General features: G+C 40.8%; 2 protein-coding genes across 2 annotated transcripts; both read left to right on the top strand.

Annotated features, from left to right (window-relative positions):
* Positions 1–276: 276 nt before the first annotated feature.
* Positions 277–11,957, top strand: LOC139455136 (sedoheptulokinase-like). Its single transcript, XM_071236693.1, has 6 exons — positions 277–604; positions 2,017–2,314; positions 4,567–4,742; positions 5,378–5,584; positions 6,131–6,258; positions 11,898–11,957. The coding sequence occupies exons 1-6, from the start codon at positions 277–279 to the stop codon at positions 11,955–11,957; spliced, it is 1,197 nt and encodes a 398-aa protein (XP_071092794.1).
* A 7,023-nt stretch (positions 11,958–18,980) lies between these two features.
* LOC139455870 (uncharacterized) lies at positions 18,981–40,795 on the top strand. Its single transcript, XM_071237414.1, has 6 exons — positions 18,981–19,068; positions 35,350–35,532; positions 36,496–36,615; positions 37,268–37,381; positions 38,011–38,205; positions 40,533–40,795. The coding sequence occupies exons 1-6, from the start codon at positions 18,981–18,983 to the stop codon at positions 40,793–40,795; spliced, it is 963 nt and encodes a 320-aa protein (XP_071093515.1).
* The last annotated feature ends 20,153 nt before the right edge of the window (positions 40,796–60,948 follow it).

The following is a 60,948-nucleotide window of genomic DNA, read 5'->3' as shown; positions in this document are numbered from 1 at the left end:
TAATCTAGACTGGCTTAAAGGACTGAGTTTGCGGCTTCACGACCGCTGTGTACACGAGTTCAATATCTGGTGGTTCAGAGACTTCATTATTCACCATTGCTGCTGTTCAATATATGTTTCTTTACACGAATTAAATACTGACTATAGGAGCACGTGTTTTATTGGGTCAAGAAAACAACAACTGAGTGGAAAAACTGCATCGGAAAGGCAGACATTTTTGGAGACCATTTATCATACCGGATTAATCACAAGCGCAAGGATTTTCCGTATTCTGCAATGTCTCCAGAAAGACGCCTAGCTCTGGGAATCGACCTGGGAACATCATGCATCAAGCTGAGTTTGATAGACATCCAGACAGAGGAACAGGTGTTTGTAGTGTCCCGCCCCTCCAAGGCGCAGGTAGAGAGTGATATAGGCTCTCTCGGGTCTGAACAATCCCCGGGAACCATTCTCAGCACCCTGGAGGAGTGTCTGCAGCAGATGACCACTACCCAGCAGAAGAGGGTTGCGGGGATCGCCGTGACCGGTCAGGGAACCGGACTGATCATGTGGCCCGGGGGACGCGGATGTAACATCCACCCGGACACAGGGCATCTGGTTGCAGGTGAAGTATCTCTGGGCTTGTCTTGATAGTTCTTGGATTTTTGTGTTTAAAAAGATATTTTTTCGGCTACATCTTGAAAACAACCATTGCTTTTTCTCTTAGCAAATTAATATGAGCGGATTTTTACAAAAGCTTGAACCGAAAAAATACACGGTCGATCCTGATATGAAATAGACATTGATTAATATAGGAACCTTGTCTTTCCTTTTCGTTTCGGTTAACCCAGCAATTGTACGCATACAATCATCGCAAAATCAAGATATTATATTTAAACACACTACTTTAGGGTTACAATCAAATGGTATGTCAAATAAATGGCAGCAGCATAAGTAACAATCCCTAGAATTAATGTTGGTTTGTTAACGAATGTTTGTCACTGCCCAATGTCTTAAATCAGCCTTGTCTCAGTTCTTGAATTCAGAATAGTGTGGGAAGCTTGAGGGAATTTGGTGTTTCCAAATAGGTATCCGCACTCAGCATGCACAGTTGAAAAGAGTCCCGAATCATCCTCAGGTACCTTCAGCCTTCTAGAAACTTCCCTTCGAGAAGGGGCGGTCGGGTAGCCTAGTGGTTAAAGCGTTCGCTCGTCACGCCGAAGACCCGGGTTCGATTCCCGACATGGGTACAATGTGTGAAGCCCATTTCTGGTGTCCCCCGCCGTGATATTGCTGGAATATTGCTAAAAGCGGCGTAAAACCATACTCACTCTCTCACTCACTCCCTTCGAGAAGCGTATCGGATGATCAAGACTTTATTAATATTTTTATGTTTTGACACAATTATAATTTCCTTTTTTTATTTTTTAACTTTTGAAAAATTAAAGGCAAGTTCATTCTTTAAGAAAGATAAAGTATAAACTATTTGCAAATTTCGAATGACATCTTTAAAATGTCTTTAAGAAATCATCTGGTGTACAGTGAAAGACGATTAATCCGGGCGGTTGCGTGCCCATTGAAATCGTCAAGATAAACGTAATTTCTGATCAACGAATCATTAGTAAATCGTAATGTATCCTGAGCTATATTGATGTTCCAAAACGTATTATCCAGGGTATGTTTTTGTCAAGATTAACCATCGGGAGTAAAGAGATTTCACTTATAAGGATCTAGTTTGAGAAATATTTGTTTTGTTTGTTTGTTTGCTTGTTTGTTGTTTAACGCCACACTCAGCAATATTCCAGCTATATGACGGCGGTCTGTAAATAATCGAGTCTGGACCAGACAATCAAGTGATTGATATCATGAGCATTGATCCACGCAATTGGGATCGATGACATGCATCAACCAAGTCAGCTAGCCTGACAGATAATAAAGTAATGAAAACATTTGAATGTAGAACCACATTGCTTTTAATTTAACCGTCAACGAAGCTATGGACTAAATCAGTCTTCATCCAGTGGTTGTTTGATCCAGGCAGTAGCAGTAACCTGTACACGTGGATGGATAGACGCAGCACCCCTGAGTTCGTGTCGTCCCTGCCCCCACCGGACTCAAATATACCAATCAAAGCAGGTATGGGCTGGGTCACACTGCAGTGGCTACAAAAACATCGTCCTGGACTGATAGAGGAGAAAGGTTACGACTGCGCGGGGACGATCATCGAATACCTAATTGCAGGCTTGTGTGAGCGAGGGACAGCTACTACATCTGAGCTGCTAGCATACAGCTTTGGGTACTTCGACGCCAAGTCTGCGTCCTGGAATTCAGATATGTGAGTGGGAAATAGACATTTTTACATATACTCACCACCAAAAGAAACGCAAATACCATACCTGTTGGTTGATTTATGAAAACTTACTCATTTTCATATTTATTCGTTTGATGCACAAACGAACATACTGGTATGCGTACGCCAATGCTCATGAACGCATCACATGTGATGTCATAGATCCATGACTCGAGGTGCACCATTAATAAATTTGCCTCGTGCATGTTTAGCGTGTAAAGTTTGGAAATGAGGTGCAGCAAAGATGTGATAGGCATGAAGTCACGCTGGGTTTACATTTGGCTGATTGTTTGTATTGTCACATTGGAAACCTCTCTTAACGTACATACTTCTCTATATGTAATTTTTATTGTTCGCATTTCTTTTGGCGGTTAGTATACATCACGCAATTTGCCGGTTGGTGGAAATTCAAACTTAAACTTACATATTTTAATAGTTGGTTTTTTCTTGCCTTTCTAACGCCTTGCTGAAGTCCCGTCCCTTGGGCATGCCAGAAACCTATGATTGTGGGTTCGAATCCCGGTTCGCCCCGATTATGTTTCTAGGTTTGTCAGCACCGTGCTCGTGGGTTTCATCGAAGTGGCAAACGTCTGAGATGTGCATCACTTCGGGCTTTCCTCCCACATTAAACTGACACGCCGTGATATAACTGGTATACTGTTAAAAGCGGCGTTAAACGCAACTCACTCACTCACTCACTCATGTTGATATCCCTCTTGCATATATACATCTATGTGCACAGATCAAATATTGGTTGGATGGTTGGTTTGTTGTTTAACGCCACACTCAGCAATATTCCCGCTATATGACGGCGGTCTGGAAATAATTGCGTCTGGACCAGACAATCCAGTGATTGATATCATGAACATCGATCCACAAAACTGCATCAACCAAGTCACCGAGCCTGACCACCCGATCCCGTTAGTCGCCTCTTAGGACTTAGCATTGTCGCCTTTTACGGCAAGCATTGGTTGCTGAAGACCTATCTACACCGGAATCTTCACAGATCACAGATCAAATAACTAAAGTGAGTTTCAAGATGTTGTCACAACAAACATAACGATAACCAACACGAAACAATATTTACTTACAATATGTTACGCAATTTGTTTTTCCGTTATTTTCCTTAAGGTTATAGCATTTTTGTAGTCCATATGATGATATAACGGAGGATGTAGTAGTGTCGCACTATAAGGTAGAAACACCTCTGACATGACGTGATGTCATGTGATCATTGTATTGACTATGACACTTGTGTGTTGTGCAATGTACAAATGCCACGCCCGTTAGGATTCCAGGTCAGGATTGTACCCCTGTCACAAGAGCCGACTGTCACAGCATCCAGGCTCTGTACCTGGGTTGTTTGCGTGTCATCGAACCTCGGCGTGTGTTGACAGTAACATGACAATACAGTCAACCATTGTAATCTTCCCGAGGCAAGAGAGTTAACTGACTTTAAAAGTCCAGTTTCCACCCTTGCCGAACTAGGCTGGAATTCCTGGGCTCGATCGTAACGCCACCAGTGGCTATTACGAGTAATGTCCCTTTTCAAACGAAATGGCGGCGCCCAGTCAAGACGATCTGATCGATAATCAAGATATATCTTTGGATATAACGGGTCTTTCATCGCGAAGTACATCAAATCCCGCGAGCACCTTGATTAAAAGCATGAACAGATTTGGAAAATATCTGTTGACGAGTTTGCGGTGCACATGCTTTGCAAATCCTGCAATCGACCGAAATCTGCAAGACAGTTTCCGAACCGGTTTTTGATTTCGTTGCTCGATTTTGATTGGACAATTCATAGACTCGTTAGTCCAGCCAAAATGTAACTCCATAATAACATCCAAGTTCGGCAAGAGTGGAAACTGGACTGTTATAGTCCGTTAACTCTCTTGCCTCGTGAAGATGACCATTGTTTGTGGTCAAGACTTATTTATAGGGGCGGTCGGGTAGCCTAGTGGTTAAAGCGGTAGCTCGTCACGCCGAAGACCCGGGTTCGATTCCCGACATGGGTACAATGTGTGAAGCCCATTTCTGGTGTCCCCCGCCGTGATATGGCTGGAATATTGCTAAAAGCGGCGTAAAACCATACTCACTCACTCACTCACTTATTTATATATATAGACGTGAGGCAGCTGGAACACTGTTAGTAGCGAAGCAAAATCACTTCCGAAGAATGCACGTAATTTTGCTGACTTGCATTGACATTGACTCACATTTATCCACTGTTTCAGATTAGAGGAAGCAGGGTTCCCGGTTCACATGCTGCCGTCTCTTGTTCCGAGCGGTACTGTTGTGGGGCACCTGCCCCGCCCCTGGGGCCACATACAGGACGGGGTGCCAGTGTATGTGGGTGCGATGGACACCCAGTGTGCAGTGCACTCTGTCAGACCCGGGGTGCACGATGCAGGTTTGTTTGTTTGTTTGTTTGATGTTTAATGCCGCACTCAGCAATATTCAAGCTATATGACGACGGTCTGTAAATAATCGAGTCTGGATCAAACAATCCAGTGATTGACATCATGAGCATCGATCCACACAATTAGGATCGATGACATGCTTTAACAAGTCAGCGAGCATGACCACCCCATCCCGTTAGTCGCCTCTTACGACAAGCACAGTCGCCTTTTACGGGAAGCCTGGGTTGCTGAAGACCTGTTCTACCCGGGATCTTTACGGGCATCAGAGTAAATGACTTTGTGTTGAGTAGACAATCCAGCAGAACTCCACTGAAACGTGGTCTTATGAGGTCGTAATTAACTGCTTCGCTATACAGACGGTATATCGTGGAATGGTCTGTTGGTGTTTAACGCTGCACTCCATAATATTTCAGCTGTGTGACGGTGACTCTATATAATCGAGTTTTGACCAGATGATCCAGTGATTGAAATTATAAGCAAAGATGCACGCCGTCGGAGTACGATGACACGCAATTTGACCAATTGCTTTGGTCGCCTCTTACGACTAACATAGTTTCCCGTGGACCTATTCTAACCTGAAATCACCGCATTGTGTATCCACTTGCATACTTTCTTCATTTTCTAGTGTTCTATATTGGAACGTCGACACAACTTGGTTACGTCATAACTGACGCCAGCTTCGACCCTAACAAGCGTGCCCCAGATACGCCCGCAAACCTGGAGTATCAGCCCTTCTTCCATGGAGGTCATTATGCATCCTGCAATGGGTTGGACGGTGGGAATGTCCTGGAGGCCTTTGTCAAGATGTTGTACAGCTGGTTGCAGGATTTGGGTACGTTGTTTATATCATCTGGATAGATTGAGTAGAATATCCTTGAAGTGCGTTCATGTACGGACATCTGAGTTGATTCCATTCCGCGGTTTGGACTTAGTCGATCGGAAACAATTGCCCCAGAAGGTTTTGTAAAGGAAAAGATATATACTTCAGATTGTTGAAAAATAATTGTCTGCCACAAAAATAACACCGTTGCAATGTTTTCTTTAAGAAATACTCATGCTCACAGTTGTATTTTTTTAGGAATGATTCTGCACCTTAAGCTGAAAAATTATGCAGACAAAATCTCAGTACCCCTCAATAATCACATCCCCCCATCATCACCCCCACACACACACACACAAACACCCCCCCCCACACACACACACACACACCAAATATCAAATGGTCGGTTCCTCACCGCGCTGCATTGAACATAACACTATGTAGAAATATATGTTATGTAACGTTGTATCTATAATGTTCATTTTCATAAGTAAGCATATATTTGATAATCATGTCACGATGTTTGCAGTGTTTGTATGCAAACACCTTTGTTTTTAGGTGCGGTCGTGGATGAAGAAACTATATGGAGAAAACTGCCTTCACTCGCCCAGGATGCAACAAGCAGCAATCTTAATATAGACCCCAAATTATTTGGAACATTCTTCCAACCTTCACCTTCCTGCAGCGTAAGGGGGATAACTCCCGAAAACATGACTTTAGGGCAGGTTTTCCAATCACTCTGCTTTGGTGTTGTCGATGAAATCAGCAATCATATGAATGCTGAGTACCTTAAGGGGCAAGGAATATTAACGATACACACTGTTGGCCATGTGACAGCAGCTATACCATCGATAAGTCAACGCCTTCGCGAGTTGTACGACGTCACCGTTGTCGTTCACGGCGAAGAATGTAGTTCTGCCTTGGGTGCAGCCCTTGTGGTGAAGTAGATAGTCTGAGCTCGATGTCAAAAACTAGCCTACCCCCTAAGATGACTTCAGAAATAATATGTTTGTGTATTTGTAAAATGTGCACACCTTAAACCAAATCGCTGAAATATTTCCTCTTGAAAAATAAAGAAACGCAATACGTATATTTTTGGCCATAAAAGCAAAATTAAAGGACCAAGCGGTACAAAATGAAGAGGTTTAATGTGTTATAGTGCCAGTTCCACCCTCACCCTCGATTTCTGACTATCGATACTCGACTTGTTTTGTTGACCTAGGCGCCCTGTGCGAGGTAGATCATTAATTTTTGTGTCTGCGGAAACCTGTTCCAAAGTCTGCAAGTCACAGAATGAGACACAAGGAACATGTTGTCTACCTCTCGCGGAGTTTTACCAGTTGGAATTATACCAGTGGGTCTTAGAGGTTCATGACGTTGTACACGACGCCTTCCCAATCTGATTACAAAGCTGCATAAGTGAGTGAGTAACAATTTAACGTCGCATCGGCATTATTCCAGTCATATAGCGACGAGACCAAGTTAATATATTTACAATTTAGTTACTTATACAAAATTATATTTAAAAACAAGTTATGAAACATATTTGATCATACTTTATTTAAAAACAATTGATGTAACATATTTTAACATAACAATAGCATTAATACAGTTAAAAACACGGGCTATAGGCCACCAGTAACCAAAGCTAGGCCACCTCGCTGGGGATCATGGGGACTTACAGTATCTAGACTTCCTGCATGATACCCCAGCAGGATTTACGTCATCACTTTAGCCACTGGTGGTTGTGCACAATGCTAGCCAATATTAAAAAATATTCAACAATGAGTTGTCTTAAAAACACTGGTTGATAATAGTTACATCGATTATGATAGGATTACGTGTTACACAGGGGGACAATAATTTTACGGTACTTTCACCCGCTGGACAGAGCCTTCAATAATGTCAGTTGATAATAGCATCACGCCAAATTTACAAACAAGCATTTAATTATTCACATACATATTTAAAATTTATAATACAGACCAATTTCGTTCAACTAATTCAAGATGAGATGCCCGATGACACAGAAAAAGAGATCTTTCAGATAATGTGAATCCCTTGCGATTGCAAAGTCCACGCAGTCAAGCAATACATACTTGACGGCGAACCTTTTATTACAAGGGATACACTTTGGAGGTTGGTCCTCATCTGTCTTAAGCAGATGTTCGTGGGTAAACCATCTGTGGCCAATACATCGTCTTAAACGACCTCGTCATGTCTTGACTGACAACCCAATAGCTATGACCGAATGTTGGTTTTAATTCGTGAAGTTTATTGTTTCTTACTTGGGTCCCACCTCTTTTGCATGAGTGAGTGACGAGACCAAGTTAATATATTTACAATTTTGTCATTAATGCAAAGTTTTGTTTAAAAACAAGTTGTAAAACATATTTGACCATACTATATTTAGAAACAATTCATGAAACATATTTGAGCATAACAATATTATATATACAGTTTTAAAACACGGGCTACAGGCCACCAGTAACCAAAGCTAGGCCACCTCAATGGGGATCATGGGGACTTACAGTACCTCTGCATGAGATCCCGCGTACAACTCTTGATGGTTGGTTTGAAATTACCGTAGGGGATCAGTAGTGGGGATGAAAAGCTGCACAAAAGCAAAGGTAGAGAGCTCACATGATACTGTGGACAACCAGAATCAACAATTCCAGTTGCTCAGAAAGATTTGACGACCGCTCACGGAAGTGTTGGTTGGTTGGTTTGTTGTTTAACGCCGCACTCAGCAATATTCCAGCTATATGTCGGCGGTCTGTAAATAAGTGATTAATATCATGAGCATCGATCCACTCAATTGGGATCGATGACATTCATCAACCAAGTCAGCGAGCCTGACCCGCCGATCCTGTTAGTCGCCTTTTACGACAAGCATAGTCACCTTTTACGGCAAGCATGGGTTGCTGAAGACCTATTCTACCCCGGATTCTTCACGGGTCGCTCACTGAAGTGTCAAAATCTAATCGTTCTATCTGTGGCTGACATTTTTCAAAGCTGTCTCAACACGAACGATCATAACATTCATGTCTCATGATCCCTTCTCATTTCGGCGTATATATGACGGCGATCTGAACATAATGGAAGACACAGTTTGCAAAGTCTGACTTAGACAGAAAACCTAAAGACTTGATTGTTTTGGGAGGTAGGATTGGGTATTGCATATGGAGAAAAAGTGAGTCGTATTGTTTCATCTTTTGAGCATACATGTCGCACGACTGCGAAGACCACCTGGGATATTTATTTTGTGTGTTTTGTGGGAAAGTGTAAACCAGAAAATATATATAAATAACGTCACTTTATTCCATAAAGGAAACTCTATATTAACTAGACAGATGCGTGTTTGTATCAGAACATGTGATACCGAAAGAGACACGTGAAGATCCGGGGTAGAACAGGTCTCCAGCAACCCATGCCTGCCGTAATAGAGAACCATGCGTGTCGTAAGAGGCGACTAACGGGTGGTCAGTAGTATACAATTTTCGAGAACCATGCATGTCATGTCGCTGGCTACACGGATCATCCTCTCTTGTCACTTCTTCGGCATGGACACATTTCTTGGTCTCGCAACTCAAAGCGACAATGTTGCTCTCAGCTGCCTTTTTTCTCCACCCAAGACGAGCTTGTCATAATGTCAATGCCTCGATAATCTTCTTTCTGACCAATAGATTTCAACAATGTGATACCCACAGCCTCTTTCGACACAGCCTAACCCGATTCCTTAGCCATAGCACTAACAATGTCATAATGACGATCATAAAGCGAACTGACGAATGCCTAAGAACAAACGCCCATGTTAGCATGTGTACAAAACCTTTCATATTGTACAAAACGAAGTCCAGACATCAACAAGCAATGAACATTACGAGTATTCGCTTGAAACATCCCCCTTCAGTGTGACGAGACGTGTTCCTTCTAACACAATGCTGACCACTACTGAAGTACACTTTCCGACATGTCAAAATCTGCTTATTTCATGCACTTTTTAGGCGTGCGTACAATTCTCTTCAGTTGTATTATATTGACCCCGATCAGTTAAATTCTGTAGCCCTGACTGAGTAACAACGAAGAGGTCCACGGAGGTGTCTTCACGTTCAGAAGGTGGTATCAACAATTCACGTTGAGAAGGTTCGGTCTGTTCAAAAGCATCCCGGAGCTCCATGTTGATTCAAACAAGAGTCATCAGAAAGATGACATATCCCCCCGGCAGCTGTCTGTTAAGTAACCACAAGTAAATGTGCAATTCTGTATGTAATGAGTCAAGAGTTGAATGTTCTTGAAAGAAGCATACATTGTTTACCCACTAAAGATCCACCATGGTCGCATCCATATGAAATAGAAAGTAACACAAGTGTGTTTCTGTGGGGTTTTTTATGCAAACTAGATGATGCTTGTGCAAAGTTTTGTGGAGAACCATCGCACAGTTTCTCAGTTCTGTTCAAGAAATTAACCTCATCCCAAATTGAACCTAAGTCGAATTGGCTTCCGTGGAGACTGAAAACAGAAAAAAAATTAAATCCTAAAGTAGAAAAAGGCACCAGTTTAGTATGTAGATTAGACCTATGAAAAGTAACATGGAGAAATATTCAACAGTTTTTTAGTTCTGTTTCGGAAACTAACATCACTTACATAGTGAACCGATGTCCAACATGTTTTCATGAAAATTTGAGATGAAAAATTGCAAAATGGCAAAAGGCATAACTTCACCACTTGAGTGATATAAATGCAAAGTTTGATGAAGAAATTCTTAACAGTTTCGGAGTTCTGCTCCGGAAACAAACATCCCTCACAAAGTTAGCCTATGTCCAGCATGCTTTCATGAAAATTGGAAAATAAAAAAAATTGGAAAAATTCCAAAATAGCAAAAGGCACAACTTCACCACTTTAGTGATATAAATGAAAAGTTTGAAGAAGAAATATTTAACGGTTTTTGAGTTCTGCTCCGGAAACGATTCAGACAGACAGACGGGCGGACGGACATACCCATAGCTATATACCCCGCATTATATGCCGGGTGGGGGGGATGAAAGCGAATAGTTTCAGAAACGTCAGTAGACGACGATTGTTTTCTTTTTTCATTTCGTTGTTTCGCCGTTTTCGAAGAATCAAATGCCCGTTTTCTTCGAGGATTTTCCTGTCTATTTTCATCCAGTAGTCTTGGTACATCCATTATTATTCAGCAGAAACAACACTAGAATTAATCTGGTGCAGAATACCAACACTAAATAATTTAAATAGGTTTATTTTGAATTCAAGTCAACACTTGCAAACAAACACTAAATACACTAAATCTATCCGTGAAGATCCGGGGTAGAATAGTCTTCAGCAACCCATGCTTGCCGTAAAAGGCGACTAACGGGATCGGGTGGTTAGGCTCGCTAACTTGGTTGATGCATGTCATCAATCCCAATTGCGTGGATCGATGCTCATGATATCAATCACTGGATTGTCTGGTCCAGATTCGATTATTTATAAACCGCCGTCATATAGATCGAATATTGCTGAGTGCGGCGTTAAGCAACAAACCAACCAACCATTCATTCATGGCGCAATCCAATAAAATCGCCTCTTTGCACAAGTCATGGAGTCTTGAGGACTTATGCTAATGCCGGTGCCAACGGAGAACCTTGGGTATGAGGTTGATCAACTTTGCTTAAATAACTATGACCATAAGCAATCTCCATTTGAAGGGTCCTTAGTGTGGTTCCGGTTGCGTCATAAGCATGTCTATGAATCAGTTTCACAAAGTGATGAGACAAAGTGTTCACGTAAAGGTGTGCGTGTCCTGACTCATTGGGGGCACCCGTCATAAACATGCATAGGCAAATCAATTGTCAAAGTCAGACATTAGTTGTGACTGATAACGGACATACAGTCATATACGACATCACACCAGTGATTTCGGCATGAACACTTTGTGGAAGAGTGTTTTCTTAGATTTGCTCAGTGTTGCAGTCTCCTTCATAGACTCATGTCTCCGCTTTTAACCATAAGATTCCAAAAGGTTACCCTCAAACTACAATAACAATTCTTTGAACAATTATGATGTGACCGAAAATATTTGGATATAATACATAATACATAATAACTATCATGCATTTCCGTTACAAACACAAAAAGGAAAGCCTCAAATTTATACACTGTAATGCAGTAAAGCAAACTATCATGACATTATAAGTGAATCTAGTTTCATGCCGACCCCTGTCTACTTAACTACTAAAACCATAAATAGATGTGTAATTTATGAACTGTTACTATTCAAATGGTTTCTATTTCCCTGTAAGCACATTTCTCTGTTCCTGCACAGCACAGTGCAGTGCTTAACAGTGCCATCACATTCAGAGTGCCAGAGCAGACACAGTTCTGATGTCATCCCAGAAAGAGAAACTTAATTTTCTCCACCTTGCCAAGCATTGACCATAATCCTAGAATCTGAGTTGTAGCAGCTCTGGGGGATCTCCTGTGAAGGTCATGCAAAGTAGCGTTGTCGTGTTGCCGTCTCGCTGATCGTCTCAGATCTCACGATCGTTGCATTAAAGAGCAGAGGGAGAGATTACTCGTTGCCAGATATTCGATGAGTGAGTGAGTGAGTTGGGTTCAACGCCGCCTTTAACAGTATTCCAGTTATAACACAGCCTGTCAGCTTAATGTTGGAGGAAAGTCCGAAGTGTTGCAGGTCTCAGACGTTTACCACTTCGGTGAAACCCACGAGCACGGGTATGGTGCTGAAAAACCTAGAAACATAATCGGGGCGAACCGGGATTCGAACCCACAATCATAGGTTTCAGGCGTGCCCAAGGGACGCAACTCTGCACAGCGAATTGCGGCGCCTTAGACGACTGGGCCACCCGTGCCCTCTATTCGATGAAGATACTGGGCTCAATCCTCCAACTCTGAGACCAACATCTATTTCACTATTTCAAGTTGATTGTCTGTCGCGCCTTACGTCGCACAAGTAGTTCACTCACTTGATTTCTACCAGTGTATCAGAGAACCAGCATAAATCGTACTAGTTTGGATCGTCATTGTCACATCTCGACTCAGGTCCATTACAATCTCTTCTGTCATTGTCGAAAGACAAGACAGAGCTCTTATTAGTGTTACACAGCAATCTCCAGCGCTGAGCATGCTGGTAGAAAGTTTGTTTCTGTATTGTAGGCCATCGGCCCATGTACACAGATGATGCAACAACATCATATATATATAGTAATAATTAAATACATGTAAGTGGAGAAAGGTTGAACGTCTCATTATGCGTCTCATCAGGCCATAACGGAATAACGGACATCATGTCCGTTATTCAGTTATGGCCTGATCTTGTGCAAAGTGAAATATTATCCGTTGTGTAATAGCCTTTCCTAAATCCTGCCTGGGCCTCGGGTATACTGTAAAGGTGATCAGAAAGGTGTTTAAGACGCGCATTTAGAATAGAGGAGAATAACTTCCAAAAAAATTTCCATCAAAGATATGCCTATATAATTATTAATACAGTCAAAGCTTTCCTTTTTTATGGAGTGGTACAATAACACTCTTAGCCCATTCGGATGGAAATTTACCCGTTGACAAAATATTATACATAACTGGCAAATATGGAATTAAAACAGTACTGCAACATTGGATCATCTCAGCCTTAATACTACCTGGTCCTGCAGCTTTACCCTGCTTCAGATCTCTTATGGACGATCCGATCTCTTCCTGTGTAATATCACCATAAAGAATATTATTTACATCATCATCAGTTCAGAAATCACACAGTGGTTCATTATGGTTATTTATAACATCATCTACCTGCTCAATGATATCCTAGTCCACAAGTATATCAGTATGGTTTAAAATATTCTTAAAATAATCAAACCAATCTTCTTGGCAAATCTTTTTGGAAACAGGACTACAACTTGTCTTCTTTGACAATGCACTTATCTTTGTCCAGAATCTCCACTACTGTCTACAATATCACGAACACAAGTTTCTTCGTATTCTAATCTTTTCTTCCTGCATGAAGACCTATAACTGTTTCTTAATGTGGAATATTTAGAAAGAATCTCTTTATCACCAGTAACTCTTAACTTATCTAATACATTAAACTTTTATATCTTCAATATCCTCACAGTCTTTATCATACCATTTTTCTCCAGATGTACGTTTTGATTTTCTAGCTGTAGAAAGTAATCCGCATGAAATGGAACCATTATGTACAGCATTGGTGAAAGCTTCAACAGCTAAATCAACATTCAAAGACAATACATGCATAAACTCATCCATGTGAAGTGCAGGCAATGACTCAGAAACATTAATTATGTTTATAGGCATCACATATTTCATTTCTCCAGGTATATCTAGGAATATTATTTACGTGCATTTCATTAACATTAACGACCTGTCTATCACATCCATGGAGGGTAAGTATGATAGGAAAGTGATCTGAATCACAGCGAGTTTGTATGCTAAGGTCAGAAATGTTGTCAAAAAAACTAGTTGAGCATAGTACATAATCAACCAAACTAGCGCCACCCTCCTTAAATCAAGTAAATGATCCTTCATTATCCCCAGCAAATCGTCCATTTACAATATGGACAGAAATCGTACAACAAAAGTCTACCAGATCCCTCTCGTATTCTTTATACACATCATCTCTGGTACTGCATGGCACGTCAAATACGTCCGATATATACTCCCCGTCTGCTAAACATGTAACAAATCTGTTGTATCGTCGATAATAAAATCTTTCAAATTACCACAATGTGCATTATAGTCACCAGGAAGAATAATTTTGCAATCTGGATGTTCATATAACACAGCAGGCAAGCTTTTATCTCAGTACTCTATACCCTTATGGATTCTATTGTCTGTCATTACTGAAGTATTTACAGGATGGATATATACAAAACCAATAAGTAAATTGCGTGTGAGATTAAATATACTCTTATCAAATAACAGGAATATCATGTCTCTGTAGTCAGTAATAACACAGTAATAGGGAAGTGTGAACACACACAGACACGCCCCCTCGGTAGTTATACTCTCTGTAGTTCGTGTAGACACTGTACTCTGGGAACGTAGTCTCTATGCTTTCCTTGGTGCAGTTGTTCCATATCTCTGCAAGACCAAAGATACTGTGATCAGTGCAAAAATACTAGAAGCTGTCATTATTTAGCTTATTTTTCAAACCGTTCACGTTCCAACACATGATAGACAGGTCCTTGGCGTTGTCAATTTCATTGTTACACAAGGCCGGGCCGGACTCCTATCTGTATTGACTGGCGTTGAAATTGAAATCGGGTTGTGAGTCTGCACGTGAAGTTCCTGCCCCGTTGTCAGCCTTACTCAAAACAACAACCTTGCCCTTGTCAAGATCATAGGTGTACACACGTCTGTCATTATACAACTTGTCAAATCTTTGATAAATTCGTTGGTCATTTCTCCTGGCCTCAAATCATCATCGATTTCAGATGTCTCGTCTTCTCTCTCACTGTCCTCCAGAAGTCTTCGCTTATCCACATCGATGTACCTTTAATTTCTTGGCTGATGTAATTATTTCTCGTCTCTGGTGATCATCGGGGCTTCAAGCTATTGTTGCCTTACCTCCCATGATCCTTTGTGTTCGATTGATCACTGTCTTAGAGTCATCTAGTTTCAGCCGATCTTAAAGGACTTTTCTTACCACCGATTCACAATCATCCCTGGTTTCATTTGGCCAAGATTCGGGTACACCGTGAAATGTCACGTTCGATCGTCTGCTTTGAATTTCAATGATGTCCAGCTTACTGGTGGATAGTACCAAGAGACATATTCAGTCATTGTACACCAGTACTGACAACAGTAGTGTTGTTAGCCAGTAATACCGCATCTTCCCGAGGCACGAGAGTTAACTGACTATAAAATTCCAGTTCCACCCTTGCCAAACTAGGCTGGAATTCCTGGCCTCGACCGTAGCGCCACCATTGGTTATTATGAGTTATGTTCCTTCTATGGACCAATGCAATTCCTGGTTTGAAGGCTGCAAACTAACCCTTGCAAGCAGAACTATACTAAGCTATTTTGGGTGTAAACGGTACACCAGGACTCTTCAAAACGTGAATTACAAAAATTGTTTGATAGGCATTACTTAGAAGGTGGCAGATAACAAAGTAGACACAATTTGTGGATAACAACTTCTTTAATAATGTAAAGGCAATGTTTCAGTAGAGATCCTTATAGCGTTGTCAAGCTGACTGAATAAGGACTAACTAACTACGTTGGAGATTTAACGTGCGATTTCCTCATGTAGAGATGTAAAATGATACATTCCGCGTATTTCACACACTTGGTTGCACTTAAACTATTGGGGGAAAAAACGTAAAGAATAAATAAGGAAGTGTAACCCCAAAAAATATAAACGTGTACAGTTCTTAATCTAAAAAGCTAGGTGGAGGGGTCTGGCTTGGAGGGACTTGAATGTAAGAAATAATGTAATAACATGGGAAAAGTTGGGCTTGGGTTGGTGGGGGTGGGGTCAAGCGATAGAAGGCGCCGTTTGTGTGGCACGAGGGGTCCTGGATAGACTAGGCGAGCTTGCCCGTCAGGAGTCTCCTGACGATGCGCTCCTCCTTGACTGGTAGGTCCTGGTGCTTCTTCATGGTGAGCTGGGCAGCGGCGTTCTTGATGAAGCCTGGTGAAGAAGCCATATCGCAGCCAGAGAGGAAGCCCGAGAGTTCCTGGAATTAGCTGATCTCGTGCTCAAATCTCTCCTCCCCCAAGTACTGCACCATAACCATGGTCGACCAGGGACGCGCACTGATGTACACGCGGCCGTCCTGCACTTGGTGCATACAGGGGGTGGGGAGATCCTTGTGTGGTCCAGGATCCTCCTAGCCTAAAGGGTGACTTTCGGACGAGACTTCAACTCTAGCGCTGCTGCAGATCTGTGCTCCTTGGTTGGAGTTGTCTGTGCATAACTATCGTTGAGAGTGAGAGGTACCGATGTGGCGGTCTAGCATTTTGTAAATCTGGAGTCGGGATTGTCCAGGAGACAGCTTCGGTAGTGGGGATCTCTCTCCTCTTCCTCTTTCTCATCTTTCTCCCGTGCCCCGTTCCCTCAGGCGACCGGAAGGGCTCCTCCACTCTGGATTCGAGAGGAGCAAGTTCCTTGGCTGCAACTGAGGGCTGGGGGTCGGGGTGAAGGGTCTCCTCGATCTCCATGATTGAGTCTGATGGGGACTTCTTCCTCCTGTGTGGTGCAGAAGGGGTCAGGCCAGTTTGGTTTCTCCTGAGGTTTGGACAAGTCAAATGAGATGGAGAGGGTCGAGATCTCAGAGCTGTAAGACGTCTTCAGAGAGAAGTCACCAACCCGGTACACTAAGAGCGGTTCCAGGATGGAGACTAACTCCCTGGGCAGAGCTTTGCTTATGTTTGCATTGTAGAGAGCTTGGAAGGTCACGTCAGGTTGAGTCCCAAGCCAAGTGTGGGAATATTATACAGAATATATAGTGGATGATTCACAGTAGAGGATTAACAGTAACAACAATTGCATAAATGAGTTGGATAACATGAATAAGTAGTGGCAACAGAAGGATAATACTGTAACAACATGATGGACAGAGAACACACAGGTTGAAGCCAATGGGAAATGAAGCCAATTAAACGAGGACAGTGAAGTGATCGGAGGTGAAGGGAAGATTGTGGAGATAGACGATGAACCTAGTCCTGCCACACTAATTTCCGCCATCAAAAAACATATTAGACTAGGATTGTTGAGGGGCTAAAATTTGTCTTAAAGACGAATATTTTGAGCATTTGAGTGTCAACAATTCTCCCAATTTCAAGGACCCAGGTACGAGCGTCCAAACAAATACGATAGAATCGTCATGAGGGGCACTGAAACGATCAAACCTAAAACAAGAACAAGAGATATGTAGTGTTCGTATTTTGAAGACTTTTGTGTCAATCAAAAACCTTTTGCACAAGACGAGCGTAACCTGCCTTTCCGAAGGCACCTGTCACAAAGACATGCAAAATCAAGTCAATTGTACACCTGAAAAAAACATGGGAACATACTGTACAAGTAAATTGTTCTCCCCTTGATCGAGATCCATTTGCAACAGATAAAAGGTCAGTTCAATGTTTAAACCCAACAATATTGTGCTGACTATTTAAGATGCTGTGTATCAATTACGATGATGCTATTTACAAATTGATCAGTGGCTAAGGGAGCCTTTTAAAAGCAAACTTTAGAATAAATAGGTTAATTCCTTACATATTTAATAAAGAGGTAACACACATATTAAAACGTATTCGTAAAAATGATTACATACATCAACAAAGATATTTTTGCCAAGCGAAATATCACTGATTTATACTCCTCATTGAACACGATGCTGACAAACGGGGAAACATGATTAGGGCGAACCTGGATTCGAACCGATGGTCATATATTTCAGGCACGCCTATAGGATGCAGCTCTGCACAACGAAATACGGCACCTTCGACAGGGACACCCGAAGCCCCATAATGACAAGAGTTCATTGCCATGAGATGCAAATGTCGGGAAAGTTTACTTTGTCAGATGGTGAAAGTTGCAGACTTGGACCCTCCTCTACCCTCATCACTACCCAAAATTATATCGACCCGTGAAGATCCGGGGTAGAATAGGTCTCCACAACCCATGCTTGCCGTAAAAGGCAACTATGCTTGTCGTTAAAGGCGACTATGCTTGTTGTTAAAAGCAACTAACGGGATCGGGTGGTCAAGCTCGCTTACTTGGTTGATGCATGTCTCTGTTTACATTATCAAACGCTTTTTTCATGTCAATAAAACAGCAAAATGTTGATAACTTTGATTGTTTTCTATTTTTGATTATTGTACAAATGCTGTAGAGCTCCTTTTTTCTGAAGAGATTTTGCTCATCAGCTAAAATATTATCATGACATGATTGTGAACATGGGTGTCAGATTTAGCAATAGAATTAATGATACTCTGTTGCCATGCATCAGGTACTACTCCATTATTAAAACAATGAGTCATTATTTTAAACAATATATCAACGCAGAAAGGATTTTTCAGACACTCAGCAGGAAGATTATCGATACCCGCCGCCTTTCTGAATTTAGCGCGCTCTATTGCTTCCTCTACTTCCACCAATGAAAATGGGACGTTCAAGGGATCACACAAGGGATCACAGTTTGTTTTATCTTCCTTTGTTATAACAAAATTTGATCATTCTTGCACTATATTTTCCAGGTTGCTTTTTGCTGTTGCAGAGAATACATTTCCTTAAATCAATACTGATCAATCAACAAAAGTGAAACCTAATGGATGTTTGTGTCACCCCTGAATAACTACCATAAATGGCGTTATTCTCCTATTTGTGAACTCGCGTGTGTGTATTCGACACAGTTGTCGCACTGTCTGCGCGATGGCTTCTGTGTCGGTTGTGTATGTAGTTCTCTCAATATTACTGCTACAATGCATCTCGTGTGAAGCTGATGTACAGAACAACACAGGTAAAGTGCATTTATTTGCACATTGTCACTTTGATTATAGAATCATTTGATATTCATTGTTTATTTCTAACGTTGTTGTAACAGATTGTTGATTTCGTCAAGCAACGCTTTCTAAATACTGTGTACGCTGCCAGTACCCTTTTCGTGAACACCTGCTGTCAAAGTGTATGAAACATCAATACGGTACTTGACCATGAATACCCTGAACCCAACAAAATCTGAATTTTGTTTATTTTAAGACCCATGACGGATGAAGTTCTTTAAGAAACTATCATGTAATTTTGTATAGAAATGTGCACATGACACGTGGGGGGGTTGGGGGGTTGGGGGGGGGGGCAAACCGTGGAAGGAACAGCGCAAGCACGGTCTGCACGTGCTACACAGTGACCGTGTTCATTCAATGACGAGATGCGCTACTCAGCAGATGTTAAACAGTTGATGTTGAATGTGTATGATTTCTTTAGAAGTGAAGCAGAAAGAGCAAAGCCTTTTTATGCAATTAATAAATTCTTGAAACGAGCTTCAAAAGCACTTGGTATGTCCCCTCAGAAACTTAAAAATGTTGTTAGTCGACGAGATACAAATAGTTAGGCCAAGGAGGTAGGGAACATGTCAAAACCACGCAAGGTTGATAAATTAGACAGTTTTCAGAGGGATCAAGTCAGACGTGCAATTGTTAAACTGCGCTCAGAAAATAAGTACCTGAGTAGTATAGGTAATGGGGGTTCTGGCTCACTTCCACTGGAGCCAGATTCATATACCTATACTTCTACTACAGATGGAATTTTTTATGCCAAAATGATTATGCGATTCAACGATAGTCATGAGTTGTATTAAACGAAACATCAATATTTATTAATAATGAATAAAATTTACTATAGCCCACGAGGATATTGGAAAGGTATAGGAGCAATAAAAAAATTAGCCACCGCGGCTAAGGTATCTAAAAATGTAGCCAAGGATTGGCTAAAGAAACAAGCGTTGTGGCAAATATATTTACCGGCACCGCGTTATATACCGAGGAAGAAGTTTGGTATTTTTACAACGAATGAAGTTCATCAGGCTGACCTCTTGTTTCTTCCTCACAATAAGGTAAAACGCAAAACGTATAAATACGCTTTAACAGTAGTGGATGTGGCTAGTCGATACAAAGAGGCTGAGCCATTAACCTTGAAAGATTCAACAGAAGTAGCTAATGCACTGAGTCGCATATATAAACGCGGACCACTAAAATGGCCTAAGCTATTTCAAGTAGATCCCGGTCGCGAGTTTATGGGATCGATAACTAAACTGTTAACAAAGCACAATGTCAAAATCGTCCGTGGTGAAAGAGAGGCCCACCGCAGTCAAGCCATTGTTGAAAGATTTAACCGGACATTAGCGGAACGTTTGTTTGGCTATCAGTATGGGATGGAAATGAAATCCGAGCGATTGAGATCAACCGAATGGGTGACACGATTATCAGCCGTTGTATCAGCGCTGAATAATGAAGTAACGAGATTAATAGGGAAGAAACCATCCGATGCGATTAAAATGAAATCCGTGACTTCCGAATCTTCAGCACTGAGGAGAGGCAAAGAACAAAAACTTCCGGATAGAGTAAGGGTAAGATATTTATACCAGCCCGGTGAACTCGAGGGAGGCCTACGTCACGCAACCGATCCCATATGGTCTCTTAAGACGTATAACATTAGTCGATTGGTTACGAAAGAAGGAGAGCCTATTCTTTATTATCTTCAAGATGGACCGGGTAGGGCATTTGTACGAGAAGAGTTGTTCATAGTTCCTGACGGTACGGTTTAACCACCATAACCATAAGCATAGGTAGTTACACCATCATCATCAATCCATCTCTTTGTATCTAAGGGGGATAATGATGTCTTGTTCATTCTTAATCCATATATCCTATGATTGTAACTTCTTAAAGAGTTCATCTCGTGTTTGAACGTTCTACCGTTGAATAATGATTCTTTATACTGTTCGTGTTTGATATGCTTTTTTACCACATACTTCTTAACACCCTTAGCTTTTCTTTTCTCTCCATTATCGGACTTTTTTATAGGATACATCTTAGGTCTTAATCCTACATACTCCGCTATAGGAGTCCCAGCACATTCATCCTTCATCTTACCTAACACATTTTTATTTACTAGGCTGTGCAGTGGATTATCTTTAGGGTAATCGCTCGTGTCGTACATATCTATTTTTTCTGCCATATCTTTATACACATCCTCGGTTTGTATTTCCATCAACAAAGAATCTGTGTCGGTATATAACACCTCGCATCTATCGCCGTATTGCTTCTTAAGTTCGTTGTAATAAAAGTCATACATTAAGTGTTTTGACAAGTCGAGAATACTCATACCGACGTACACCGGTCTGTTGAATTTTATATTACTCTTCTGCATATGCAACGCGGCTAAGTCGTTATCGAATATCTTGCTTCTGTTAAAAGCCGGACTGGCTATAAGTTTCCTGAGTCTTTCTTCCTCATTAGATCTGACTAATTTAACATCAACACGCTTCCTTAGATTCTCCATAGTTTTACCAAATACCGAGTTATTCTTGAGCTTATATAGATTCTTTTCGAAATCGCTGGTAGCTATCTTTCTTAAATCTGTTTTCAACCTTATATAGGGCTCCATCCAAGGGCTTTGATCAAACTTTAGAACTCTGTGTATTTTCTTTAGTTTCATACCTAACGATAGATACAACTGGAGATTTCTGTAGTGAACTATATATTTTGTCTTATCCATCAAATTTGGTACGAGTTTTTCTATGTTAGCTAACCTACTATTACCCATCAATGAACGTTGATATTCCGACATCCAGTCTTTATTAACCATTAATCTTTCGGGAGCTAGCGGATAACTGTTATGGTCTTTATGTAAGGAACTCGGATATTCCAAGTCAACTTCTAGTATGTATCCTTTATTCTCATCATTATTATGGATATTATGGATATCATTCACATTGATATTATGGACCCACTCAAAACCACCCGTGGGTAAAGGTTGACTCATAGCCCATCCGTACAAATTGTTAGCGTCAAGATATAATATATGCGTGTCGGGTTTACTTAGATCGTATCCTTCCACTAATTTATTATTAGCCTTAGAATACCTTTTCGCTGCCATCGATATACCCCCTCTTAATCCTTTCTCAATAAACAAGTGCATATCGTAATCTGTGAGTAGTTTTAGTTCTACGCCGGTTTTCTTCAACAATGCATCCCACGATAGTCCGGGACTGGAATAGTACCATGCCGGGTCCAAGCCGTATTGTTTTAAACACGTCTTTCTAAATATCTCGAATATATCAGCGAGTAACAGTACATCGGTTTTCATGTACAGATCGTGATAATCACCTAAATTCTTACAACCTAATTTATCCCAGACCGTCAGAGCGTGTTCATAATCGGCATCTGTTATTCTAGATTCTGTTAAGTTACTTTAGAATGATTCGAGGGGTGGTAATTCAGTTTCTTCGAATCTAGACCAATCATCCATATATTCGTAAGGATATACACCTTTCTCAGCAACAAATGACGAGTTATCTTATCGGTATATTGATTTGTTATCGCGAAGTCATCGGGATTGTTCGCATTAGCTAAATTGTCCAGGGAAGATAACAGAAACTGTACTGAGTCTGTGAATCTAAGCCCATTACTTTGCTTTATTCTAGATTTCCCATCCTTGTCCCTATAATGTATAGGTTTAGTCAACGAGAACGATCAAAAATGAATTGATTCTGGGGATATGTTCCGGAGCGGAGCTTATCCTGTGTACAACAATTCCTTTAGAATGTCCGAAAACATTTATAGCTAAATTATTTTGCTTTTCCACCTTATCAATTTGCGATATTGGTGTAGGTTCGTCTATACCATCGAAGTTGAGTCCATAGTTTTGGGGATAGCTAGAAGGTCTATCCGGATTTTTGTCTACGGGGAACAATGCAGATCTTATCATCATTCTTAAACAGTCATCGGATTTATTTTTAACGTTAATTATGGCTTTTTTCTTTTTATAATACGGGGGTAAATCTATATAAGATCCACCTTTGAAAGGCATATAATTCGCTATATCTAAATATAAACTATCGACTTTATCCACACCCCAACCCGAAAGTCTATTAGTCCAGCGTTCTAAAGTTTCCTGTATCCTCTGAATTGATGTATCCAATGATGTGATTATAGTATCGGATTCGGTTATAACTTCTTGATTGCTTCGGAAATATGGTTCGGTATATTCGACGCTATCGTCTGTGTTACTTTTACTCAATGACATTTTAATCGTCAGCTGGTATTTTATACTATGTAAATCATCTAACTCCTCGTTAATTTTACTCGATATGATGGGCTTAATATCGTTAACATCCATGTTGGAATTAATATCCATCTTCCAACCTCTTAGATATTTACCAACTCCGGCGGATGTGGGTACAAATATTAATTCTTGTTGTTGTTGATTATTATCAATATCAACATTATCATTATCATCATTATCATCATTATTATTATCTAGTAAAGCGATCAATTCAGCTCTTCTCATTCGAGAATAACCTCTCAGCCCACTGTTTCTCTCTCGAGCTTTGAGTTCTCTAACAGTCTGGGGTTTGTTGTATTCCAAACCTAGTAAGGTAATCAATTCAGCTTTTCTCATACGAGAATATCCACGTAGACCACGTCGCTTTGCCATAGCTTTTAACTCTCTGACAAAAACCATTGTGGTTGAATGGTATATGCAAAATGAGACAAATGTCTAATTGGTTGTTTTTCATATATCTAAATACGTATTCTCCCCAACCTATTCCTCTCATTGATGTAATCTCTCTTCCTAGCATAAATAATCTGATTCCTGACCCTATCAGCACCGTGTTTCTTACATAAACAATAACGACCTTTGACCCCTATCCCGCATTCAGAACACATATAGTTTATATCAATACAGCAGTCAATCCCATAATCACAAATGTGACCTCGCGGTTCTTTTGTTCCGGTGTATAAAACTGACTCATTGTTGGTCTCGGTATTGGGTCGAGTTTTTTCCCATAAACGAGGTAGTATTCGTGCATGGCAGATTCGACATCCTTAAACGTTTGAATTGAATGTCCTTCCTTAATCAGTTGTTCATGAATAAAGTCTAATCTCTTCATTCTCTGCTGTGTATATTGTAACTGGGCTGCTTGGTATTGTTCTAAAGCTTCGTTATGTCGTTTACGCTCCTCTTCAACTTCTTTAGCGTTTGATTCCCTCATACTGGGAAATAAATAATTACTCCCCGAAAAAGCTAGAGCATTAACAACAGCTCCACCGACCATCATCGCAATTGTTGCCATAGTATATGAATATAAATATTCAAATGTTTAATTACTTCATCATGTCTTCCGGGATAAGTCCTTGTTTGATGAGCATATCCTTCGTTGCCATTGCTAATCCAATATCCAGAACCATCATACCTATATCAAATCCATTAAAATCTAGCTTGGGAGGTGTGGCTTTAGTAATCATTTTAGCCATACGGTCATAGCCAATGGCCAAGCCGGTGACCACCGCTGAATGATACGTCGCGTTTACCAACATTTTACCGTCTGTAACTGGAGTAGTCATGCTTCTTATAGCATTATATGAGGACTAACCTCTAATTGAACTTCTTGTTGCGGCGGGGGTGACGTTTTCTCTTCTCCGGTCTTATAAAAGAACCATACAGCCACTATACCTGCAACTCCTACTAGTGCCCATGTTTTAATCGGATTAATATTTGAATTATTTATTAATTTCGCTTTCCTCGCCATCCCTCCCTTTCTTCCTGCGGCTATTTTTTGGGGGTTCTTAGTAACTCTGGGTTGTTTTTGTGTTTGTGGTGCATCCTCATTCACATGTGGTGGTTCCTCATTCACTTGTTGTTCCTCGTTCACTTGTGGTTGCGTGTTCACAATCTGTTGTGGTGTCACCTGTTGAGTCTCCATTATTTATTTGAACTTCGTTCTTTATATTATTAAGCGGGCACGTATGTTTAAATTGACAATACCTAGCTGTTATTAAAGCTGTGGTGAACGGAGCTAAAAACATTCCGAATCTATGATAAAACTCACAGCTCACTGAGCTTATAGCGTGTTCGATGAATGGGTCTTTCTCTAGAGATTCGCATAAATACATGCGATGTTCTGCCGGGATGGGGAGAAACGTACTAGCTACGAAAACAACCATGCAAATGTGAACAAAGTCAGTTACATGAAATCCTTATGCAACAAATATATATGTATGCAATGGCGGTATGAAAGTGATCATCTAGCCAATTTGAATTAGTGCCAGTTTCAAAACTTACCATGTGATCTTTGTAATGTGCAATTTCTCTACAAGGTAATTACCGCTTTTCACAAATTCTCAACAAATATTTCACATAAAGAAATTTGAAACCAGGAGTCTAGCTTTACCGCGTGACTCAAACGGTACTTGTGGGTAGTATTGCCCTTTTAAGTACAATGGTTGCTCTTCCCATGCCTTTGACGGAGCTTGCCCAGATATTGTGGGTGCGATGCCCAAGAAAAAAACTCCTTAATTCCGACATCAAAACTCTGAAATGCTGAATACTGCTGTGCTGTTAAGTACTTAATACTGACATACAATAAACATATGTGTAGGGGTGGCTCACCCAAGAATATCCCTAATCAGAATTCAAAGTCCTAGACAATACATTCAATTTTGTACCAAACTGTGCGCATTAATTACTTGTAACAAATGACAAATTTTGTCGTTTAGATTTTTGAAATTACGAGTTGAACTTTAAGGTGTGACTCGATAACCCTACAGCTTAGGTTTGTCTGGGCCCTAGCTGCAACTATATGTCTGGCGTGGCCTGGAGACATTTCAAAGATTCCCTACACAATAACTTCAAAGATCTAGCTTGACTAAAGATGTAATTTGGAGTATATTGCACACATACAAAACTGAATTTTGGAAAGACACATTTTGGCATTAATATACTGGCTTTGATTAAACATACCTGGTTGCACTATTCAACAGTCACACAATATATATCCTTGATTGAGTCCATATAAGTAAACACAAATTAGTAAGTCCCAATGAGATATTTTGTACACAGTGTCCATCTTGTAGGTGCCTGTGAGGCGGTTTCTGTATTGTGCAGGGTCTGCATGAAGATGGCTCTGTTCGGCTCTCTGTGGGATAGGCATGTATACTTCTTTTCTTAGGTCATGTGCAGGAACGACATCTTGAAGGGGAAGTCTTAGCAGTGTTGCTAAGATATTCGAGCAGGGAAGGTTTGGGATCGGACAACTTGTTCTTGATCGGAGAGGTTCTTGTTCTTTCTTCAATCTTGTTAAAGGCCATTTCTTCATTCTTGGTGATTGGCCCCCAGGAAGGTAGTATATCCTTTTAATAAGAGACTGTCACTTCCTACAGTTTTGTGAACCATATGCCATGCTGCAAAGAGGTACAGGAAAGGACAGACTAAGAAGTCTGTCATACCCGATAGCTCCACCAAATTATAAACGCGTGGCAGTCCGACGTTGAATAATGAACAATTTGCATGCTCGTATATGCAAGGGGCCGACCTATGGTTCTCAGTAGGAAGTGACAACTTGGAGACGATGACTTGTGGTATATACAGTTCTACTTTATACATGTTGATATATACATACAAAAGACACTATGTGCCTGGTCAGCACATAGTGGTAGTGGTTGTTGTCTAGGTGCCCCGGAGCACCCAGCCTAACCCTAGCTAGGCTAAGGGTAAGACCTTTCTTTTTTCTCTATTCTCTCTGGACCAAGGCTTATATAGCCAAGGTCACCTGACATTTAGTATGTAATAAATATAAATGTAAACAGTAAATCATCAGTGACATACTTGCACATCCTGTTCAGGATGGCAGACGGTCGATGTACACAAAAATTGGGAGTAGCAAATAGGATTAGCATCTTATAAATAACAGCAATTAAATGTTTCAAGGCATATAGATGTCATGGCTCCAGGGTAATGAGCCTTTGCAATCAAATGTTCTTCAGACAATGGGTGTCGTAAATCAGTCACCATGACAGAAGGAAGTTTTTTAATCTCTTCACACTGGTGATACGCTAGCATTCCTTGGCTATATAGTTGATTAGGAACGCCCTCGATAGTCAATTCTACTTTTGTAATCTTGGGATTGTAGAACTTCTCGGTATTTCTTTTAAACGCATCGGAGGGGTCCTCGAACAACATTAAAATACCCTTCAACGACCTCGTGGGGACGTTTAGATTGATATTCCACATCGTATCTTTTTTGTCCCTCGTGATCTTTCGATGTCGCAGCTTGCGATCGTACAAAATGGCTAAACCTCCCGAATAATGGTTACGAATTTGTCTGGCTAATTCGGGATCCGTTATCATATCGTACTCGAGCGAGATATTGTCAATGGAATAGCTAGCATCTTCAGCAGCTCTGATTACTCTACCGTTGTCGTTAAAAGTGAGTTCGTATTCTAACCTATCGCCTAAGGATGCTTGATAAAAGGGCATGTGGGAATCTAGTAATTCAAAGTCTAGGGGAACATAGAATCGGTTACCTAATGCGTCGGCAACGGCCTTATCTTTTTCGTTGGTATCAACACCATTTTCAGCACCTACGCGCAGTCTCAATGTGTTCTTATTACAAATACCTTGGTACTGTAAGTTTTCCCGCTCTTTATCCGTTCTCCAGAGATCCATGTAGCAATAGTATACATCACTATCGTCGATACTCAAAACCTCATTACCGCTAATTTTAATAGCAATTTTCTTAACGATAGCACGACCTATGTTCTGAACGGGCTCCCTGTTAACGTCGGTAGAAGTCAAACCAATCGTAAATGCTAGTCGGACAGTTCCCGGAACTAACACATCGTGTGCGCCGAGATTAGGAAAGCGAACCATAAGCGTTTGATTCTGATCGATGGTACTAGGGTTATTTGTTATAGTAACAGACTGACGAATTGCCTTGACCCCTAATGGATCTCGATGTCTACGTTGTGGGTTTAACTTGCGTCCGTATTGCGAAGACATTGTTATATTGAAAACATGTACCCTATGTTTAATATAAAAATGACTAATTTTGAACATAATAACTTAGATCTAAGTACCTTTGATGACTTTGATAACCAGAATCCAATCGAAGATACTGATGAAACCAACTTTGGTGGCACGAATCTTAACGATGAAATTTTACAATCAACCATCAATGATTATTACAATACATTAAAAGATGATAAAAATTATGTTAACCCAATAGTTCATGACTATTCAAAGTTTACGATAGATAGTAAAGGAATATTGCGACTGCGTGACTCTCCGCATATTGATCTTATGCATTCTCGTACTCGTAAGACCCTAGCCTTGTCTACGATAGCTGCTAAACACGGCATTGGCACTGTTCGTGATGAATTAGGTTTTGTGGACTACTACCGACGACCAAAACTTTCGGCGAAGACTACTAAGGCTCTTCAGACTATGAGGAAAGAACTCGTTAATACAGATGATTTGGAAGCAGCCTCGATGGTGGCCTCGGACGGACTCGGAGAAATCTTAGATACCTTTTACGATAATTCCACGTTACAGGTACCACATTCAGAGTTCAGTATTAGGGAATTACGAGGTCTTGACAAGGCAATGCGAACAATGCAGGGAGAACTCATCAATAATACAGCCAAGCTATCTGAAATCGACAAGCATATAGCTTACGAGAAAACAAAACTCGAACAGGCGGGCGATGAGTTCAGTAGACGCCACGTAGCTGAAAGATTGCGTCACTTACAAGAGGACAGATCGGCCCGCCTCGAAGCAGCTTCCAGTAATAGAAAGGCACTTCGTTCGCAAATCAGTCGTATTCGAGAAACATGTATAGTCCCGGCGCATAAACGAAGTCCACTTTGGATTGAGCGTACTGTAATGCATCTTGAAAACGCTTTATAGACGATGGTATGTCAACTGGTGAATTAATGGCGTCCTCCACGTTTGAGACACTGTTTTTGCGCATTGAGCGCCGTCCCAGAACCGATAATGGACGTTCGTGTTTGCGATTGCGCTCCGAGAATTGCCCATACATAAGTTCTTATCGATTCATTAACTCTTACAAATCCTGGGTTAGTAAAATTATTTTCCGTTTTATCATTAAGAAATTCATTCCAAGCGTCTGCGGTATCATTCATTTGTATAAATTTTGTAACAATATATATTAAACCACTCTTAAAACTCATAATATCCCCTCTCCAATCGTTACTATAAAGTTCCCAGCCTTTATACCAATCACCAGTTTTATGCCAATGATCATATATTCTTGCGTAAAGTTTGCTGGTACTATACAACTTACCAAAATTGACTGGAAGTTTATTAAGTTCTTTATATACATAATCGCTTTCTGCTTTGACGGATATTTTTTCCTCTGTGTAAGGAACACCTAGACCATGGTTTGCTCCTTTAATACGCCAATCTTTACTCATAGAAACATTAAATTCCTGACAAATACGCTCATACGCGGACCTATCATAATTATTATTTGTGGAATTCCACGCTCGATCCTGCGGTAATGGAGCACTAATTTCTTTAAGTATACGTCTAATCTGATAGTACACGTGAAATGACATAACAGACTTATTCAGTTCAAATCCTGGAGCGTAAAGAGATACGCCACATCCCGTTGTGGCACACCATATGGCAAAGTTTAACTGATTCTGCCAAAATTGCATCGGATTGTGAAACCAATCGTGCACCATTTTATCGCTAGTTGCCGTGACCCTGTAATTTTCAAAGATATCGTGGAATTTAACGGTAAATTCAGCACCAGAGGCAGTTACTATAATCGATTGATTAGTAATGTATCTCGATTTCATATTTAAGTTATGATATAGTATCATTGTATATTTAATATGTATGTTACACTCCCGGGAATAACAAATGGCCAGTCTATTGAACTGCTTCATACAATCGATAACTCGGATGGACAACTCGAAGTAGCTCTATGCGATGTAACGTATTACCCACGGTGGACCAATATAAATGCTACGAGGGGTTATAATAATGAGACAGAAATAAATGGTCAAAAATACATTATACCTGATGGGTATTACAGCGTATGCTCACTCAATGATGAATTTTTAAAGCCTAATGGAATTAGTCTCACACAAAATGAGTCAAATGGGTTACTGATTTTAAACGCTGGAAAAAAGGATGTAAAGCTTTACAGGAACTTAGCATACACACTTGGATGGAGAGGAGAAATAACATTACTCAAGACATCAGATCAGGGACTCGATTTACCCGATTTAGTTCCCTATGAAGAGTTGTGCATCCATCTTGATCAAATCAGTACGACGGATAATATTCAACAAGAAAGTCCTTCAACTCTACTCAGAAGTGTTCCAGTGAAAGATGAAAAATACAATAGCGGTAGAACGGAATCTTTCTCAACATTACAATATAAAAAATTAAAGCGGGGTATTATTTCAGACCTCAAAATTTCTATATTAGATGTAAAACACCAACCTGTACATATAGGATACTTAAGTGTAACACTCCATATTATAAATAATGGTTGATTCCATATTTAAGTTATGATATAGTATCATTGTATATTTGATATGTATGTTACACTCCTGGGAATAACAAATAGTCAGTCTATTCAACTGCTTCGTACTATCGATAACTCGGATGGACAACCCGAAGTCGCTCTATGCGATGTAACGTATTACCCACGGTGGACCAATATAAATGCTGCAAAAAATAATAATAGGATAATACTAATGACCACACGTAGTATTATCAAACGCATTACTATACCTGATGGGTATTACAGCGTAAGCTCACTCAATGATGAAATTTTAAAGCCTAATGGAGTTAGTCTCTCACAAAATGAGGCGACTGGGACAGTGAAATGGGACCCTGGAAATTCAAATATATATTTTTATTGGAACAATCAGCTACATGGGAATTTAGTCGCTTAATTGGCATACATCGGGATGTTAAATTACCCGATTTAGTTCCCTATAAAGAGTTGTGCATCCATCTTGACCAAATAAGCACGACGGATAATATTCAACTAGAAAGTCCTTCAACTCTGCTCAGAAGTGTTCCAGTTAAAAATGAAAAATACAATAGCGGTAGAACGGAATCTTTCTCGTCATTACAATATAAAAAATTAAAGCGGGGTATTATTTCAGACCTCAAAATTTCTATATTAGATGTAAAACACCAACCTGTACATATAGGATACTTAAGTGTAACACTCCATATTATAAATAATGGTTGATGCATCAGGCCCTGGAACGATAAGACAATGTAATACAATTGCGCTTTCCGATCTCGGAGACACGGAAGGATTCGGTAAACCTGTTAACAATGGTAAGTTATACGCTTTACACTTACACGATAATGTATACAAGCGGAAAGAAGTTATATTCCCGGAAAATCTAGAAGATTTAAGCGATGTCGACGTTAGTAGACTCCTTAAAACCACTCCGTACAATATTATTTACAACAGTGAGAATAAATGGACTATGGTCGAAGCAAACATCAAGTGGCTACTGAATATCGCCACCTTATGTCATGATGGGTAAGGGACATAATTTAACTAAGATAATAAATAGTGGTATCGTACTCGCGGCCTATATCCCGTCAAAACGAAAAAGTGTGTTAGTCACTCCCCTGCCAGAAAAACCAGGTCATATGTTATATAGTCGTCCGGCAATCCAAAATGTTAGTTTAAATTTGATTGCTGAATTCGATGATATTAAAGTTAACTTGAGTGCAATACCTAATATTTCTACGCTTATTACTGAAGTCTTGTTCGGAGATGCACCGGTAGATGCCTTCGAAATATTACCAGGTCTATCGATTAAATGGCTCAAGAAACACGAGCGTCAACGTTGCAGTATTATTCATGTCGGAGCATCACCCGTTACAACCCTCGAGGGGGTTCAAATTATTAAAAGTGGTAGTATTTCTCTTTCTAAGATATTCTTGCCATATAATATACATTTGATAAGGTTGATGTATACTCTCAAAACATTTAAGCAAGACCAATAAAAGACTATTATATATTCGTAATATACACTATGAGTTTATATCCGGCGCTCGATGAAGCAATTGAAAAGATGGAAACTGTTGATGGATTTTGATTACATCAAATAAGCGACATAAAACATCGAATAGAGAAGGATAGGGAGTTGAGACTTGGATTGTATGAAAAGTATCGCACAGCCGTGAATGCTCTGGACGGAGTTGACACCGCTCTTGTAGTAGCTGGCATGGGACTCGGTGTAGCCAGTGTCGGTTTACTATCAACTATAATCGCCGCGCCTATTGTGCTCGGCATGGAAATAACCGCCTGAGTCTCGGGACTGGCAGGAATAGCGATAAAATTCATTTCTCGTAGGTTACAAAAGAAAGCATTAAAACACGATAGTATTCGAATACTCGCCGAAGCAAAGTTGAACAGCATTGAGGATCATATTTCGACAGCAATGGCCGATTGTAAGATATCCGAGGATGAGTTTCGTTTAGTGCTGTTGGAACTCACCAAATACAATGAAATAAAGCAGGAGATTCGATCAAGATCTCATAAGACCAGTGGTATTAGCGAGGATGAGAAAAAAAAGTTCATAGAACAGGGGAGGCAACAAGCGCTTCAATTATTCCGTGCCAAAACCAAAGAACTGGTTGGAGATTAAAAATAGATTGCTTACTATCGTTTGATCACATTTAGACAAATGCTTACATAAATATATAATAATGAAAAAAACTATTAAATGGAGAGAATTACCACAAGGTTTTTATTATATCAGTGATGTCAAACCAACCAAATACGGTAATCAATTGTTTCTTATTAATTTACAAGATGAGTGTAGTTATATAGTCTGGTCTCCTAGTAAAATGAACGAAGAACTTAATAAAAATGTTGAATATCGCTTTATCGATAAAAATAATGAAGAATATTTTTATTACCATTTAGGCTCATCTAAAGCAATGATTGGCCCCAGGTATTGGTGAGCTAGAGCCAATCTCATGACTATCTTTGAATCGCATAATCATTTTGGCGTAAAAAATTCCATCTGTAGTGGAAGTGAGCCAGAACCCCCATTACCTATAAAAATTGATATCATAGACTCCAGGTGGTGGTGAGCTAGAGTTAATTTAGTTTAATCTCATGACTATCGTTGAATCGCATAGTCATTTACACATAAAAAATGCTACCTGTAGTAGCAGTATAGGTATATGAATCTGGCTCCAGTGGAAGTGAGCCAGAACCCCCATTACCTATAAAAATTTATATCATAGACTCCAGGTGGTGGTGAGCTAGAGTTAATTTAGTTTAATCTCATGACTATCGTTGAATCGCATAGTCATTTACACATAAAAAATGCTACCTGTAGTAGCAGTATAGGTATATGAATCTGGCTCCAGTGGAAGTGAGCCAGAACCCCCATTACCTATACTACTACCTGAATTTTGAAGAAACACCTTGAAACTGACCATGATTTACGTGTTACAAAGTACAAACTATGGCAGCTGTTGCATACATTTGGTTACAAATACAAAAAGATAACTGGAGAAAATAGGGCTGTGTTGTGTGAGCGGTCTGACATTGTTCGTCTCCGAAATTATTACCTTCGTACCATCAAACAGAAACATGAAGAAGGATATGAGCCCGTTTTCTTAGATGAGACATGGGTAAATGCGTCACACACAGCCAGCAGTCAGTGGGTACCCAGTGGTGACTGTAAGGAGTCTGTTAGAAAGTTACCAATGGGAAAGGGTGAAAGACTCATAGTTCTCCATGCTGATTCTGCTAGTCAGGGTTTTCTCCCAGACTGTGACCTCGTCTTTAGAGCCAAGGCCAAAGACAACAGGGACTACCACACAGAAATGAACGGCAATGTATTTCTGGAGTGGGTGAAAGATAAATTTGTCCCTGCTTTGCCTACCAAGTGTCTCATTGTCATGGACAATGCACCGTATCATAGTGTGCAGGATCCAGAAAGCAAGACTCCAACATCTAATAACCGTAAAGGAGACATGGTTACTGCAACGGAGGAACATTACCTTTCCTTCTCGAGCGACGAAACCACAGCTCTGTGAAATCATCAAAACTATGAAACCTGACCTCGTGTATAAAGTTGACAGTTACATCAAGGGTCATGGTCACCCTGTCTTACGACTGCCACCTTATCACTGCTACCTGAATCCAATCGAGTTTGTATGGGGTATCGTCAAGGGTGACGTTGGACGATCGAACACAACGTTCAAATTACGAAACGTTGAACAACTCGTAAAGGAATCCCTTGGTCGGGTAACAGTAGAAACATGGAGGCGTTGTGTGGCTACAGTCGTTGACGAGATAGAGCCACGTTATTGGTCACGAGATGGACTACGGCCAGCAACAGTCCAACCTATAATAGTGGCAGTCGGTTCAGGCACCAGCAGCAGTTCCGACGACGAGATCTATGGCATGAGCGAGTCAGATTGCGACTGAAATTGTCATGAGACGGACCCTCTAACGCTCTGTCATTTCCCCTACCACAGTACGTGCAATGCATGCGTGCTTGCGCTGTGCCTTCCACGGTTTGTCCCCCCTACGTGTCATGTACACATTTCTATACAAAATTACATGATAGTTTCTTAAAGAACTTCGTCCGTCATGGGTCTTACAACAAACAAAATTCAGATTTTGTTTGGTACAGGGTATTCATGGTTAAGTACCGTATTGATGTTTCATACACTTTTCTGGATTTCGAGTTATTTTGCAATTCATCGTTCTCATTTAGAGTCAAACGGACTGTGCCCCTGAATGATTTTAGAATGAGTGAGTTGATATTGCCTAATGTTTACTCCAGTCTTTGCCATGTCCTCCAATAGTCTTCCACAAACTGTTTTAAATGATTTAATATGGATCGGAATGATGGTCTTCGTTACCCACAAGCGTTTTCTAAACGTTTAGGGCGGTCAGGTAGCCTGGTGGTTAAAGCGTTGGCTCGTCACGCCAAAGACCCGTGTTTCATCCCCGACATGGGTACAATGTGGGAAGCCCATTTCTGGTGTCCCCCGCCGTGATATTGCGAAACATTACACCAACATACATACAGGGTAACGATTTAACGTCCTCTAGTATGTCTCTTAGATAACCATTTCGGGACTTATTGCTGTACGTTAATTAGTTGCAATTGCATGTATTACTTAACTAAATGTATAGACACTATTTTGATATTTGACAGTTACACGTGGTATTTAGAGCCCTCTTTTATTTTGGTCATAGTTAATATGACAATGTTGGAGTGTCCAGTGGATGTGCCAGCTGGGTACAGGATAAAAGGGAGTTTGGAGTATAACAAGTCACTATACTTCTCCTGCCAAGGATGCAATGGACAAGACACCTGGGGGGACTCAGAATGTAAACCGGACGGCACGCGGGATGAAGTTACATTACCAAAATGTACAGGTATGCAGATGTAGACATTAATCGTTGTAAAATATACAAGAATGGTGTGCTTTGTTTTTACATCTTAGCTTACCATTCATATAAATGGCGTTTTGATAAATTTCCATGAAGCCAGCTACAGCGGTGTACAACTGAAAAAATATACCCGCCAGCATGTCAACATACATTTTGCCGATCCCTGTATATCCGCAATTCAACATCATTACAGTGAAATGCATATTCACATTCCCGTTAGATGTACGTGATGCACACGGCCTTAACATATACGAATTATCATCTGGAGCTACCCTGCAAATATGGGAACAAACAAACGCTTCGCATCTCAGTCTCTTTTGTTTTCAAATTGTGGTAAATGATAAATATGGCAGTTTGAGTGTCGGCTTCATTTACAAATCCACACTCGAGTTCATAAAACTGAACCAGTGAAGATCCGGGGTAGAATAGGTCTTCAGCAACCCATGCTTGCCGTAAAAGGCGACTGTGCTTGTAGGAGGCGACTAACGGGATCGGGTGGTCAGGCTCGCTGACTTGGTTGATGCATGTCATCGATCCCAATTGTGTGGATCGATACTCATGATAATTATCACTGGATTGTCTGGTCCAGACTCGATTATTTACAGACCGCCGTCATATAGCTGGACATTGGAGTGCGGCGTTAAACTAACAAACGACATCAAACTGGATTGCCTTCGCGGTTTTCAGCGTAAAATAGAAACTATACACATCTTGATCAAGTAGATTTTCCACAATTGTTTTTTAAGCTGGCGATGTTTTAGTTTAGACGTACAGTTAAATGTATGTTCATATCTATTTGTATCTCAATTATCGAAAGGGAAAGGAAAGGGGAATCGAAAAATAGGTCATTGAACGTCATAGAGTTTTCCAGATTGAACAGGAGAATCCAACACAAAATAAAGCTTCGATAATAATACAAGCACTTTGAAGCAATCTCTTTGTTTTCAGTTTCGTGTCTAAACAGTGACAAGTCGTGTCTATCAGGGATGAACGAGCAATGTTTGTTCTGGCCCGTATACTCCTGGGAGCAATGTGGACAGTCATGTGATACACCAGCGCTCTGTCACCGTAGGTTACAAAAATGTCTCTCAGTTATCTCCTAGTTATCTCCACAAGTATGACAGGTCGGACGTCACCAATAAAATAGATACTTATATTACGAAAGTAGGATTTCCTTTCCATAAATTTATTTCTTATGATCAAATCTCTATCTTCAGAGGTTAAGAGGAAAATGTGTCAAACATGAAAGCAAATGTCATTTGAAGTCGACTTCTGCTCCGATTAGCAAGATCATATCAAAGGAATTGTTTCATAGTTAGACCAATGCATGGGAATGCCGTGTGACAAAATAACTCCCCACAGGTCTTTATTTCCACCAACAGTCTACTTTCCCTTTATGTCAAGCAGCTCCATCCTTTCGTGTCGACATTTCACAGCTTTTAAAGTACAACCGAACGAAAGTACGTACAAAGAGCGTAAGAAGGCGTTTGTTCGAAAGTTGTGTGATCAAGGTTACAACGTTCATTAAGGCTTTCAAAAGGTTTTATGTTGGACATGTGGAGGACATTTCCACATTGGACGCATCAGTGAACAAACTTCCCTATTTGGACTTAACAATTGACTTGCCTTTGTATGTGTTTGTGACGGGTCTGTTATTAAATCCATTCCGTAAACTATGAGATATCATAATATCAAAAGTAACAACATGTGCTTGTTGAAGGAGAATCTGGAGAGTCTGACTGTCGGTGTGGCATCTATGCCAGGCACGGACGATGTGAAAAGGAAGCTGACATCAGGGACAATGTCTGCCCTTACACCTGCTCCCTTAGGGCCAGTGAGTAGCCTTCCATTTCCCCCATGAAAGAGACGGACTAAATAAAGGGTGGTTTTTTTTACTTTTATTCATTATTTTTGTCCACAACGAGCGGGCGTGAAATGTGACATATTAATATTCATTGGTGATAATAACGATATACATAATTCTACTGAAATTGTATAACCCAAACATTTGCCTAAAAATTGCCTATGTTGATTGAGTGTGTTTGTGTCAGGACCTTTTGGAAATCATTAATTGTTCAAATATAAAAATATTTTAAGAAATTGTAGTGCTAGAGATCGTCGAGAATATAATGTGTGAAAGTCCCAAAGTATGATTTGACGGAAGAAATGTAGGTCCTAAAGCAGAAAGCGAAATATACAACAACAAAAACATCACTACCACCCACATTCACATTGACACTACCACCCACACCATACTCACTTTCACATCCATAGACAATTCTCACATCCACTCTCACAACCATACTGACATCCTCACCCACGTCCACACCCACCAACAACACACACGCACAAGCCCACCACACCACAAAAAAACAACACATAAACACACACATTGCCAAAAAATAAATTTTACAACCATAAAGCAATGACATTTAATAAGTCCAATTCCGATAACATTTTCAGATATAACCTGTGGCGATCCGAATATCCTCTTCCCTCACGCAGTGGCCTCACTTCAGACAACACCACACTGGATGGACACGATGTCCTTCAAATGTGAGCCAGGCTATATGAACATGGGACACTCCTCATGGGTGGCCTGTAGTATCTATGGAACGTTGACTCTCAAATACAATGCTCATGCACCACACTGTGTCCGTAAGTTATTCTTTACTTTTAATTTTTTTAAATTTTAAATTCATTGGTAACAAGAAGTATATCCCCAGCAACACATTTTGACATGACTGGATTGACATGCTGGTCCATGTTCTCTCCTTTCTATAGTTGGCTCTTTTGGCAAGATAACCCCAAGTGTCAGTTATCAAGAAGAACGTCTGATGAATACTTTAAGTAGTCTCTCAAAGTGTGATCTACTCCAACTGATTTGTTGTGGGCTGGTACAGACTGGTACTTACCTAACTATCCCGGTACAAGCCCTCACTAACACACCGGTACTTACCTTACGAGCGCGCTGGTACAAGCCCTCATTAACACACCGGTATTTACCTTACTAGCCCCCTGGTACAAGCCCTCACTAACACACTTGTACTTACCTAACTAGCCCGCTGGTACAAGCCCTTACTTACACACGTGGTACTTACCTTACTAGCCCGCTGGTACAAGCCCTCACTAACACACCGGTACTTACCTAACTAGCCCGCTGGTACAAGCCCTCACTAACACACTGGTACTTACCTTAGTAGCCCGCTGGTACAAGCCCTCACAGACACGATGGTACTTACCTGACTAGCCCGCTGGTACAAGCCCTCACAGACACGATGGTACTTACCTGACTAGCCCACTGGTACAAGCCTCACTAACACACTGGTACTTACCTTACTAGCCCGTTGGTACAAGCCCTCACTAACACACTGGTGCTTACCTAACTAGCCCGCTGGTACAAGCCCTCACTAACACACTGGTACTTACCTAACTAGCCCGTTGGTACAAGCCCTCACTAACACACTGGTACTTACCTAACTAGTCCGCTGGTACAAGCCCTCACTAACACACTGGTGCTTACCTTAGTATCCCACTGGTACAAGCCTCACTAACACACCGCTACTTACCTAACTAGCCCGCTGGTACAAGCCCTCACTAACACACTGGTACTTACCTAACTAGTCCGCTGGTACAAGCCCTCACTAACACACTGGTGCTTACCTTAGTATCCCACTGGTACAAGCCTCACTAACACACCGCTACTTACCTAACTAGCCCGCTGGTACAAGCCCTCACTAACACACTGGTACTTACCTAACTAGTCCGCTGGTACAAGCCCTCACTAACACACTGGTGCTTACCTTAGTATCCCACTGGTACAAGCCCTCACTAACACACTGGTACTTACCTTACTCGCCCACTGGTACAAGCCTCACTAACACACTGGTGCTTACCTTAGTATCCCGCTGGTACATGCCTCACTAACACACTGGTACTTACCTTAGTATCCCGCTGGTACAAGCCCTCACTAACACACTGGTACTTACCTTAGTATCCCGCTGGTACAAGCCCTCACTAACACACTGGTACTTACCTTAGTATCCTGCTGGTACAAGTCTCACTAACACACTGGTGCCTACCTTAGTATCCCGCTGGTACAAGCCCTCACAGACACGATGGTACTTACCTTACTCGCCCGCTGGTACAAGCCTCACTAACACACTGGTACTTACCTTACTCGCCCACTGGTACAAGCCTCACAAACACACTGGTACTTACCTTACTAGCCCGCTGGTACATGCCTCACTAACACACTGGTACTTACCTTAGTATCCCGCTGGTACATGCCTCACTAACACACTGGTACTTACCTTACTCGCCCACTGGTACAAGCCTCACTAACACACTGGTACTTACCTTACTAGCCCGCTGGTACAAGCCTCACTAACACACTGGTACTTACCTTACTCGCCCACTGGTACAAGCCTCACTAACACACTGGTACTTACCTTACTCGCCCACTGGTACAAGCCTCACTAACACACTGGTACTTACCTTACTCGCCCGCTGGTACATGCCTCACTAACATACTGGTGCTTACCTTAGTATCCCGCTGGTACATGCCTCACTAACACACTGGTACTTACCTTAGTATCCCGCTGGTACAAGCCCTCACACACACTAGTACTTACCTTAGTATCCCGCTGGTACAAGCTCTCACTAACACGATGGTTCATGACGTCACTGACACGACAGCCCATCACCACAGTAACACAGCGGTACACAATGGTTTAGTCTGTGGTCCCCTGATGTTACATGATCTCACTGACACTTTGGTAGACGTTAGACGTTGGTTGACAATATTTTTCCTTACTAACAGGGAAGCATTGAAACAAAGGCCTATGTGTTCTTTGACGCGTTAAAAGACGCCTCACCAATCTATCTTATCGTTGACGGTAACAATGCCTCCTTTTAAGAACTTAGTTAAACGTGTCTTCAATACATTCACACTATTGATCATATACAATGCTATTGCATTTCAGCGGAAAAGATATATAGCATGTTCAGATACTCTCCAAAGTCGATCCGTCTACAAATCACGGAGACTTTTCCTGCTAAATCAGGCATCGAGTGCGCTGTTGCATGCAGAGAAAGATCGTCATGTATCTACTTCATCTTTGAGAACAACACGTGTGACATCTGCAAGCTGGATAGGTGGACAAGCGGAGGAATAAACATGTCCGGGAAGCAACTCTGGCAGAAAGTGTTACCGACACAGTATTCTCGTGACTTTGCAACTCCCTAAGAAGTATATCCTTCGATACCAATTGAACCTTACACTGTGTCGTACCCTAACCATATCTGTCGAACCCTAACCATATTTTGTCGAACAAAAATAAACTGTGGCATGGCTTCTCAGTCGGTTACCAATATCAAATTCGGCAAGTCCGGACTACTGCAAGCACACATCCGCGCACGCACGACAAGGAACCAACCAAAATGCTGGAAATGACAAATATGTTCCACTTTGGAAAGAGTAAGCGAGTGAGTGTGGTTTTATGCCGCTTTCAGCAATTTTCAAGCAATATACATGGCGGGGTACACTAGAAATGGGCTTCACACATTGTACCCATGTCGAGAATCGAACCATTTGAACCTTACACTGTGTCGTACCCTAACCATATCTGTCGAACAAAAATAAACTGTGGCATGGGCTCTCAGTCGGTTACCACTATAGAATTCGGCATAAGTCCGGACTACTGCAAGCAAACACGCACGCACGCACGCACGCACGCACGCACGCACGCACGCACGCACGACAAGAAACCAGCCAAAATGCTGGAATTGACAAATATGCCCCGAGTTACGCTTTGGAATGAGTAAGTGAGTGAGTGTGGTTTAATGCCGCTTTCGGCAATATTCAAGAAATATCATGGCGGGGGACAACAGAAATGGGCTTCACACATTGTACCCATGTCGGTAATCGAACCCGGGTCTTCGGCGTGACGAGCGAAAGCTTTAACCACTAGGCTACCCGACTGCCCACCTCATGGAGAGAAGGAGAGGTCCTCAAAGACACATTCTGGTACAGTGTTACATCTAAAACGGAGACAAGGGCTGACGATATATTGTGAGGGTGCCAACGGGAGTTCAGTGCCGGCCTTGGTTCAATTTACCATTGATAGTTTTGATTTTATACGCACTGAAAGAAGTGGCTACAACACGATAAACTCGTCCTCTGACGTCTCCTTAAATTTTGACACATTTTTCGATTTGCACCAATAGCATATCAGATGTGGGTTTCGTCCATACAAGACACAATATAGTGTCATTATGTTATTACAATTTCTTGTTATTATTTGAACGTGTCGCCTGTTCTGTTTCGTTGTTGTAAAAATCTCGTGAATGCCTATGAGTAAAAAAGTAGTTCCGGTTTGACCAAGGTCACGATTCACTCTCCTACCCAGAGTTCCATGCGGCCGGTAGCCAGCTAGCATAGTACCTCTGCCACAGGCCAGCGCCATGTGACGATTCGTCACATCTTTCACAGTCCATTCAAGATATTGCATATGCTTTTCATCCGTTTCATGTTTGACAAGTCTACACATTTTCATAAACAAATGTCAAAGAATGGTTAACTTTCATTGAGAAAGTATGCAAATGCGCAAAAATCTACTTGTTTTTGCGTAGTAATCCTATGTTTACATTGGTTGTACGGCTCAACGTGCTGTCATCGAAGCCCAACGGAGAGCTAGCGACACGGTCACTTTGATGCATAAATATATATTGTCATGCAACTCACTGTCGCAGTTGTAGTAGCATATCTATATAGTTATGCAAAACAATAAGTGAAGCGCCCCCAAATACTTGCATTAGTCTGTTCTATACTGATTTCTGAAAAAGCGCGTTTGTTTACAAACCAGAGAAAAGTCCGGTCACGTGATATGCAAATTAGCCTGTGGCATTGGTGTTATGCTGAGTCACCACTGCGACGGAGTGTGGTCACGATAGTTTCATTAAAACGGATAAACCGAGGTCAACCTTGTAAGACATACGTGTGGCGTACGAAGTAAGTATCTCATCACATGCATCTTCATCACGGGGGTAATAAAGGACAATACGTCTTTGCGCATGTTGTTTTCATATTGCAATAATTTCAAACTTTGAAGTTTACACTGTATCTTTCATGCTGATTGGCTGAATGGGTAGTCACGTGATCTGATATTTGGAGTACACACAGCTGTGAACGGACAAAAAAAAGTTCACACGCTGTGACAATTTTTTGTGAAATTGATCTTTCCAGGGTTTCCCCGAATTCTCGATCGGTGTTTACGATCAACTCGTTTTTCTATGTTCTTTTAATCCCTGCATTTATCAGCAATATAATTAATTTAGTATTGGTCTTGTAATATTTCATTTGACTTATAAATAAATAAATGCTTTGGTTCTGGTGTTTGATGTCGTCTAGCTGCTACATGAAAGAAAATGGATTGTCCTTAAGGTGGTTTGGATATGGAATGGCTATCTATCAATACTAATAATGCAAGTAAAGAAAATTAATTCTGTAAAATTACTGAGGTGAACGAAATTGATTTTTTGAACGATATTGACTTTGATGCCTCGCAAGCTCGGAGGTTTAACAGTTTAACCAGCGGTTTTAAATCGTTCACACTTCAATGAACCCATCCAAACTGACGTTCAATTCTTAAATGTCATACATGCTGCAGCTAGCCAAAACGGTCACGGGTCATCTCCTGTCTGACCTTGGGCAGTTGATCCAGTACCCGATACTATGGTAACTGATTCACGTCGTCGGGGCTGTGATGGGGTACAACAACGCAGTCCTTTCACAGGCACCTTGTCAATATATTTTGGTGTTTATTGATAAACGCGTTTATGTTATTAAAATAACCTTGACATAAGAAATCTCATACAATTCGTTGAATAACATATATATATATATATATATATATATATTTATTTTTGAAAATCACAAAATCTTTTCCATGATTATTACAAAATCGTTGCTAAATCAGAGTCCATTGTTCGATTCTGACTATATCATAAGCATGCATGTATGAATCACTATCAAATTGTGATGATATCATGTGTTTGTGTAAGGTGAGCGTATCCTGCCCCACCGGAGGCTCCTGTTACAAAAACATGCAAAGGCAAGTAAATTGTTCATCTGAAAACAAGGATCACGGTGAAAAATTAATTCGTTCGGTATGGGACAACCATTGGTTCACCGTCGGATCGCAATAACCGGTCGCAAGCTTAGCGCGATCGAGGGAACGATGTTCCTGAAGTGTGAAGTGCACGTAACAGGACGCGATTGTTTCAGTATTGGGGTACAACGTGTACTCCTAAAGTATTTTGTGCTGATCATTTAAGATGAGCGTATCAATTACGATAAATGATATCCACAAATAGATCAGTGAGTAGCGAGTGAGCGAGTTGGGTTTCACGCTTTTAACAGTATTCCAGTTACATCGCGGCGTGTCAGCTTAATGTGTGAGGAAAGCCCGAAGTGATGCAGGTCTCAGACGTTACCACTTCGGTGAACCCACGAGCACGGGCATGGTGCTGACAAACCTAGAAACATAATCGGCGCGAACCGAGATTCGAACCCACAATCATAGGTTTCTGGCGTGCCCAAGGGACGCAACTCTTCACAGCAAATCGCGGCGCTTTAGACGACTGGGCCACCCGTGCCCCCAGATCAGTGAGTACGGGAGCTTCTCGAAAGTAAACTGTAGAATAAAAAGGTTAATTCTATACAAAGTAAGACATTACTCTCCGAACCTACAAAACACCCCCAATATTGGTGAAACTGTTGGCATCCTCAAATAGATGTTTTATGTTTAGATGACTGATAACGATTGGTGAAACCCATAATCACTAGCATGATGCTGAAAAACAGAGACACATTATCAGGACGAACCTGGAATCGAACCGGCGATCATATGGTTTTTGCACGCCAATGGGACGCAACTATACACAGCGACATACAGCACGACTGGAACACCCGAGACCCCTTGATGACAAGAGCTGATACCTGTTGTTCAGTGTGATGAGATGCAACCTCCTGGAAAGATTATTCCAGTAGATGGAAAAGTTGCAGACCTGGACCCTCCTCTACCCTCATTACCACCCAGGTTTATGTCCCCATTGAGTGTTTGATGTTTTAACGCCGCACTCAGCAATATTCCAGCTATATGAAGGCGGTCTGTAAATAATCGAGTCTGGACCAGACAATCCAGTGATTGACATCATGAACATCGATCCGCGCAACTGGGATAGATGACATGCGTCAACCAAGTCAGCGAGCCTGACAACCCGATCCCGTTAGTCGCCTCTTACGACAAGCATAGTCGCCTTTTGCGGCAAGCATGGGTTGCTGAAGACCTATTCTTTTGAATGTTTGAAGTGCTTCCTTACTGATATCAAGTCTCCGTGGGTTAGAAGGGACCTAAGAATGCAATTGAATGTACGCTGAAACTATGGCTTGGATGACAGTTGTCTTTCTGAGCGTGATCATCTTTGTTTTTGTTGAAAAAGCGCACGGGTTGTTTATTCACTCCTCAAAGTGGCAGACTTAGATTCTTCCATTATAATTATTGGACCTGATATAATGTCAGCTAATACCTGTTTCACACAATAGTTATTTCAAACAGTTCTTAATTTCGGCACAATTAGACATGAAGGTGACGTGGTTATTCTATTCTGCCATGACATTTGGTGAATCAGTAATGCCCTACATTACATGATGAAAATGTCCACACATGCCATGGTTCAAAAGGCCTTGCGCCGCGATTCGCTTTGCAGAGTTGCGTCCCTTGGGCACGCCAGAAACCTATGATTGTGGGTTCGAATCTCGGTTCGCCCCGATTGTGTTTCTAGGTTTGTCAGCACCATACCCGTGCTCGTGGGTTTCACCGAAGTGGTAAACGTCTGAGACCTGCATCACTTCGGGCTTTCCTCCCACATCAAGCTGACACGCCGTGATATAACTGGAATACTGTTAAAAGCGGCGTTAAACCCAACTCACTCACTCACTCAAAAGACCCTGTGCCAATGACATGGTTAAATTCACAATGGAACAGTTAAAATAACGTTGTTAGGCTGTGACATTGTGTAATGCTGAATGTGTGAATTACATCAGTAGTTTATCAGTAATCGCTCTTGTCATACAGTCTTGTGGATACATTTTGTCATTTTGAATCAATTTGCAAAGATGAAAATATGCCACAAATGAGGAGGTCTCCTTGATCTCTTTTTTATTTCTAGATCAGGTTTGCAAATCAGCAGAAGGGAATTGGCCATGTGACAATTATTGAACGAAATCATATCACATAACTTAAGTTTAAATTGCCAAATTCCCATTGTTTGATATTACAAATTCGAGCAGAAAATTTGATTCGTTGGCATAGAGTGAAACTAGGGAAATGCATCAGGCATCATTATGGATACGTCATTCTTGTAAATGACTTCCACACGGTTGGCCCAGTCGTCTAAAGCGCCGCAATTCGCTTTGCAGAGCTCCGTCCATTGGGCAAGCCAGAAACCTATAAACTTTGGTTCGAATCCCTGTTCGCCCCGAATGTGTTTCTAGGTTTGTCAGCACCATACCCGTGCTAGTGGGTTTCACCGAAGTGGTAAACGTCTAAGACCTGCATCACTTCGGGCTTCCCTCCCACATTGAGCCAACACGCCGTGATATGACTGGAATACTGTTAAAAACTGCGTTAAACTCAACTCACTCACTCACTCTTCCACATACACTGTATCTGCTAGAAACCATTTTCGAAAGCTTTACTGAGGCCTTTCATGCATTCCCCGACGATTCAAACTGGCATTCTCCTACGTTTGGTGGGCGACAGGACACATATGAGATACATACTTGTTGGTTGTCTTAAATAGGTATATTCATTTTATGAATACAGTTTCATATGACATTTAAATGAATAAGTTAATGTGACACGTTTGGTGGGCGACAGGACACATATGAGATACCAACTTGTTGGTTGTCTTAAATAGGTATATTCATTATATGAATACAGTTTCATATGACATTTAAATGAATAAGATAATGTGACACATTTGTAGTGTCCAGTGGATGTGCCAGATGGTACAAGATTAAAGAGAGTTTGGAATATGTTTCATGCCAAAAATGCAATGGTCAAGACAGCTGCGTGATTCAGAATGCCACCACATCTGGCGGATGTTCGCATTCTCCAATGTACAGACACTACATACAATATTCACCTCTCCTTAAAAATTTGGCATTTGGCATTGCAAACAGTCGTACTGAAGATGTTGTCTCTCAATGAGACATATCATTCATATGTACGAACGGGTTATACTCCTGAAGCAGCTGCATGAATTCATTTCAAATGGACATCTTTTAAGAGATGAATCCTGGACAATATAGTCACTCACCACTATATGGTAGAAGTAAGACATGTTTTAATACTATTTTCTAGGAAGGACTTTCTTTATATTCAGAGAAATTATTTGAGAGGAGAATTAATACCTGGTCCATGTGAGTTCTCAAAAAACTCCAAGGGTTTGCTTGATTATTTATCTCAGAAAAGGACCAAGATAAATTTGATTTTTCGTCTGTGTACACCACTATCCCACATAACTAACTTGAGGAAGAACTTGATTCCTTGACCCATGGAGAATGTGTTACTAAACGTGATGACCATATGTATAGTTTCAAATCTTCAAAGGTTCGGGACAATTTGGCAAAGATGCAAATGCCATCCACACACACACGTGCATGCACGTCGCTATATAAGTGCAATAATCTTGGACGCGACGTTAACCCCCATTTCACCTCACCTCACCTCAATGATAGAATCTATGTAAAATGTGGGGCCATGTAGACGTAAGTAGGCTTCCTGATGGGCACCAGTTGTGCTCCCCGCCTTGATAATCTGTTTCTTAAAGCACATGATTCGTAATTACAGCTCGGATTGGCAAAGTCAAAACAAGGAAATTTTGTCAAGAGGTTTATCAATGATCTGATATCGTTCAAAACCGATTCCCTTCCACTTCCCATTTACACACCTGAATTAGAAATACAAGAGACTGCTGAGAATGTTTCACATTCAGATCTGTGCATAAAGATTCAGAGAGACGAAAAATATCCACAAGTCTGTATGACAAGAGGAGTAATTCAACTTTCCAATAGTCAACTTTCCTTTTATGTAAAGAAACATTCCAGCAGTTTCAGCCTTTGGTTTCTACATTTCACAACTTTTCAGGAACAACCGCGCCGGCTTTTCCTACGATGATTTTAAAGAGCGTCATGCTTAAAAGTTGCTTAAAAGTTCCTTGATCATGGCTACAACAAAACCTTTCAAAACCTTTTAGAACAGTTTCGAATTTGACGCATCAGTGACTAAAATGATTTCGCTATTTTGAATTGGACCATGTTTCCGTGATGTGCCAGGTGAAAAACTAACTTGGCCTTGCATGTATTTGTAACGGGTGCCACCGGTATGGCAGGATACACTCACCTTTTTGTGAACAGCTGATATAATTACTGTTTGATAGTTATTCAAAGACACATGCTCTTGACATACTAGTAGTCGGAATTGTACACACGACTCGGCTAAGAATATTGAAATGGTTTGTCGCTTTAATCAGTTAAAACTAGCATTACTTCATTGATGCAATTGTTCATTAAACATGAGTAATTAAATTGAACATTTATTATTGTGCGAAAATTCCCATGAGGGGCGCAGCCTCGAGTGCTTCATTGTCACTGCAGTGTTTTATTGTATGGTAAACAACGACCACAAGTCGTAATACTTATATGAGATATCAACATTACGTAAGGCTCTCTTAGGATGAGACCCGTGAATATTCCGAGGTAGAATATGTCTTCAGCAACCCATACTTGCTGTAAAAGGCGACTATGCTTGTCATAAAAGGCGACTAACGGGATCGGGTGGTCAGGCTCGCTGACTTGGTTGATACATGTCATCGATCCCAATTGCGTGGATCGATACTCATGCTGTCAATCACTGGATTGTCTTGTCCAGATTCGATTATTTTACAGACCGCCGTCATATAGCTGGAATATTGCTGAGTGCGGCGTTTAACAAGAAACAAACAAACAAACAATAAAACATCATCCCACTGGCTGGACAGGAGCCAGGCTATATGGACAGGGGCACCACTTCCTGGTTGCCCTGTGGTTTCAGTGGAAGGTTGAATATGTAACAGTACGTGGCTCATACACTACATTGTGTTCGTAAGTTACTCTTTATTTCTAATTCTTAGAATTGCAGATGCACTGGAAACAAGAAGTGAGGTGCTGAGGTGAAATGGTTTAAAGATTATTGCACTTATATAGCGATGTGTGTGCGCGTGCGTGCGTGCGTGCGTGCGTGCGTGCGTGCGTGCGTTCGTGTGTGTGTTTGCTTGTACTAGTTCGAACTAAAATACTGTCGGAATCGCTATAAACAAATGCCTGTTATAAATGGAAATAAGTTTTTCACAAAATATTGCTATTGTAATATCGAGTAAAAATTCCAACGAAAACAGCAGGTTCAGATTTCAATGAGGGAAGCCGGAAGTGGACTATAGAAATATGTGACTCCGTGTACAACATCAACAATACACAAGTCAGTAGGAGACAATTCTAGACGTGCATCTTATAAAATAACAATATCTGTTTTGACAACACTGCTCCCTTGATGTATGTTGCATTATACGTGCATAGCTACAGCCTTAGTACACGACATGAAGTCTGTAGTGTATTCAAGTTCTTTACACTTGAGAGAGACATAGGGAGTGACTGGGTGTATTACTGAACTGCCCACTTGCTGGGACTTTCTTACCAACAAGTCTACCGTGTGCTGAAAACAAAGAACGTAGGGGGGTCGTCTCAAAAACAAAACAGGGACGTAAAAGGATATTAGTCAGCTTTGATCCATTTTAAAAGTTTTATTAGCAGTATGACCCCCGACTTGAAGTAGACTTCGGGAGGAAATTAAAGACACAATTAATGTTTCACAGACTACATTAATTAATTCACTCAACGAGATTTCAATACCATGCACGTAGTGATGACCGATCAGTTTTCAGGGGAGAGTATTACATCCTGTCTGGGAGGTCACATAATCTGCGCACCATTCATCACTATCGGCTTCCAGACCATTTACCTTGATGAAACCTGGATGAAAAAAAATCATTCTACTGACTTAATGCGTCTACCGTCAGATGGACGAAGCGCACCCATAGTACCAACAGGTAAAGGTAATCGTGTCATTGTTTTGCTCACCGGAACCCTGATCTGGGGCTTAATGATAGACGTGAGCTAGTTTTCACGAAAAAATACCTGGTGATTATCATAAGGAAATAAAGGGTGATGTGTTTATAGACTGGTTGGAACATCAGCTGATGTCCAATCTAAACAACCCCAGTGTCATTGTCATGGATAAGGCCAGTTAATATAATGTCCGGGAACCAGATACAGTAAACTACGTTATAACGAACACGCTTATAACGAACTGACGGAAATAACGAAATGTATTTTGGTCCCGTCCATTTGCTGTATATTTGCTGTATATATGCTTACAATGAAGTACGGTTATAACGAACTAAAGTTAGTGGTCCATTTGAGTTCGTTATAGTTTACTGTACTGCCATGCAAACCATAAGTATTCTGACTTCGGCCTGCAGGAGTATCTAACATCGTCCACAATGTCCACTCATACCATCTGAACCAAAGTTCAACTCGAGGAGAAAATTCATATATTTATTCTGTTAAACAAATTTTGTACTAGAAAGAGGCAAAATTAAGAGAAAACATGCATCCGGCATTGGTGTCATATTATGTTCGTGAGTTAGTGCATACCTTTCAACTTATGAACATCACTAGTAGTTAGTTGGATATAAGTTTCAGTTTACAAATGTATGAAGTAAAAAAATATCATGAATCTGCATCGTAAGAAAATATATGTAACGTTTAAATGACTTGCGAAGGTACATTTCTAGAGTGTGCATAATTGCTCGATTATAAAACCCAAACAAAAGACTATATTGTCACTGGACTATCTACGGGCATCAAAGTAATCAATATAAGAAATATACAGTACAGATAGGATGTGTTTTGCCGAGAAGAATGACTTAATGTTTATATAACCTAGTATTATGTGCGATATTTAGAAACGATATGATGTACAATACAAACAAAAACACATAGGGCAATGGCTGGGTGAGTGCGACAGAAATAATATCACATAGGGCGATAAATGAGTGAGTGAGTCTGGCATAACTCAAGCAATAGCACGGCGGGGGACACCACAAAAGATTTCATACATGTTACTTATGTGGGGGGCCTCCGTGGTCTAGTGGTAGAGCGTCCGCCCGGAGAGCGGAAGGTCCGGGGTTCGATCCGCGGCCGCGTCATACTAAAAGACGTTAAAAGGTATTTGAAAGGTATATAAAAATAATTGATATACACTGTCACGATATATGATTACTGACCACACAGCATACTCAGCTTCAAAGGTATTAATGCATATATGTTTAGCAAACAGTAGTTAAAATGAGTTTTAACTGCTATTTCTAATCACTTTGCCTCAAACAAGTTAAGAAACGTTTGAAAATTCGTTACTTACAATTATGTGTTATGAATCTTATCCCTATACATACAAACCTATATCGATGAATCTGTTTTGTTCGATAGCCTCATTACCAACCAGCGTTCATAATGCTCATATTCTAGTTTTTATCCAACAAGTATGTATACAGAACAATGTGATTCTCTTCACACTCAGTTTAAGACACACATGTGTTTTGAACCAGTCTCTCTCTCTGGGCCCAGCTCAAACCATTTCTGAAAACTGTCTTCTTCCCACCACAGTTCAATCCGTCGAGTATCCCAGTAGCCTACAGCAAGAGTCTTGTTGATAATGACCATTGCTGTAGGGCTGGACCATCCAGCAGTATCCATGTATTCGGGATCCTCATCGCTGTCCAGAATCTTTCGCCATATCTCATATCCAATATTGTAATAGAGAACTCGTGCTGTCTTGTCCAGGGTAAGTGTAGCAGTGATACCCTCATCATTGACTAGTGGGTCTAAGAGTACGGCTCCTACCTTCTTACCTGTGTAGTCGATCTGTTCGATCATGCTTCCTCCACGGAGAAAGACAAACACACACCTTGAAATGTCGTCAACAGCAATTCCTGATGGTTTTTGTTTTATGTTGTATTCGACCAATTTACTGTTTTTCGTGTGGTTAAGCGGAACACGGACAACGTAATATTTCTGTCTTCGTGTAACCTTCTCTATGACATAAAGAACATTTTCCCGCGTGTCTATCCCCAACGAAAAGCAGTGCACACAAGGTTTAAACATTTCTGTCTTTCCGCTGATTAAGTTTATTGTGTTAATGGCACTGCGATGAGTAATGGTTGCCGTGAACAGCATCATCGTGATAGGGTGATATGCAATACCCAGGATCCCAGGTGGGGATTTCAGCGTCCATCTTGCTTTACTTTCAGTGTCAAAAACTAAGATATCCCCAGACTTGTGTTCACCAACAGCCAGTCTTATTCCCGAGTTGCCCTTGTTTTCATCTGTTGCTGATCTGATGCATGAGCACTGGGGCTCATCTTCTTTGGTGTTAAGGTTGCTTATGATTTCTGTAAGCAAAGAGTTTTCTTGTTCGAGTTTATCCATTCTTGTTTTCAAGACCAGCAACTCGTGTTTCTCTATCAGGAACATGTTCTGCAAGTATTTCATCTGATGTTTGCGAGACCGGGCAGTGTCATCCAGTACTTGTTTCTTGATCTCATGGGTGACCTCACTTCGCCAACTCTCTAACTTGACAGTTAAAAGATATTCAATAACAGTGCTGTCCGAACTGGTCACAATGCCGACAGCTATTAAAACAACGCAGAGTCCAATGACAAAAACTCTTGAAGCGTCCATACTGATCACTGAATATTTCACTTTGTGAATTTGCGTGGAGGAGGCTCGATATTGTTGTCATATAGTAAATGTGAAGAGTCTCTACTTCAGTGGCCGGATGTAACGTCTCCTGTCCTACGTATTTACGTCATGTCCGTGTTGGCCGTGCAGTCAAAGGTGGTTTACACGAGAAACGTGTTTACAGAGGCCAGCATGTTTCATTGACGCTAAGCGTTTGATATCCGAATATGAGTGAGTGAGTGAGTATGGTTTTACGCCGCTTTTAGCAATATTCCAGCAATATCACGGCGGGGGACACCAGAAATGGGCTTCACACATTGTACCCATGTCGGGAATCGAACCCGGGTCTTCGGCATGACGAGCTAACGCTTTAACCACTAGGCTACCCGACCGCCCCTCCGAATATGAACTGAATGACTGACTTGATTTGCTATTTACAAGATGTTTATTAATTCCCTTTGCATATACGATATGATACTGAGGGGTGACAAATGGGGCGCAATTGCAGTGAGACATCAGTTTATTTATGCTATCCTAATGAAGATATGAGTCAGCGAGCTAACAGTGAGTAAGTCAGAAGGCAGCAAGTCATATCCAGATTCAGACTTAAGTCTACCGGTGAAATGTAAGCATGTCGCATGCTAAGGTAGGAGTCTGCGAGACAACATGTGCGTATCTCAACATGAGTCAACGATTCAGTGGTTTGAAAATCAGCAGTTATCATATCATATCCAAATATATGAGTAAACAAGTCAGTGATTAGCATATCCTATCCTAAAATATATTAGCCTGTCAACAGTTATGTAATAGCCAAAGTTATGTGTCATCGAATCAAGAGTTAACATGTCATATCCTAAAATATATTAGCCTGTCAACAGTTATGACATATCCAAAGATATGTATCATCGAATCAACAGTTAACATGTCATATCCTAAAATATATTGATTAAGTCAACAGTTATGTCATAGCTAAAGATATGCGTCATCGAAGCAATAGTTAACATGTCATATACTAAAATATATTAGCCTGTCGACAGTTATGTCATATCCAAAGATATGTGTCATCGAATCAACAGTTAACATGTCATATCCTAAAATATATTGTCGAGGCATCAGTTAACACGACATACCCCAAGACCTGAAGCATCAACTCAACACAATTACATCTACCTCAGTGACTACACCGTGTTACAATGCAAAAGCTTTATAATATTCCACAGTGTTTGCTGTACCCAACTGCGCTCGCTAACCCACAAGAGAAATGGTCATGGCGCATGGCACATTACTTCTGAGCTGAGACGTTTCCCAGAGGAATGGCAGATGGAACGTTCCTAAACCACGTAAGGAAATCCTGGCCATATGAACCCCATTGAAGCACTCAGAACACTTCCTCCTTCCTGAGAGCCCACAATGTGGAGAGTGGAGTGGATGACGCGACTTCCCCTCCCACTTACTTCCGCTTTGCTCGTAGATCTTATCATATACCTTAAAGTTGCAACGACACTTCCGTAAATATGAAATATATAATACATGAACGATGGAGAATAACCAGTCACTATTATCAGTCAAAACAGATTCCATTGGGCGTAAAAGTCAAAATAGCGGCGGAAAGAATATGACTTGACTAAAAATCAGTTTTGACACCAGGTGTACACGGAAGAAATCTCTACTATAAGCAGAGAATGCTGTACGATTCTGACTATATCATCAGCATGTGTTTATGAATGATAATTAATTGATGATACCTGTTGTTTGCGCAAATATACAAAGCAAATTCCAGCGCCTAAGTGTCTTGGCAACCCGTGTCTCCGGTTTATACTGATGTGTAGGGAAACACTGACGAATGTCCCTATATTTTGACACAATACACACTACTAAAACAGCCGTCGTAATGTGTCAGAATTACAAATCAAGCTACATGTGCATACCATCAGTCACTTGTTTAGGTGGTCCTTAATCAATCATTTACGAAGGACCTTTGTATAGGTAAACAGTATACAGACGGGGAGCAGTTCAGGAGCTCGATGTGTGTGTGTGTGTGTGTGTGTGTGTGTGTGTGTGTGTGTGTGTGTGTGTGTGTGTGTGTGTGGTGTGGTGTGGTGTGGTGTGGTGTGGTGTGGTGTGGTGTGTGTATAACTGTGTAGGTCTGTCTGTCCATGCATATGGTAGATATTTACATGACGTACCTAAGAACGCAGAACAGATAATAACCAGTTAATTTTAATAGACAGGGAATTGTTACATAACATTTTCTGTACATTCCTGCTTAAACAAAGAGCATTGAATTGAATTTCCGAAGACAGTTTGATAACAAGGGATTCAAAGTAATTATGTTTTTTATGAATATTTAACACTGTATCCCATTCCTTTTGTTCAAGGAATGAGGTTACGGATTAATGACGCTCTCATAAAGCCAATGATTCTATGACGTGTCAACTACATTCTCAAATTTCAGCTTCAAGCCAATCACTGGCCAATGACTATTCAACCATGCAGCTGTCTACCAATTAAGCAGAGTTCAATCACTTATTCACTTACTCACTCGGGAACAGTTTGATCTTGAAATAATGCTGATCCCATAGTTTTCAGTAACGTGTATATCTTGTTAAAAGGAACTGATGGGCCCATGTGCAGATCACGCCTGTCCCCCTGGGAGGCGATGTAGTGTACATCGTGTGACAAAAGCGGCAATGTGTACGAAGGGTAAGCACTTATGTGTGTGTCTGTGAAATGTGGTGTGTATAATTGCGTGGGTCTGTCTGTACATGCATGTGGTAGATATTTAAATGATGTACCCAAGAACGCAGAAATGAAACAAGCAGACAGTTATGATGGATATTTTGTCAAAAGGAACTGATGGGCCCGTGTGCAGATCACGCCTGTCCCCCTTTGGAGGCGATGTAGTGTACATCGTGTGACAAAAGCGGCAATGTGTATGGAGGGTAAGCATGATGTGAAGCTAAATTGTAATAATGCAGTGAATAGTAGTAACAACTGTGTAATGACTGCACTGCGGTGAATTGTAATTGAAAATGTAAAACCTTAAACCTTTTTAAACTAACACAGTAAAACCTGCACGTACGGGTATGGTCCTGCCAATAATTGATCATATTTCCGTGCCGTACACCCGTCACATTCTTTACAAACTTTAACATTACATTATGAATTGATAGGCAATCCAATATGTTTATAATGTTCTCCCCAGTTGGTGTCTATGATGTTCCAAACGCAACCTGCACTTACGAATCCAAGCTGATCGGGGGAACTCGGTATTGTACCTGCCATAGTGACTATCTGGATGTGTCTCGAGACGTCCTCAGTGTCAACAACACCTGCATGAAGAACGGCAGTTGGTCGACACCCTCGATTAACTGTGCTGGTAAATACTTGACTTACTTTCGTTCACACATCGATACTATAGGATACCACGTGTACAACACGAGTGTGGCAGAGAATGCTGGAACACCCCAACTCATCTCACACACCTGAGTGACAGGACCATCGGTTTAACTTTACAAAACTGATTCACTTGTTTTTTGGGGGGCATCTTTGTTGCAAGTTTCAAATTTGAAATTATGATTTAGTATCATATATAATTATCTTGATTTATAACTTTGTTCGCACTTTGAAAGTTTTAAAGTCGTATAATTAAAGTAGCATAATTACATTCTATGACACTCGCATACACGCCCCCAATACCCATCTGCATTTCCAAAATACTGAAGCTGTCATCATTACCAGTGAGTGAGTGAGTATGGTTTTCGCCGGTTTTAGAAAACTTCTAGCAATATCACGGTGGGGGACACCAGAAATGGGCTTCACACATTGTACCCATGACGGGTGTCGAACCCGGGTCTTCGGCGTGACGAGCGAACGCTTTAACCACTAGGCTACCCGACCGCCCTACATCATTACCAAGGAATAACCGCACGATCTGGGTCAAATTAGACGCAAACAGGAAAAACATTTCCACCAAACGTGGCTTCGGTTTGCCGCTCAGTGTTTACAGGCTGTGATTGGTCGTTATTTATATTGTGTTTTCAAGCATTCATTCCAGTGGTGTGCGTGTGTGTGTGTTGTTGGGGGGGGGGGGGGGGGGGGGGGGGGTCCATGGGCGTGGTTACGAATACAATTAACTTTCACGAGTCGTGGTGGGTATTGTATGTATAGAACAGAAATAATACTGGTGTGTATTTCAGTTCGCGCATTGTGTTCATCTTTATCATTTTATTAGCGAGTTACCCTTTGCGCCGCTTTGAACAATACACAATCTGGGAGGAAGCACCTAAAGTCATACAGACGTTTACCACTTTAGTACATGCGACCCCCACCCGAAATAATACTGGTGTGTATTTCAGTTCGCACATTGTGTTCATCTTTATCATTTTATTAGCGAGTTACCCTTTGCGCCGCTTTGAACAATACACAATCTGGGAGGAAGCACCTAAAGTCATACAGACGTTTACCACTTTAGTACATGCGACCCCCACCCGAACAATCCAAGATCTATAATCATGACGAATATGGAATTTCAACACACGGCCATAGAAATCTTGACACGTATAAATCGGCCATTTAGACACCATTCGTACCTCTTGTAAAAAGAAATACAAAGTATATTGAACACGTATTGATGTAGAAAACAAACAGTGTCTATCTCATGGACGTTATGAAGCGGTTGTGAGGTATCGGGAACACCAATTTATATTTATAATATATATTTCAATTGGGGCACTTGATGCTAATTAATACAGATGTGTAAGTTTCTATTTGTATATGTGGCGTTAGTTTGAAGATGGATTACATTTGCATACTTGTTTTCCCCGTGATGCAATCTGGCAATTATTGTCTACATGTAAGAGTTTACAATTTAGCTTTCGATTTTTAAAGTTGTTGGTAACCTTTCTGGAATATACCATGCTTACGGAATTTGCCACGATTCAAACTCAGTCCACTCTTACGTACATAATGGCCATAAACAAATCTAAGTGCCTTTTGTCAATATGGATATGGGTCGGTTGGAAATGTTTACAATAACACTTGAAATATTCACGTCGTTCGCTGATGCACATACTGCAAATGCAGTGGCTCTAAATAAATGATATTCTCCTTTATTTGGACGTAAAGCGAAAGACGGTTAATTTGATGTAATAAGAAGAGCATGTGGGTGCGGGCATGTTGGGATGGTTAAACCACACTGTAACAAAGGAACGCAAACAGCGAAAGAAGGTCACCTGGGACAGTCTCGTGTTCAAATGGATGTTTTGACATGTTGCACTTAACAACCAGAATGCCGCTGTACAAAACAACTTTAGCGCTACGGCTGTCGTAATTCTATGTTGAGGTATGGAAAGTTACGATCACCTCAGCGCTAAGATCTCTTTGTACTTTACTTCAGAGAATATGGTGACGCTCTATCATACTTATGTGTATGTTACAATAGAGAAAATGAGAAACAGAGCAAACATTTTTAATATCATCAGAATGTGATATGTTTACCACCGATTGTTTACATTTAACCACATTGGCAATATATGGGATGGATTTTATTCTTAACCTTGAATATGGAATTCATCTTCAACGTCACAATATGCACAATTGACACATGTAGCAGTAATAGAATTAACATCTTTTGATTTATGGAAAATTAACATTATAATTATGAAAAGATGACCTTCATTTTAAAAAAAAAAGCAATGATAGTGGTTGGTTGGTTGGTTGCCGCACTCAGCAATATTCCAGCAATATTCCAGCTATATGACGGCGGTCTGTAAATAATCGAGTCTGGACCAGACCATCGAGTGGTTGATATCATGAGCATCGATCCACGCAATTGGGATCGATGACATGCATCAACCAAGTCAGCTAACCTGACCACCTGATCCCGTTAGTCGCCTCTTACGACAAGCATAGTCACCTTTTACGGCAAGCATGGGTTGCTGAAGACATATTCTACCCCGGAATCTTCACGGGTCCAATGATAGTGCTTTATCTGATAAGTGGGTGACGGATGATTCAACCCAATAAGCTTTTAAACAAGTGTAAATTGAAAGACATTATGGTACAAACTGAATCGTGCCAGTTCTGCAAATAAACGACTTGAATTCTTTGCTGAAAAATATGAAAAATTATTTCATCTTCAACATTTGAGTCACCACACATGAGCTATACCCTACGAAAATAAATTATATCTAACTTATGGAATTATGTGTACTGTATGCATTATGCTTTACAGCATTGATTTAAACATTTCCATTCCTCAATTTCCGTAGTTTTAACCAATATGTCAAAGCTCAAAGCTGACTAAATCAACTAATTCATAATGACCAATTTCACCACGAACAGCATTATTTGAAGCATATTCACCTATAATAAAAACCTTTGTAATTAAAACACTAACAATAACGTCAAAACACTTCATTCCCCATATTTTGTAAAAGAATGAGTAGGCTATTGAAAACGTAATGTTGTGGCAGTAGTTTCGTTATAAGCAGTGTTGACTGTAAGTGGCAGTAACTTCATTAAGGTGGTCGTACAATATCGAGGTGTGGTGACCTTGACATCTACGAATGTAGAGTGACCTCCCTTCGTTGTGATTCTTTATTGTCCAGTTTCTAGAAAGCTGGCTGTGCCTATTGATGAGTGATTCGAGGCCCCCGAGGCATGGGTCTATCTACTTGCCTCAGTGAGGACGGGATACCAAACTGAAAACATGGACTACCTGCCACAACCACCCAGTCTGTTTTCTGGATTCAGGAACGGAACACGTGCTTCATTGAAGACATTCACCTGTGACATGTTGACGTGCACTGACTTATATAATGAGGCCTTTTCACTTGCAGTCCCAAAGACGTGCCATTAAACAGATGCACTCTCAGAAGACGAAATCACTGTGCCAAATGGCGTCATTCTGAACCCCAATCAAACAGTTCAGTAGTTCGTGTGCCATCTGTGCATGTTTGACAACGTTGTCTCATCGAGTCGATGGTTCTGTTGGAGTCACAATCTCATCCCTGTATTGAACACATGTCATATTGCCATCGGTCTTTCCCCGGTGTCTCCTTGGGCAAGTGATTCAGATATGCCTCACTTCACTCAGCAGTGAATGGGTACCTGGTAGGATGAGATGGCAATGTGACTGTTAAACTGCTAGACCCTCACAGACAGCCTGGGTTTTATACTCTCCAGGGAGCTGAGAATGAAATTCGAGTGGACACCGATCCACTGACCGGGGTAATAATGCGCTTTGAGCATGGTATTCAGCATGACAAAAGCGCCATAAAAATTATTATTGTTGTTGTTGTTGCTGTTATCATAAAACTTTAATCTCCAAAATTTGATGAGGGATCTGTATTTTTCTGTCTTCAAGTTTCTGCATTCACTGTCATACTAATGTGGTTAAACGTTACGACAATGGGATATGGGGTGGTATACACCAGAACAAGACATTGAGGATATCACAAGTTTCCCAATTGCCAAGCTAATTATCTCTTCGAGAACATCTGAAAATGACTCAAGTTTTAGCAATCTTGTGTCAGTTATCAGATGATGTAAATATTCTTGTTTACTTCCATCTGGTAGTTTATACTTCGGGTTCTGGATTAAAGGTATCACTGACGGTTCAACAAGAGTGGAATTGAGAGTAAATGAATCACGATGTTTGTACATGATGGGCTTATGCTCCGATTCTGTCCCTTTAAGGATCTTATGATCCCCCACCTTGGAAAATAAATCACCTGAGATAAATGATCTATAATGCTACACCCTACGCTAGAGACATATGTGTAGTTACCCGAAACATCAGATAGAGTTTGTTCATTTAAGATACGAATTCCAAATGTTATAGATGTATCAATCTAAGATCTTCCACTCTTATTATCCCAGACATCACACAGATGATGAGGCACCCATAAACAAAGAGAAACACAGGAGAAGTCTACAGGTAAGACAACGCGATGAATCATCTGGTATAAATTCAGATAAATGTGTACATATCCTCATAGTCATATGTACTGTGTAATCTGTCTACTCCATTGGCGTCTGTGAGTTCGTATTTCGGAGATCCTTCTGCGTGTTATATATTAAAAAACGGACAATGTTACAGGGGAGGCCGCATGTTATAAATTAACACATATCCTCATATTCATATGAATTGTGTAATCTTTCCACACCACTGGCGTCTGTGAGTTAGCATTTCGGAGATCCTTCTGAGTGTATATATTAAAAAACGCACAATGTTATAGGAGAGGCCGCATATTATAAATTAGCACATATCATCATATTTGTTATAAGGTTAAAAATGCATCTCAAAAACATTAGAAAATGGGAACAAATAAAACCGTTATAGCTGCAATGAGGAGTTGCATTAAAACTAGTTTGTGACAGAACATTTAGTTAGAAAGGAATCAATAGATAAAAGACATTTCACATTTATCACAATGTATTCTGGACATTTCATAATCATAATTAGATTGGTTCCAGGTTATCGTCCATTAGGT

Source organism: Haliotis cracherodii, unplaced genomic scaffold (assembly GCF_022045235.1).
Source record: "Haliotis cracherodii isolate W230 unplaced genomic scaffold, xgHalCrac1.p SCAF_11, whole genome shotgun sequence".
NCBI lineage: Eukaryota > Metazoa > Mollusca > Gastropoda > Lepetellida > Haliotidae > Haliotis > Haliotis cracherodii.
The sequence above is the reverse complement of the archived record's forward strand: the minus strand, read 5'-3'. Positions and strand labels throughout refer to the sequence as shown.

Excerpts from the sequence above, each read along its gene's own strand:
- LOC139455136 (XM_071236693.1), top strand. The coding sequence starts at position 277 with ATGTCTCCAGAAAGACGCCTAGCTCTGGGAATCGACCTGGGAACATCA. Across the intron at positions 605-2,016 it reads CACAGGGCATCTGGTTGCAG|GCAGTAGCAGTAACCTGTAC; the intron begins GTGAAGTATCTC and ends TGTTTGATCCAG. Across the intron at positions 2,315-4,566 it reads GCGTCCTGGAATTCAGATAT|ATTAGAGGAAGCAGGGTTCC; the intron begins GTGAGTGGGAAA and ends CCACTGTTTCAG.
- LOC139455870 (XM_071237414.1), top strand. The coding sequence starts at position 18,981 with ATGGCTTCTGTGTCGGTTGTGTATGTAGTTCTCTCAATATTACTGCTA. Across the intron at positions 19,069-35,349 it reads TGATGTACAGAACAACACAG|TTAATATGACAATGTTGGAG; the intron begins GTAAAGTGCATT and ends TTTTGGTCATAG. Across the intron at positions 37,382-38,010 it reads CACCTGCTCCCTTAGGGCCA|ATATAACCTGTGGCGATCCG; the intron begins GTGAGTAGCCTT and ends TAACATTTTCAG.